Here is a 71,012-nt window from a genome sequence, read left to right on the forward strand (position 1 = left end):
GTCTTGAGTGCGTGGTAGAATTTTCCAGAGCTGACATGTGATGATGTCATTGCTCCGACAGCCAATGGAATGTGTGCTTTAATTTTCTACTTTTTTAGAGAGAGGGAGAGAGAGTACAAGTGAGACAGGGGCAGAGACAGAGAGAGAGAGAGAGAGAGAAGCAGGGCTCGTGTTTTACCCAAAGTGGGGCTTGAGCTCACCCCATGTGGAACTCGAACTGCGAGGTCACGACCTGAACCAAAGTCAGATGCTTGATGAAGGAGCCACCCAGGCACCCTGTGTGCTTTAATTTTAATTAAAATTAAATTTTGAGTAATTTTGAATATAGTAAACGTCGATAAACAAAACTCCCATCCACAAGAGCTCTTTGGGGGCCCTCACTCAGTAATCTTTCAGAGTGTTAAGGGGTCCTGGGACCCGAAAGGCACAGATGGGAAAAACCCTGGTGGTGCTGACTGACCCTGCCTCTTAGACCGTGAGAGGACAGCTCACGCGGTGGGAATCACCTTGCCTGGGGGTACCCTCAAATTTCTCGGTACATCTTGGAACTGCCACCCGCTAGGTGGCCGCTAGGGGTGGCTAAAGCTGTGTCATAGATCTGACCTCTTTGATTCCATCCTTACTCTGGGAAACTATGCATCTGAGCAGAGGACCCTTTTCCAGGCTGGGAAGGTCAGCAGACAGCAAAGGGAGGCCGGGAAGTCAGAGACCCTGGTATAAGTCAGGCTCTGCCTTTAAGGGTGACCTGCGGTGAGCCATTTTACTCTCTGGCCTCGGTTTCAGATACAGAGAAAAGGTACAAAGATAGTACAAAGAACTCTTATTCCCTGGACAATCGGAGAGCAACGGCCAGCATGCCACCCACCCCCTAGAAGACTTTTTTTTTTTTTTTTTTTTTTTTTTTGCATATTTCCCTCAAATAGACCATGCTCTTGCTCGACAACAGCACAGCCACCCAAATCGGGAAAGCCACCCTGATGGGACACCCCTTTCTGAGCCACAGACCCTGTTCACATTTTGCCAATTGTCCCAATAATGTCCTTTAGGGCCAAAGGACCCAGGTCAGGACCACACATTTGAGACCCTGAGTTTTCCTGTCTCTTGAGTCTCCTTTAATCTGGAACATTCCTCAGTCTTTCATTGACTTTCATGACTTGGATCCCTTTGAACAGGATTCTATTTTATAGAGTGAGTAACTGTTTCCTGATGATCGGATCCAGCCGATGTGTTTCCATATCACAGAAGTGATGCTGCGTTCCCCTCACGGGCACCTGCCACGGGGCTCCTGATAGCACCTTGTCTCTTGGCATTAACTCTCATCCCTTGAATACGAGGGCATCAGCCGGACTTCTTCACTGCACTTACTCCTCCCTCCTTTGTAAGTAACGCGCCTCTGCGGGGAGGTACTTTGAGCCTACAAAGACACCCTTTCTCCCTACCTTTTCTCTCTACCTTTTCCCTGCTAGGTTTACCAGCTTTCGATTCTTGCCAGGAACGGTGGTGCCCACGCTGGTTGCCAGATGGCGACTTTCCTTCCAATTGTGTCGTTCGATCCTTCCACGTTCACAGGTTGGCATCTGCGGTGAAGAAAGGCAGCTTTTCTCTCTGTTCATTCATGCGTCATTTATATTTGTTTCCTGTGTTTTTATTTATGACTCAGAGGAAGACAGGGAGCCTGTTGAGAGTGAAAGGGGGTACAATTAACAACAATGCAAGGATGATACGTATAGACCTGGACTGTTCCCCCCAGACGGGTAGGTGTGCTCACCTGTGACACCCTCCTTCCCGGACTTCAGGTGGCTTCCTGCTGAGGACGGTGCTCCAAAGGGGAGCCCTGACCACCCGGTTGTGGAGGCCGGGGCTTGGAGGTCCTCCTGACGCCTCCCTCCCCCTCACCCCGAACATCCGTGACCAAGTCCTGCGCATTTTACTTTCAAAGTACAGCCTCTCTCTACCTGTCCCCCTTTCCTGCACCAGCCTGGTCCATGCCACCCCTCACCTCTAGAGCAACGCTCTCATTTCCAGCCTGCCCCTCCTACCTTCCCTTTGCAGACTGGGGCCAGGGACGTGGACGCAGCTCTGTCTGTGGCTCCTTGTGCCCTCCCACGGCTTCCCTGGCACGGCTCCCAAAGACCTCAGCAAGGCCCCCAGAGGCTCCACCCCCTCCCCCTTCCCCGCCCCGCAACACCCCCTCCCCCCCACTCTGGGCCCCTCTAATTTAGCTTTCCAACACTAACCTGCAAGCCGTCGAGGGTAGTGGATTTTTGTACACGTAAATTTTTATAGTTGCAAAATCGCTTTCTTGCAACCGTTCGATTAAATTCATTTGGAATTATATTGGGACGTTATTTTGGCGACCTGCCAGCTCGAATTCAGTCTCTGGGACTTGGCTCTGTAGGCTTCCCACCTGCCACCAGAGGGCGCTCCGTAGCGTCCTGGCTGCGCCTCGCCGCTTGGCCGCCACCTGTCCCCGGCTGTTTCTCACCCACGAAAGAGCCGGTCAATGAAACGAATTCTTGTTTAGGCACCGTATATAGCCATCGCGAGGACGAAACGTGATATAGCGGTGTGAACACAGTCATGTGGGTAGAAGCCAACTCAAGATCATTTACATATTGGAAAATGTTTTCTTTGGAAATTCAGTGCACATCCAATATTGGCTTCTTCCTTAAAGCCTTCACACTCTGCTCCTCTTATTGGGCTTTATGATATAAAGAAAGTGCCATCCGTTTTCCGCCACACCTCATGGAGGCTGCCCGCCCCCCCTCCCCGTTGCTTCTTGTCTAGGTGAGCCTTGGTGGGAAAGGTGGCATGCCCAGGCCTGGGGCACCAGCTATCAGCGTCTTGGCACATGCAGTCACCCTGTGCTTGGCATGCCCCTGTCTCCCTCTGTGGTTCATTCCCAGCTATCCTCCAGCCTCTGCTCAAACACCAGCTTTCCTTGACCCACCAAGGAAGATGGGCATTCCGTGCTACCTATGCTCAGGTGTTTGCTGAACACACCCGTGGATTGCTCCTGCTATGCACCAGGCACGGCTTCAAGGTACTCTATGTCCAGTGCTCCATTTAATCCTCCCCCCGGATGAACAGGGCAGGCACTGTAGCTATCCCCATTTTACAGGTGATAAAACTGAGGCTCAGGGAGGTTTAGTGACCTGGCCACACTCATCCTGCTGGTCAGTGGTGGAGCGGAGATTCAGACCCAGGCAGCCTGACTCCAGGCCCGTGTCCTTGGCCATTGTATTATGATGTCTGTCCTTCACGCGCCACTCTTTGTAACGCTGCATTTATTTGCGGTATTGTTTGGTGATTGTGATGTCCGTTGGGGCATCCAGCACAGGCCTGGTCCTTGGTAGGTGGTCAGGATATATTGGTTGAAGGAATGAATGAATGAAAACAATTTTTTTTCCTTTTGCTGATCGAAATATCCACCTTACCCTAAGCTCCTCCTTTACGGAACAAGGGGAGATGAGGCTGGGGGAAGTCAGGAGCCCTAGACCAGATCCAGAGCCCAGGGCACTGATAGATGATGGAGACTCAGAGGGCAGAGATGGATCACTCTGGGCCAATTTTGCCACAAGGAGCGAGGGAAGGCTTCCCCAAGGAAGGGACATTGAGATGGGTTTTGCAGGATGAGTAGGAGTTTGCTGAGGACAGCCATCCAGCCTGATAAGATCTGGGGTTGGAAGCATCATCTGTGGTGAAGGTCATTCTCAGTTTCAAGCCTCTGCCCTTCACTCAGGTTGGGGGGTGGGGGCAATGAAAGAAGACAGGGACAGCAGGGCAGATGTTTACAGATGTCTGTGCACCAGTGAAACTTTCAAATGTTTTCCAGTCACTCCTTCTACCAAATCATTTAGTGCTTTTCAAAAAAAAAGGTCAAGCCTTGTTCCCTTTGACTCCCTTTACTTGAAACAGCTGCTTTTGGTCCCCAGCTCTTCTCTTCCTCTGTGGCTGGAAGCCTTTTGGATTTCTGGGGTTCTCCTTTGAGACTGCAGCTATCCTGGGGGTGAGCCAACTGATGAGAGTGGTTGGCACTGACCCCTTCATTGTTAGCTGCCAGGTGAGCAGACGCGGGCAGGGGTGAAGGAGCAGGGCTGGGCCCAGGGTGGAGCTGGCAGAGCCGGGCAGGGTGGGGCAGGAGAGCTGGCTCCGACCTCCGGATGCAGAGGTGGCCTGTGGCCCAGGCTGGCCAGCGAGAGCACCACGGTCCCTTAGGACCCAGTGACAGTTCCGGTGGACATGTGATCTTAGCTGGTCCCTCAGAGGAAATCCCAAGCCATTGCTTGGAACTACATGGAAAAGAGAAGGAGCTGGGGTCATAAGCGAGAAGCTGGAAGCCTGGAGCTGGTTGCACACTGTCTCTGCCTGCACGCATGAGGGCTGACACGAGAGTGCAGGCGGCACACAGCAAACCAGGATCCAGAGACAGATGTTGAGTCTGAATGGACTTCTTTCAACACCTGCTCCCACCTGTACCGGGGGTCCCGGACTTCTGATGATTCAGACTTCTTCCCCGTAGCGTAAAGCCAGTCTGGGTTGGGTTTCTGACCCTGGCTACCAGGAGGATCCTGGGAAGATGAAACTGGGCTTAGCTTGGGAATGAGTGAGGTCTACAGACCCTCCAATAGCTGTGTTCAGAGGGTAAGAACCGCACAGCACCGGCATGGGAGACGCTCTGGGCTTTCCCAGCTATTAGGCAGAGGATGGTGCTATTCACCCTGAGTAGTCCCAGAGCCTAAGGGTGGAGAGAGAGCACATACCCCCATTTATGCAAATCGGCACAGCAGGTTTGCTTGGTTACCTGCAGGGACATACAGGCACAGACCCACAGGCACACACAGACACACACACGCACAAGCACACTTCAGATGGCTCAAAAAGGTGCAGTCCCCCCAAAAGTACACACCCTCTGAGCTAGAAATTCCATTTCTGGGAAGCTGCCCTGAGGGCAGCATAAAGGACGTGTGCCAGGACTTAGCTTCAAGGAATCTCTCTGCAGTGCAGCTTCTAATAACAAAAAGTTGGCAACAATCTGGATTCCAATAAGGGAGTGGTTAAATCCACTGTAGTAGGAGAGCACAGTGGCATGCTACTCAGCCCTCAAAACCAGAAGCAGAGCTGTTTACTTACGTGGGAAGATGAGTGTCATTGATTATTGAGTGAAAAAAAGAAAGCCAGCAGCTTGCAAAACAGTCTAAATGCCATGAATCCATTGGGGTGAAATAGAAGTCAGAATCAGCATGCACTAGAGTCTGGGTGTAATTGAGGTTGTTTCCGAGGCGGTAGGATTGGGGCACTTTTCCAGGTCCTCTAGGGTGCTGTGTGTTGGGAAATCACCCTGGATTTGGAAACGGAATATGCACTCTGTGCACATGTACCCTCCTGCGTGCAGAAATGAGGTATGTGCACACATTGAGGTAATGCTGTTGCTTATAAAGCTTGAGGTTGGAACCAACCTTGATGTCCAGCAATAGGGGATTCAGGAAAGAAATCAAGAGCGATCATTCAATGTCAAACAGATGAGGAGGCTCTAGATAAGTTCTGATTAGAAACAGTCTCCGAGATACAGCAAGTGGGGGAGAAAAGCAGATCAATGTATGCAATCATCTGTGTAAAAACAGTCTTGTGCATGTATAAACATAAAATACCTCTAGAAGGACCCTCAGGAAACACAACAGTCTGTGTGTAGGGAAGGATGGAGGCAGGGGTGGGGGGAAGGGGAGACTTTTGTTCCAAACCCACTTACACCTTGAATAAAAACACCATTTGCGTGTGTTCCCTATTGGAAAGCAGGGCTTAAACAGAAAGGGAGAGGCAGCACAGCCATGCTCAGGGAAGCACACAACAGAGAGATCCAGACAGGCTCGCAGAAGCACCTGCTTTTCTTAGCACGCAGATACTGCTCCGACCCGCGTGCGTGTCTGCACGCACGGAGGCTCAGCTTTGGTGTTCCCGTCCCTTGTCCGAGCCCTGAATGTGGCTGTGGCCTCATGCGGGGCGGGGTGGGGGGCGGGGCGGTGCAGGGGCAGTGGGATGGCCGGGATCAGTGGCAGTTCAGTTCTCTGCCTCTTTAATTCCCTCTGGCTAAAATGCCAATTTTCTGCTAGGCTGGTCTGACTGCTGCAGAATCGCTTCTGTTAACAAACTGCACCGAAGAGCAGAGCAATTAGGCAATTAAACTGTTTTAAATTGAATTTAGAGCCCTGATATTTCTCTGGGAGGGTGGCCTCTTGGCCTCACCTCCGCCCTGTGCAGTGGATGAGAGAGCAGAGGGGCCAAAGGGCAGAGACCGATGACGGTGCCTGGGTGGGGGCAGCTCAGGGAGGACTCCAGCGGTGGACACTTAGACCCACGGCTCTGTGGGCACACAGCCCCTCCTGGCTCGTCCCTGCAATCTAGGGAAGGCTCGCATTCACTCACCCATTCATGTAGGGAACACCTACTATAGGACAGGCGCTGTTCTAGGCGCTGGGATCCAGCCAGCGGTGACTACACAAGGCCCTGGTCCGCTGGAGCCCATGTTCTATCACTAACAAAGTGACAAATAAGTAAGATGGTTCCAACGGGAAGTGGGGACACGGGAAAGAGAACGGATGGGAGCTATGTTAGCTAGAGCATTCGGTGAAGGCCTGTGCAAGGAGGTCACGTTCCTGCTAAGAAACCGAGGATGAGAAGACGCACACATAATAAAAGCCTTCCAGATAAAGCCAACAGTAAGTGCAAGGGCCCTGAGTTATGCCCAGTCGTGGCTAATTCGGGCAAGACCAAAGGTTACTATGGCCAAAGCACGGAATGAAGAGGAGTCTGGAGGCGAGAGGGGTCAGGAGCCCGGGGCTCCCTGTGTGTGGGCCCTGGTCCTCGATCATGTAGAAGGGGGCACATTTGCATGTTGCTTCAGAGATGGAAAGGGACTTGCCTGAACCGCCCGACAAGGGATACTTCAGGAGCCAGGGCTGCTCAGCCTGAAGAACAGCCCCAGGGGTCCTCATCTTCGTGTGCCCATGTGGCTTTCCTTGGCAGAGGGAGCAAATGGCTCGGAGGGCAGAGCCAGGGGCAGGGAGGCACTCCTGCTGAGTGAGGAGGCGTTTTTCCTGAACCACCCGGCCACGGAATGCCCTGCCTGCATGGTGGTGAGCTCCCCCGTGCTGGGAGGTATTCAAGCAAAGGCTGGGCAACAAGGCGAGACGATTTTATGAGCAGGGAGGGACCCCATCACTGTTTTCCACCTGCTGGCCTATGGTTGGTCCCAGGGACTGGATGGGCACACGCCCACCCGTGTGTGATGCAGGGCAGGACGCCCATCTCTCCTGGCCTCAGTTTCCTTGGTACTTCCTAGATGCGTTAAAGTAGCAAATGCTCGCAAACTGTCGGAACAGAACCTGGCTCGGGGCAAACACCGTGCCTGGGGAACTGTTGTATTATTTTAACGGCCCGTAGGCTCTCCTCTGCCTTCTTTTTCATCTCTTTTTCTTTTGATTTGAAAGCTTCAAAACATGTATATGGTAAAAGAAAAAATAATTAATTAATTTAAAAAATCCAACCACCCCAAAGGATCAACAATGGAAAGTGACTCTCCCTCTAACCCCTGGCCCCGTGCTCCTCCCCCAGGCCACCTTCGCCAGCATTTTTTTTTTTTATGGGGGTGGGGGAGGGGGTTGCCCTTCCAGAAACACTCACACATAAGGAAATATGTGTTTTCCCACACAAACTGTAGCCATCTATATATACTCTTCTGGCTTCTTTCCCTCACTCCTCATCAAAGCCATAGATGTTGATTTAAGCATCTTGAATTTCTGAAGAGAAAATATATTCTTACAGGGTTTAAAAACTTCAGTGATCTGTGCTGAGAACGTACTCTCTCCTCCCTGCCCCTGACCGCTCATTCCCCACAGGTAAGCACTTGAACTGGTTTCTTAGGGACCCTTTCAGTATTGTTTTTTTTTTTTGTTCCTCACACAAATACAAACACATACAAATAGGCTCTTATTCCCATATCCTGTTCCTACGCAAGAGCCTTACTCTAAATACACGGTTCTGCACTTTGCGTTTTCACCCCTCAGTGTCCACCAGCATGCAGATATTTTCCGTATCCACCTTGGAGCCTCTTTCCTGCCCTTAACAGCTGTGTGATACTCCACCCCGCACTCAGAGCAGAGTTTATGTAACTGGATCCTGGGTGGGGTGTTTCCAAACACACGGGCAGTGGCTCACTGGAATAACTTTGAAACATAGTCTTCCATGGTAGCAGGGGGTTGCTGGGTCAGAAGGTAACCGTGGTGGATCAATACAGACAGCTTCTCCTGTACAGGGCGCCCCCTTTGCACTCCTGCCAGCCACACGGAGAGGACCTGTTTCCCTTGGCATCACCAACAGAGTGTCAACGGAAGTGCCGTTCTGATAAGGGAGAAATATTTCCACGTCTCATATGTGTGAAGTTGGGCATTAAGTAATATAGTTTGGGGGCCTTTTGAGTTTTCTTTAAAAACATTTTTTTTTAAACATTGATTCATTTTTGAGAGACAGAGAGAGACGGAGTGGGGGAGGGGCAGAGAAAGAGGGAGACACAATCTGAAATGGGCTCCAGGCTCTGAGCTGTCAGCACAGAACCGGATGCAGGGCTCGAACTCACGGACTGAGAGATCATGACCTGAGCTGAAGTTGGCAGCTTTTTACTGCCTGAGTCATCCAGGTGTCCCTTGAGTTTTCTTGAAACTATCTGTTCATGATCTTTGCCCATTTTTCATTGGGTTGTCTTTTCTTGATTTCTAGGAGCTTTTTATATATTGGTTAAATTAGACCACACTATGGCCCGTAAGCTAAATCAGGCCTACTGACCTATATTTTGTAAACACAATTCTATTGGAGCACAGGCATGCTCATTGTCTGTGGTAACAAGCATGCGACAATGGCAAAGCTGAGTAGTTTTGACAGGGACCTTATGGCCCGGAAGTTGAAAATATTTACCATGTGGCCCTTTACACAAAAGGTCTGCTGACTTCTGTATTAGACTTTTATGCTGGGAGGTGCAAAGCTTTTCCCCCTGTGTGTCATTTATCTTTTGACTTCTAAGGTGGGTCTGCACATCTTCTTTTCCTTTTTAAGTTTATTTATTTATTTTGAGAGAAGACAGGGCAAGCATGAATAGGGGAGGGGCAGAGAGAGAGGGAGAGAGAATCCCAGGCAGGCTTTGTGCTGTCAAGCACAGAGCCCAACACGGGGCTCGAACCCACAAACCAGGACATCATGACTTGAACCCAAATCCAGAGTCAGACGCCCAACCGGCTGAGCCACCCAGGCGCCCCCTTGCACGTCTTTAATTGGGCTACAAAGTTGACTGTTGGAGGGTCTTGTTTCTGGAAAGCCGTCATCTTTACTTTGGAGACCCTACAGTTCAGTGGGACTTCTTCATTCCAGAGCTGAAAGGAAATGCACGAAAAAGGCACATTTAAACTAAATCTATCTAGAAACTGTTGGAGAATTTAGCACTTGGATTCTAACTGCTGAGATTTAATGGCTTGGCAGGTGAAGCTTTTAAGCCAGGTGGGGGAATGATGATCGCTGCTTTACAGATGAGGAAACCGAAGCTCAGAAAGTCGTGCAGCCTGCAGGCCTGGGTGGACAGTCGTGCCGGACAGCCCTGGTGACCTTGGCCATGCCCCTCTGGGAAGCGAGATCCAGGGTTGGGAGGTACCAAGGTCACAGGAGGGCAGCCAGGCTGGGGCTGAGCGTGAGCCTCCTGCCCGCGCTCGGCTGCTCGCAGTGCCGGGCATCACCAGGGATCTGCGCCCCCAAGTCGGCCACCTGGCTGCAGGGACTCCCGCTTGGTCCCCACGAAGTCCGGGCGCGGCGCAGCCTGGGCGCGATGCTCGGCGCGGGCAGCAGGGGGCGGTGCCGCACCGGGCAAGGCGCGCTAGGCCGGCGCGGGGGTGGGTGGGAGAGGGGCGCTGGGGCTGCGACAGGCCCCTCTCGGTGGCGAGCCCCGTGGATGGGGCTGCGTGCGCCCTGCTGCCTAGTTCGGGGCAGTGGGGGCGCGGTTAGCGTGTAATCCCCACCCCTCCTCTGGACCCCAAGCTCTGTGCCTTCGGGCACACCCAGCTGGGCCCCACCGCAGGCCCCGGCCCGTGTCCCTCCCCCAGCCGATGCCCCCTCGGCCCCGGGGATCCTCCCCCCAGGCTTCATTTTCTTGCCCGGCGCCGTGGGCTTGGAGCCAGACTCTAAAGGGCGGCAGTTGGGCCCCGCCACTGGCCTCGCAGCAAAATGAAAAGCCCACCACGGAGCTCGCCTTCAACCCTCCAGGGGCCCCTGTCACCTTAAAATAGAATTCCGGCGCTTTGCTTTACTGCTGCTTAAAGGGCTGCGCGAACGCCCTGCTGCCTGGCTGACATCATCTCCCACCACCGTCCTCTTCTGACAGTGCGCGCTACCGTCTACCGGCCGTCCCAGCGACACCTCGGTGCTGTGACTGCTTCCAGGCCTGTGTGCTTCCTGCACCCTCCGCCTGGAGGGCCTGTCCTGCTGCCCCGCTCCCGCGTCCCTCATACGCCGTCCTCAGAAAGCTCTCCCCTGACCGCTGCATCTGCAGAAGCCCTAGTTCCTACCTGGACGCTTCTGTTCCACTCCTGTTTTATTCCCCTCCCCCATCGCCCTTAGAATGCCAGGGGCAGCCCCCTCAGCCGACCCAGAGCATCTTGGTCTCCACTGGCCCCCTTTCCAATGTTGACAAGGGTGCCTGGCACACGGGAGGGACTCAGTAACATAGGAGTGAAGGGCGACCTCCATCTGGGACTCTACTGCTCAGACATTTGGACACCGGCTGAGGTGCCCTGGAACCTGGCCTTGGGACCCCCGGCCATGTTGGCCATGACCTTGGCCTAAGCCCTTGGTGGCGGGGGAACAGAGGTGCTCACATGTACTGAGCACTTACTACGGGTTAAGTGCGTTTCTTGAATCATCTGATGGGATCCCACATTAACCCCAGAAATTACATTTCCATTTTATGGATGAAAACACTGAGCCTCAGAGAAGTTAAGCCCAGCCCAAGGTCACACAGACAGAAGTAGAAGGGGCTGAGTTTGATTCCAGAGAGACAAACTGCTCCTGTCCTCAGCTAATGGGTGCATGAGATGGGAGAGGCCTCAGAGAGCATCACCATGTATCCCTTAGTGAACAGAGGGGGAAAACTGAGGCCTGTCGCCTAAGTCTCACAGTTGAGCAGAGCAGGGCTGGGCCTCTGAGCCAGGGAATCTAGGAAGAATGCACTTCTTTGCAGTGTATCTGCAGAGGGACTCCTGGGGATGATTGGGGGGACAAAGACAAATGTGATACAATTGGGGAAGGAGGTCTGTGCCAAATCAGGTGTCTCCCCTCCCGCTGTCCGAAGGGGCCGCTGAGGTCGATTCTATCTAAGGCGAGGGGTCAGGGCTGCCACAGACCGGTTATTCAAGAGACACGAAAGCCGGGAAATATTTTAGGTGAGGTTTTCTCATTTTTCAATGTTCGCAACTGACCCTCATGTTAAAAACTGTGGGGAAAACAAAAATACCTCTCTGGGCTGTATTCAGCTGGATGGCCGGACCCTGAGTCTCTGCTAACATCAAGTTCAGATCCCTATCACTTCGGTTCTGTAACTTGAACTTCCCGAGCCTCAGTTTCCTGATCTGTTAAATGGGCACGACCATGCCTCCTTGTGGGGGCCAGTGGACATGGGAGGGCTCAGAGGCAAGGGCTGTGGATGGGTGAGAGGCACCACAGCAGGGGGAGTGGCTCACAGCAAGTTGGGACTGTTTCTGCCCTCACCTACCCGCCAGGGCCTGCCAGTGCATTCTGCATAAAGTCCAAATTCTTCCTGCCCGCGGACATCTCCGACTTCCTCTCTCCCGCTCCCACTTGGTTCAGCCACACAGCCTCCTCGCTGGTCCTTGAACAGCTAGCCCCTCACTCGGAGCTGGGCCTTTGGCTTTTACACCCGGTGTTCCTTTCGCCTAGAGCCCCACCTCCTGACCCTGTGGCTCCATCTGGCCATTCAGGTCTCAGCTGAGATGTCACCTCCTCGGAGAGGCACCCCTCCCCCAGTCCAACACTAGTGCTGCACCTGCTTAACTCTCTTCCTGCCCCATATTGCGTTGGACCTCTTCCTAGGCACTCTTGTGGGCTCCCCCCATGGCGTGCGATCGCCATATGTGCAGCGCTTTATCTCATTCACCCCCGAGTCCCCAGAGCCGAGCTCAGTGCCCTCATCCACATTGTAGGTTCTGAATGAATGAATGAATGAATGGATGGATGGATGGGCTGGCTGGGAATGGTGGCTCTTCTTCCCCAGGGATCCAATTAGCGGAAAGTCCCTGAGTGCCAGTGTAGCAGCCGGCCGGGTTAGCGCAGCAGCCCGTCCAGCCCTCCCCAGCAACCGAGGTCCATCTGGAGGCTTTGTTTAAAGATGCAGAAATCGGCCACTCAGCTGTACCACTGTCGCAGACAAGGCTCTCCTGAGGGCTGCAGGCCCGCCCTGGCCCAGTGTTGCCAGGCTCCACAAGGAAAAGTGTGGGTATAGGAGTGGGTGGCCCCAGATTGAGAGTCCTTGGGCTGACAGACCCTGCGCTCCAGCCCTTTCCTGGAGGCTCAGAGAAGGCAGGGGAATTGCTCACAGTCACACAGGGAGGCTGGGACCAGGGCTGAGTAAAGAGAGGGGCAGGGACAGGTTCAGCAGGTAAGGGTAGGAGAGGGGTCTGGCGGGGGTCTAAGTGGTAGGGTACAGGGAACTCTGTCCACTTGGGGGAGTTTGTGGCAGAGGGAGCCCTCCTCCTGTCCTAGCTCAGGCCAGCCCCCACCCCCACCCCACCCCCCACCCCCCCCCCCCCCCCCGCTTCCCCACCACCGCCCAGTCTCTCCAGTCTCCTTGCACACAGCCGCCAGGGGACGATGTCTCGGGCCTTCAGTGATTGCCCGAGGCCTCAGGACCAAGCCCCCCATTCCCAGCCACGGCCTGGCTGCACCTCCCAGAAGTTCCCCCTCTCCTCCCCATCCTTGCTGCCGTCTCCCCTTGGTCCCCCTCGTCCTCCAGTACTGGGCTGTCTGTCACTGCCTCAGCAGGCACCCCCCAGTCTGGTCAAGACCCGTTCCAGCTCGGCCTCTGTCACTCTGGGCTGGGCTGGGTCTGTTTTGTCTCAGGGCCCGCAGGGTTCTGCACACAGCTAGGCAGGGGTTCTGGCTGGAGAAAGAGGGATGGTTGGATGGGACGCTCTCCGAAGACCTGAACTTCAGAGCTGTTAACTCCTTCATTGTGTGGCTGAGACAGTTTATTTCTTACCCCACTGTTAAGGCCAGTATCTTACATCCAGTAATTAATGCTGCAGTGAACATCTTTGTTTCTCCCTTGCTCCCTCCCTGCTGAAAATAAAAAATAAATGTATGAATGGGTGAATGAGTGAGGATGCTTAGCACTGTTGGGGAAACCCGTGACCCAGTGGGGTACCCTCATCCCCACATCCGGTCTCTAAAGAAATCCTGCTCCCGCTACCTCCCAAATACACAGAATTCCCTCTTTCCCCACTCCCACCGTTACTACCCTGGTCTGAACTACCCTACCCGCTCCGTCCTGGATTGTCAAAGCAGCCTCTCTGCTTCTGCTCTGGCTCCCTGCAGCACCCAGAGAGATGGTGTTAAGACTGAGCTCAGATCCACACCTTCCATGCCCCGACTTCCTCGGAGGAAAAGCCCATACAATCTGCCCCAGGACCTCTCAAGCCTCAGGGCTCACCTCTGTACTTAGCCGTCACTCTGCTTCAGTCACACTCATCTCTTACAGGTCAGTCCCAGAACATGCCAACCCCAGCCTTGCCCCAGGACCTTTGCACAAGCTGTTCCTGATGCTTGGATGCCCTTCCCTGGTATCCCCAGGATGCATCACTTCCTTTGAGTCTCTATCCCAAAGTCTTACAGATGTCTTTCCTGACCACACTCTACCCCCTGCTTTACCTTGTGATTTTCCTTCTCAGTTTGTTGTTGCACCCAGGCATTTTATATTTTTATTTATCGTCAGCCTCCCCCATTAGGATGTAAATTCCACGAAGGCAGGGCTTTTGGTCCCTTTGTTTCCTACTGTATCCCAGGCTCCGGCCACTGCCTGGCACACATTAGGTGCTCAATAAATATTTGTTGGATGGATAGACAGATGCCAGTGGGGCAGAAGGGCCGTGTGGATGCCCACGCCTCTTCCAGGGAGTGTGGTGCGTCTCATTTGGCGGTGGCCAAGCCCAGTGTTTGTTCAGGCAGAGCGCCTTGCCTCTGCATCGAAAGGAGAGGTTCTGCTGTGGCATAAAGTGCCCCCATTACAGGCTGCCCCTGGTGACAGCCAAGTGCTGCCACTGTCCCTGGGTGCACGGAGCAGGCCTGTCACAATATTTGTTTAACAGGCGGCAGCAGGCTAAGCCAGGCTGCAAACACAGCGCTGCTAAGAGGGAGCCTCCTGCGTCCGCTGGGCTCCCTCGCGGTGCTAGGGACACGCTGCTGCCCCTGTTCCAGTGTCCGGCCTGACTGCCTGGCTGGGACGCAAGTGACCCTCACAGCCCCTGCCTCCCCATCATCCTTCTAGCCCAGGCCCATCTCTGCTCCAGCTCTGACTGCTGTTTGCCTATGCCCCTCTGGAAGACTCTCGACTCGTGGCCCCTGGCCCCCCAAGCAGCCAGCGCTGGGGTGCTCTCCCAGAACTCCCAGCTTCTGAAGGCTTCGGCAAGCACCTGCTGCCACCCAGGGTCCCTTGAGACCCCCGGGCAGGCCCCGCGTCACCTGGCAGCCTCAGACTTCCTGCCTCTTGAGACAGGACAGGGGTGGGTAGGACCCGCTCCGGAGGGGCTCCTGTAGGGCCAGGAGCTGGGAGGCTCAAATCCGGCCATTTGTCTATTTGAATGTGTCTTGCTTGTCCGTCTGCCCGCGTGTCTCACTGTCTTGTCTGGCCATCCGACTGCTCCCCTCTCTGCCTGCCTGGACATCCCTGGGGTCCCAGACCCTGTGCTGGCATCTGGACACAGACCGTCTTGTTGGGTGCCCTGGCAGCCCATTTCACAGATGAGACCCCTGCAGCCCACCGAGGTCGCCCCATGCTCACCCCAGTGTACTCCTGTGACCCTGTCCACCCAAGTCCCCATTGCTCTCATGGGGGTGGGGGCCTGCCTGCGTGACCCCTGCTCCTGTAGGGCCACGCCTCTTACACAAGCCACCTCCCACAGCCACTCCAGCCTGGCATGACTCCCTCTACCTAGTGCTCCCGCAGATCAGCGAGTCTGAAACACACAATTTAGCACTTAATTATACACTCTGCTCACTAATTATTTTGTGCCTTATCTCCTCAACTCGTGTGAGCTCCGCGAGGCAGAGCCACACTCTTGGGGCCCGGAACAGCCCTCTGAGCAGGCAGGGCTCCTCGCTGCCTGGGCTGGGGCAGACAGCCACGCCCTGAGCCTAGAACCCCACCGTGTTGGCACTTAGTGGCTGGGCAGGGGACAGAGGCTGCTCCCCCATTCACGCCGCAAATATTTATGCAGCCCTGTGGGCACAGCAATACACGGGATTTGAAGATGCCCCGTCCCCTGCCCTCCTAGAACTCCGCTGCAAGACAGGCTTAAACAACCCACCCTGGATATATGCGGGGTCTGGAATGGGGGCCTGAGCCCATCCTCTTTCCCTGCTGAGACCTCTCAGCCCGCCAAGCCCACAGTCAAACCAGTGGGGAAGGGGGCATTGATTCTGTCTCCTGACCCACCTAAAATCACCACACCATCACTCCACTATCACCACTCTGGCACCTGGATGGCAGTGGCGGCCTCCCCTGGGCCTCCAACAGTCTGTCCTCCAACAGGTGACCAGAGGAAGCATCCCTTTTCTCTCAAACACGGCTCCACATAGAACCAAGTGCCAGTCTGTGCACCTCACAGGCCTCACGCTGCTCTGCTGACGACTTTGACTTTCCCCGCTGCTCAGGCCTTTCTTGCTATCCTGACACGAGTGTGTGTGCGTGCAGAGAGATCTAGAGAGATCGAGGTACATTTAAATTTTTTAAAATGTTTTTATTTATTTTTGAGACAGAGAGACAGGGCATGAGCAGGGGAGGGGCAGAGAGAGAGGGAGACACAGAATCGAAAGCAGGCTCCAGGCTCCGAGCTGTCAGCACAGAGCCCGACGCAGGGCTGGAACTCACAGACCGTGAGATCATGACCTGAGCCGACGTCAGATGCTTCACCGACTGAGCCACTCAGGTGCCCGGATCGAGGTAGATTTAATTCGGGGAACTGGCTCACCTGATGGTGGGAGCTGGTGAAGTCTGAAATCTCTAGGGCAGACCAGCGGGCCAGAGACTCCAGGAAGGGTTGATGCTGCAGCCTGAGTCTGAAGGCCATCTGCCCACAGAATTCAGACCTTCGACTGATTGGACGAGGCCCACCCCCGTTCCGGAGGAGAATCTACTTTACTCAAAGTCTATTGACCTCAGTGTTAATCCCTTCCAAAAACATACCTTCATGACAACATCTGCACTGGTGTTCGACCACAGCGTGGCTAGCATGGCCTAGTCAAGTTGACGCATGAAGTCAACTGCCACGGAAGCCTTCCTAGTAATTAAAATAGCACCTGTGAGGGAGACCATGGCAGGCTGTTCAGACCGCAGCTTTGGGGTGAGAGCTTTTTGCCCTCAGGTGCAGAAACCTGCCCCATGGAGGTCACCCCCTTCCTGTGAGTGATTGATGTGGGGGCTCCTCCCAACGCGGGCGGCTCTAAGGGATCGGCTGACTACAGAGCTTCCTGTAAGTTTGGTTGGAGCCACGTCTCCCAGCCGGCTTGTCCCTGCCAGTCCTGCCTCCTCCTCCCCTTTCCTTTCGTGCGAACTAGAAAGTGTGTCCCCCACAAATCAGTGCGTTAAATCCTAACCCCAGGGTGATGGCCGGTGGGGGGCGGGGCCTCAGGGAGGCGATTGTGTCCAGGAGGGAGGAGCCTCAGGAACAGATTCAGCCCTTAGGAAAGGACCCCAGCGAACCCCGCCCCCTTCCCCGCCCCTTCCACCATGGGAGCACAGGGACAGAGGGGGGCCCTCTGTGAACCAGACACGGAGTCTGCTCACACCTTGACGTTGGACTTCTAGCCTCCCGAACTGTGAACTGATGAACCACTAAGACATCATCCACCAGAGCCCTCCCTCCTTAACCCCTGCGTGCTCGTCTCCATTTCAGGGTCCTCTTCCCGCTCCCCGGCTTCACTGCCCGGTGGGGTCTTTCTTCAGCTGCACTGACCTTGGCCTGGTGTTTATCTGATTTGGTTGATGTATACTGTCGGTCTCCTGCCCTGGGGCGGGGGCTCCATGGGGGCGGGGTTGTGCCCCCAGCACCCCTGACACCTGCTGCGGACCATCCACCTCCCGACCGGTGGATAAGCTTGCAGCAGCATCCACTCCAGGCTCTGGTCACCCCAGTCACAGCCAGGCCTGGGTTCCGGGAGCGGGGTGGGCTGTAAGCCTCCCGCAGGGCTGGGTTCCAGGTGCATAAGGGGGCGGCTGGGGGTGCACGGAGGGAGGCCGCTGTGTGAACCGGACTAGGGTGGGTGTGTGACGTGCAAGGAGGCACTCACTCTCCCCCCCCCCCCGGGGCCTGGGACCAGAGGACCTGAGACCCAGAGACAAGAACCTGTTAATTCAAGGCAGCGAGGCAGGTCAGGGGCAGGACTGAGACAGAACGTAGGGCTGTCTGACTCCAAGTTCCCCATCTTAAGGTGGGGAGGGGGGGTTGTGTGGCCCCAGTTGAATGCAGAGACCCCACCAGGGGCAAGCTCTGGGCTTCAAGTCGCTTTGGGGAAGGGGGCATCGAGTGGGGAGACGGAGGGTAGAATGGATTGGGCCCATGCTGTGCAGCAGCGGTGGGAGTGGGGAAGCTGGCCGTGGGATCAGAGGCCCGGGATCCCATCCACACAGGGGCCGAAGGACGCTGGGGCCGGTCTCGTTTCCAAAGGGAGTCCCATGACACTCCCCAGTCTCTTCTGCAGTGTGACCTCGTCCTTCCGCTGCCCCCATGCCTGGCCTTGAATCCGGGCTGGCCTTCCGTGGCTCCCTTGCATCCGTAGAATGTGGTGGAACAGCAGGTCCCAGGATTCTACCTCGATTCTTGGAATACTCATTCTCAGAATGCTCCTCTGGGAACCCAGCCACCATGCTGCGTCGAAGCCCAAGCCACATCCGCACCCAGCCTTCCGGTCGCCCCAGCCCAGGCTCCAGGCTGGAGAGTGAAGGGGACCCCCCCGTCCGGCCCCTGAGGTTTGAGTCACCACTAGCCTTCAACCTTCCCAGCTGAGGTCTCAGACACGAAGCACAGGCAGAACACCCCACTGGGCTCTGGCAGGCTTCCTGACCTACAGACTCCCAGTGCTGAATTAAATGGTTGCTGTTGTTTGCTACTAAGTTCCCAGTGGTTTGTTAACACAACAAAGGGTAACTCTGACCCTGCTACCCACACACCCTCCACCCCTGGGCCTGAGGGCTTCTCTGGGCCCGCTTTGAACACTCAGGGAGCCTGGAGGCCTGGAGGGCCCCGGGATGGTTGCAGGAGGGTAGCCTGTCCACACCTCCAGTGGCTGAGGCGGAGGAAAAGGCCTGCAGGATTTGGGGAGAGATTTGGGCTTTGGACTCCACCATGACCCAGGCCTGGCCTGCCCTGACTGTGTCACTTGGGCCAGCGTCCTTCCCTCCCCAAATCCCTGCACGGGGATCAGCAGGCCCAGAAGACGGGGAGCCCACCAGGCACCTGTAGGCAGCTGGGGTGACATGTTTTGTTTATGCACTGGCTGCAGCGGGTGCGGCCACCTCTGCGCAGAGGTGGGTTTAGTGGGGAGGGCAGACTGTGTCCCCAGGAGCGCAACTTCTAAGACTTTCTGCTCCTTCCAGGGAGAGAAGCGCTCCGTGTCCTACCCCTCCTTTGCTCTTGAATTCCCTTCCTCTTCTCTCCAATTCCTCCCCTGTCACCTGGACGTCCCTGCCCCGGCCTCCCGCTGCCCCCCTGGATCTTCCCTTGCCTCTGGGCCCTGTCTGCACACAGACACCATCACAGCTTAAACGCCTCACAGCTGACCCTGCTGTGTCTCTGGCTGCCACTCCTCAGACTCCTTTTCCCTCTGAGAGAAGGTCAGGGTGCCCAGTCAAGGTCACCGGTGACCTGGCCCGCCCTGCCGCTCTCCCTGCTTCGGATCCCTCCACCCCTGTGAAATTTCATGCTGCTAGAAAGCTGGCTAAGACTTGACATGGAGGTGGCAGACCCCACCTCAACCAGCGCTCAAGGTCAACAGCACCTGCAACCAACCATCGGCCATTCAGGTAGCAGGCACCCCCCGATGTGAGGTGATGAGAAGGCACCCACCTCTGTGGTGTTCTCCACCCAAACCCACAGCTCTTGTGTAATCCTGAGAAAGCCACGGACATCCCGCAGAGTAACTGAGCAGTGTTCTTCATAAGGGTCAAAGTCATGAAGGACAAGGGACGACAGAAGAGCTGTCCCAGAGTGGGGGACACGAGAAGACCAGCTGACCAGGTGCGATACGGAGCCTGGACTGGGTGTGAGTGGGTAAGCTGGGGACGTCCGAATTTCAGTCAACACTCTTGACCAACGTCTATTTCTTAGTGATGAAAAACACACCCTGGTTGTGTAGTGAGTTAACAGCAGGAGAAGCTGCGGGAGGGTATTTGAGAACTCCATTTCATCTTTGCGATTCTTCGGCGAATCTAAAATAATTTCAAGATGAAACATTAAAAAACTTCAGACGCCTGAAAATTCTGTATTGTGTCTCTTATTAAAACTGTCATGCGCGCTCAGTGTAATGATTCCAATCAGAGGAGAGGCACGGCCACGACCCTCCCCTGCAGGGGGGAGCCCGGTCTGACGTCCGTCCCTCCGGCTTTCGTGCACACGTTAACGTATATTATTCTCATTACTTTGTTTTCATCACAAGGGGGATTTAAAGCACGCTCTGTCCTGCCACCTGTGTTTTCGCCTGTTACTCCCCCGGGACGTCTGCCAGGTCAGGACGGGCGCTCACGGTCACGGATGCAAACCCACACTGCCAATGGACTTCTCCGTGAGTTTGTAATTTCTGTGCTCGGCCCCTCGTCAGCGCCGATTAGACAGACCCCGTGTTTACCTAGTGACGTGCTCGTTCCAGGAGTGAAAGAAAGTGCCAGCATTATTTTGGCCTAAGCGCACGCCTGTCTCAAATTCAGTCCACATGTCCCTTGCAGGGAACTTCTTCAGCTCCTTGGTCGTTTTGTTGGGGTTAGTTTCATTAAAACCCGAGACCGGAATCCGCAGATCCACTTACCCCGGCAGTGCGCTGAAGGAGCATGAAGCTGTGTGCGTGTGTCCCCTGCTCTGTGGGTCTCCCGTCTCCTGCGGCATCTGGGGCTTGCAGGGCCACAGGAAGGTGATATGTCACCTTTCGTCAGATGTAGGGAGAGGCTGGTTATAGTCCTTTTTTTTTTTTTTTTTTTTAAGAAGCATCCATTCAAAATACAAGTTCTAGCATTCTCTTCTCACACCCTGTAGGTATGCATAGAAGTTCTAGCTTATTTCTGCAGCTATCTGCTACGGCTTGACCTGCACCGAGTTTGGTGCTCCATTTGGGGGATGCCTGACCCCAACTTTGACCAGGCTAAAGTGTCCTCTAGCTTCTAGGTAACGGCTTGCTCCCCCAGGAGGCCGCGCCTGGTCTCCCAGGCCGCGCCCCTCCCAGTCTGGTCCCATAGCCACCACCCTCCCTTAGGACAAGGCGGTGACCAGAATAGAGGTCAGAGGGCGTGAGGGAAAGGCCCTGGTCCCTATGCCTACACTGCCGGGCACAAGGCTTGTGCCAAAGGAACGGAGGAAGAGTTTAAATGTGCAGGGAAGGCAGAGGTGGTGGTCCCCGGGGAAGAGAGGAGTGACACAGGTCGGGCAAGGGGGAGTCCGGGGTTGGCTTGGGCACATGTCCCAGACCCTGCGATGAGGCCAGCCCCATGTCAGTGAGGCCCCCCCCCCCTCCACCCCCGGAGCTGGAACGCTGGAACCTCTGTACGTGTTGCTCCTCTCTCCTCTACCCTACAGACACCAGGCACATGACCCTACACCAGCCGTGTGGCCATGCAGCTCAAATCCGTCCCTCTCCATTCCTCTCTGCCCCCACCTGCAGTGTCCCCTCTGGACTTTCCTACAGATCTCACACCACTTGCCTGCCTGGGTTCTTCCATGGCTCCCACTGCATTTGGAATAAAGCGAAATCCTGACCAGGCACGAGGCTCACCTGCTGATCCCATTTTCACCTCGGCCCTGCCGTTCTCCCCTCATTTGTTCCTTGTGCCCTGGTCTCTGCTCGAACCATCTTTGTCCCCAGGACCCTGACATGTGCGTGGAACCTCCCCACCTCTGCCACATCCACCCTTGCTCGAAGGTCATCTCCTCAGGCCACCGCCCCCCAAACTAGGTCAAGGCCTCCTGTGTTATAAGCATGATGTGTTCGTTTTCCACTAAATTGTGGATGTCACCGGGCAGGGCAAGTCGCTTTCCTCCCACAGCTGTGTCTCCAAGCATCCAGTGAGTATTCATTCAAGGCACACATAAGTGAACAGACGGGGTGTAGTGAGCAGCTGGCTGGTGACACCTAGGCAAGGCCCTGCTTTTGGGCTGAAGGTGGCCTCTGCAGTTGGGGACGCCCTCGGAGGTCCAGGGTGGGCTGGGGGGGGTGGTGGCAAGTGTGTCCCGAGAGCATGACAGTGTCCCGGGTTTCCCTCCCCTGGGGGGCGGCTCCCTTTGTGTCTCCAGCCCTGGCCAGGGGGCCAAGGGAAGGCCCACCGCCTCCCTGCCTTCCGCTCACGTGTGTGCGTCCAGGAGTAGGGCAGCCCTACCTGTATGCCTGCGTGGATCAGCCCCGCTGTGGCGGGCGGTGAGCTTTGCGTCTGTCTGGATCTGCGTGGGGCGGGGGCGGGGGTGTTTGTGTGTGAGCGTGTGATTGTTTTGGTTCGCTTTGACGGGCGTGGGTGTGATCCTACAGGGGGGCCGCCGGGTGCCTCTGTGGGGGCGCGTCTGTGCTCATCTGAGCCTGCCTGCCGTGGGGCGGGTGTGTCCCCAAGCGCCGGCGGGGCTGGGTGGGGGTGGTTTGTGCGCCCCTCGAGCGTCTGGATATTCTGGGACCCCTGCCAGGGGGCCCACCGGACCCTGCCCTGCCCCGCCATCTTCCTCTTCTCTGCAGTTCCCGTCACCTAGCAACCGGGGGACTCCAGTCGGCCGGTGGGGGCGGGGGGGGGGGGGTCTCAAAGACAAAGACAGTGTCTCTGGAAGGAAGGGCTGTGCTGGGAGGAGGAGGGTCTCTAGACTCTGCTCAGAGTGGAGCCTTGGGCTGGCCCGAGGGCTGCCTCCACCAGCTCATCCCCGTCACCAGAGAGCCCTCTCTTGGTGGCCCCTCCCCCCTCCCCCTTCCTCCTGGGGCTGGCACAGCCGCTGGTCCCACACGCCGCCCCCACCCTCCAGGGAGCCTTGTGTGGGCCTCTGCTGGGCGGGACGTGAGGACAAGATGGGCACGGACGCCGGGCACACGGTCTGGTGGCTCTCGGCTCCACAGACTGAGGCCCGGCACTGAGCGTGTGCTGGTGAGTGCAAGCCCACTCAGGAGCTGGGCAAGTGGCTCTGGACGCAGACAGGCAGACATCCATAGCCGCTCCTCCGGGGATGTGCTTCCCTTTCCCAGAAGCCAGAGGCAGAGGGCATTCACCTGCGGCTTCGGGGTGAAGGCCTGGTGATCCTGGGGGACAGGAAAAAGAAGAGCTCCCCATGCCTCCCAGTGGCTCTCAAGGTCCCGTGAGACCCGCTCTCTTCCGGGGATGCCAGCCTCCTCTCTGGTGCGCTCCATTCCCTCGCTCCAGCCACGACGGCTGACAGGCCACACCGATGCTTCCTCAGGGCCTTTGCACGGCTCTTCCCTTTGCCTGCACATGCTTCCTCCAGGGCTCCATGGAGCTCGCTCCACCATTCCGGGTCTCGCTCAGCCGCAACGGCTTTGGTAAGGCCTGCCCATCTAAGGCGGCTCCCCTCCCAACAACCTGCATCCTACCCCTACTTTATTCTACCTAGTGCTTCTCCCTCTCAAAGATGACCCTATTTACTAAGCTAGTGATAAAATAAAAATTATTCATAAATAATAATAATAAAGGGCAAGGCAGTTTTATTTAGCACTTACTAGGTGCCAAACATGCACTGTTCAAGCCCTTGATGCATTTTAACTCTGTTACCCAAGGAGTAACTGTGTGACATAGGAGAAGTTATCATCTCCTCTTTATCCCTGAGGACACTGAGGCAGAGGGAGCATGGCCACAAAGGGGCTGTCCTTTTGGTTTGCTGTTGCGTCCTTGGCACCTGTGCATGGGAGGGGCCCAGGGAATATTCTAGGGAGAAAAGATCGTGGCAGAGGAATACAGGGCCTCCCACCCCCCGGGGAAGGGGCCCACCGCCTCTCTGCCTAAGGCTGTTGGTGTAGCATTGCTGGTGAGGGTCTCTAGCTGCTTCATGGATCAGACCTTGAAGAGAGACTGCCAACCTCTGGCTTTGGAGATGGGACCACACAGAAGCCTCCTCATCTTGCTCCGCTGAAAACAGTTGGACCCTGGAGAGAGCACTCAGTCGTGCACTCAAGAGAAAAAGGATCAGACCCCCGCTTTCTCCAACGTTGGTTTCGGGTGGTGCAGAGAAAGCTGACCAAGCCCCCGTCCTCAAAGGGCTCGCCGTCTCAGGAAGACAGAAGGTTGGCCGGCCATCTGGATTGCGGTGGTATCCACCGGGGATCTTGTCTTTTATCCACAGTTGGCAGCGTCCTGTACGGGACGTGGGTAGAGCCAGATTCCAGGGTGTGCGTGGGTCTGTCGCAGGCAGCCCGTCTCTGCCTGATAATCAAAACTGTAGCATGCGACAGAGACACACGGCAACATTGATCTCAGGTTGGTGATGCCTGAAGATACAATGTTCATGGAAGTCTTTGGCCTCCTGCTTACGATAAAAGTTAACATTGTGGTACTTGTGTGGCCCACAGCTTGCTCTCAGCATGCTGAACAAACCACCAAGCCACCCATCTCCCATTGTGAGTCCTGGCCAGGGAGGGCTTGCAGAGGAGGTGACATTCGCTCTGCATGTGCAGGGACAAGACCTCGGACACAGCTGAGATCCCCATGGATCCCTTGACCATCTCTGAGCACCCGTTCCCCGGCTCCCTTGGGCTTTGCATTCTAGCAGCCTCACTCGTCACCCTTCTTGTGAAGGTTTCTCTAGAGCCACTGGAGCTGTTCTGCCACTTTGGGCGAGAGTGACAAAGGCCCCCAGGTGGCCCTCAGCCAATGGCGATGGGTGCGGTAGTAGGAAAGCCTGGCTCCCTTGCTTCTGGCGTAGCAGACACTGGAGCCCTGGCTCTACACTTTGCTTGCTTCCTCACCTGCTATGTTTCATGCTCCCCATGCCCTTACTCATGTGCTTAAATGCTTTTTCCAATGGGGCGCCTGCGTGGCTCAGTCGGTGAAGCATCCGACTTCGGCTCAGGTCATGACCTCACACTTCACGGGTTCGAGCCCCACTGTGCTGTGTGACAGCTGACAGCTCAGAGCCTGGAGCCTGCTTCTGATTCTCTCTCTCTCTCTCTCTCTCTCTCTCTCTGCCCCTTCTCTACTTGTGCTCTGTCTCTCTCTCTCAAAAATAAACAAACATCAAAAACAAAACAAAACAAAAAAACGCTTCCTCAGAATCTGACCAGAGACAGACAGGGGAAGGGCGTGGGGAATAGCATTCTGAGCAGAAGGAGAACAGAAGTGAGGCAAGGAGAGGACGTGGAATTGCCTTGGAGGGGGCACAAGGGGTGGCAGGAAATGAAGCTAGATGGGGAGGGATGTCCCTGAGTTCCCAGCAGAAGGGTGAAGGGCACACAGGAACCTTCATGGTCCCATGCAAGGGGAGTGGTGCCATCAGATTTGTGCTTTTCCAGAGTTCCCACCCCGGTGCAGGCTGTGTGCACACACACCATGTCAGGATTATTCGGGCAACGTACCCCTTTCCCTCCCGAGCAGAAAAGGATTTACTACGAGGAGGGAGGGGCTTACAAATCATCAGAAGGGCTAGAGGATCAACAGCTAGGGATCTCGTGGGTACTGACAGCTTTCTGAGAATTGGGGGGTTGCTGTTGTATCTCAGGTTGGGAAATTGCAGAAAATTGCTGAAGATGCCAAATGCTTTTTTTTTTTTTTTGGTACTCAGTATTTATGGAATGAATAAGTGAATACACACATGCTTTCATATACATCTGTGCCACACGAACCAATTTTTTCCAACTTAATAGTGTTTCATTACAGATTGACAAAATAATAACACAAAGAGCATCTTCATGGCTAAGTTTTTTTTTTAACCTGAATACAAATCTTGGGGCTCTCCTGATTGTTATCTATACGAATACATGTGGATGCAGTCAAAGTACAGAAAGTGATTTTGCACTTTAATCTTTTCTTAACTTTTTGTTTCGAAATATATCTAGAGAAGAGAGTTGCTACCGTCCTATAAAGAGATCCCTGGTACTCCTCACTCAGTTTCCCCAATGGCAACATCTTCTATGACTACAGTATATTACACCCAGAAATTGACATTGCGAGGTTGCTTGTGCCTAGTTTTACTTCCTTTATCACAAGTCCATTCGTGTAAGTCCACAGTGATTGAGATACAGAACCGTCCCTTGCCACAAAGATCCCCCTCATGCTGTCCCTTATGGTTGTAACCACCCACTCCCTCCACGATTTTTAACCCTGGCAACCACTAATTTGATCCCTGTCTCCAGTTTTGTCACCTCACACATTTTATCGAAATGGCATTCCCTAGCATGTGAACTTTTGAGATTGGCTTTCCCCACCCAGCCCAATGCCCTTGAAATCCTCCCGAGCTGTCACAGGTATTAATGGTTTGTTCCTTTTTATTGCTGGTCCCGGTATGCCACAGTTTGCTTAAACATTCACCTGTGCTGGTCGTAGGACGTTTGGATTCTTTCCACGTTGGGGCGATTATAAATAAGGCTCCTATGAACAACTATGTGCAACTTTTTGTGTGGACATAAGATGTATTTTCTCTGGGATAAATGCGCAGGGGTATGATGGCTGGGTCGTACAATATATGTACCTTCAATTTTATAAAAAACTGCCCACCTGTTCCCAGAGTGGTCGTCCAGCAACTGGTGAGCGTCTTACTGTTCCACACCCTCTCCAGTGTTTGGTATTGTCATTATATTTTGTCATGTGTTCACTTTCAACCTACCTATATCATTAAATTAGAAGTGAATTTCTTACAGACAGCACACAGTTTTGCTGTGGTGGTGGGTGTTTTGTCCACTGTGCCTGTCTCTGTCTTTTAGTTGGTATATTAGACCATTTATATTTAATATTATTGTTTATATGTTAGAGCTTAAGTCTATCATTTTATTTTTTTGTCTTTGTTTATTCTTCCTGTTTTTAATGTTTTCTTTTTTCTTTAAATATTTTTCTTTTTCTTTTATTTTAGGAAGAGAGGGAGAGGATGAGAGGGGGAGAGAGGCAGAGAGAGAGAGAGAGAGAGAGAGAATCTTAAGTTGGTTCCGCACTCGGCACAGAGCCTGACATGGGGTTCGATCCCACGATTCTGGAATCGTGACCTGAACCAAAATCAAGATTCAGACACTCAACTGACTGAGCCACCCAGGTGTCCCTCTCCGTTTTCTTTTTTCTGCCTTCTTGTGGGTTACTTGAACCTTAAAAAAAATTCCACTTGGTTTATATGTAGCGCTTTTCAGTGTATCTGTGTATACAGGCATTTTAGTGATATTCCAGGTATTATACTACGCCTACATAACTTATCAGTTTACTAATGCTGCCATTTTCTTAGTGGGACTTAAATCCCATTACGTCCCTTTAGTCTTCCAATTTCTAATATGATTCTCTCACATATGTCCTCAGCATATATTGGGAATCACGTCGGATAGTGTTATGATTTTTCTTTCAATTGTCAAGCACAACTTAGAAGACGAAAGAGGAGATAAAGTCTATTGTATTTCTTTTTATTTTTGCTTACTATGCTCTTTCTTTCTGACTGATGTTCCAAGAGTCCTTTCTTTTATCATTTTTTTCCTTTCAGTTTAGAGAACTTCCTTTAATCATTCCTTTTGGGTGGGTCTGATGGTGACAAATTCTCTTAGTTTTCTTTCTTCTGAACATGTCTTGATTTCTTCTTCATTCCTGAAGGATATTTTCACTGGATATAAGATTCCGGGTTGACATTTCTTTCAGCACGTGAAAAATGTTCTGCCATTTCCTACTCGTCTCCATGGTTTCTGATGAGGAATCTGCTGACATTCAAATTGTTCTCTCCTTCTACATAAGATGTCATTTCTCTTTCACTGCTCTCAAGGTTTTTTCTTTGTCTTCAGTTCTCAGAAGTTTTAATATGTATGCCATGTCTTGGCATAGATTTCTTTTGGTTTATCCTGTTTCGGGTTTGCTCAGCTTCCTGAATCTGTAGGTTTTTGTCTTTTGCCAAATTTGAGAATTTTTAAACCATTGTTTCTTTGACAACTTTTTCAGTTCTGCCTTGGTTTTCTTTTTCTTCCTGGGACTCTGATCACACAAATGTTAGATCTTCTGTTATAGCCCCTTACTTAGGTCCTTGAATTTCTGTTCATTTTCTTAAGTCTATTTTTTTTCTCTGTTGCTCAGATTGAGTAATTCCTATTGTTTTAGCTGTAAGTTCACTGATTCTTTCCTTTGTCCCCTCTGTTCTGGTGAGCCCATCCATTGAGTTTTAAATATGGTTATTGCAGTTTTCAGTTCTAAAATTTGCTTGGTGCTTCTTTAAAGCTTTTATTTTTTGCTGAGACTTTCTATTTTTCTCATATTTTCCAATTGTGCTCATTGTGGAAACATTTTCATATGGTTGATTTAAAATCTTTGTGAGATCATTCTAACATCTATATCTTCTGGTTTCTTTTTTTTTAAAGTTTATTTTATTGATTTTGAGAGGGAGAGAGAGCAAGGGAGGAGCAGAGAGAGAGGGAGAGAGAGAGAATCCCAAGCAGGTTCCACACCATCAGCATGGAGCCTGACGTGGGGGGCTCAAACCCATGAACACGTGAGATCATGACCTGAGCCAAAACCAAGAGTCGACTGTTTAACCTACTGACCCCCCAGGCGCCCGTCCTCTGATTGGTTTCTGTTGGTGACTTCTTCTCATCCAAGTTGACATTTTTCCCAGATCTTGGTATAAAGAGGGACTTGCGATCGAAACCTGTATGTTTGGGGACATATGCTATGAGATTCTGAGCTCTATTTAAAACTTCTGTCTCCACTGGCCTCCTCTGACGTCGTTCTGGTGGGGCTGGTGGGGTGTCACCTCTTTGTTGCTAGATGAGGGTGGACATCTAGTACTCCCACCAGGCTCCCTTTGATATTAGGGGGAGGGGGGCTCTTATTACAGCTGGCAGGGCTGGGCTTCTCCTCTGCTGATGCAACCCTTGCTGGGAGGAACACCTTGTTACTGACCCATTGTGGCCTCCGCTGACATTTCAGCGTGGGTGCCTTGTGGATGTCGGGCTATGCTCAAAGTACCAAGCTCCCAGTTACCTTCTGATGCCTCCCCAGTGAGGAGAAGGGCACCTCATCACAGCTAGGTGAGGGTGGAAATCCGGCCTCTGCTGGCCAGAGTGGAGGTGAGACCTCATTTCTTTCTGTGTTATTTGATGGTGCAGTCCAGCTTTTGTCTGAAAGTTTTCTGGGTTACCTCTTTCCAGGTTGTTGGACCAGGGGGAGCGGATTTCTCTCGGAGATTTTTCCTGACCCGATTGGTATTTCTCGATCACCGGCTTCTCCAGCATCTGGACTGGGATATGTGAGAAGTAGAGAAGACTCAGGGAACTCACCAACATTCCTCGGGCCCCAAGATCCTTAGTGGGTCTGCTTTCTTCCCTCCATGTTTCAAAGGTTATATATAACGTCCATGACTGTTAGCAGTCCTCAGTGGGAAGAATGGAAAAGTACTTCCATCCCGGCTCTCGGTGTGTGAAAGTCCTCAAGGTCAGGGACTTTTGCAATTGCCCAGGGGTTCCCTCAAGATTCTGATTTCTGCATGACTCCTGTTCATACTGAGTTTCTGCTCTAATTGTTCACTTCTTATGCCAAAATATTCTTGTGAAAATTTTGAATACAATATACCTTGTGTCATACCCCTGGGGTGCATAGAACAGAACTGAGCTCTCTTGAAAGGTCCCTTGAATCCCAAAGGCAGAGCAGGGGCAAGGGGGTAGCCAGGAGGGGACAAGCCAGTCCTTGGATTCGTGGGCTCCCACATCTAAGGGACACTAACTCCATCCACTCACTGATTGTCCTCTCACACCTTTGGGTTTGTCCTTTTGCCAAATTTCTCAAAGACACTTTACTCCACCCAGGCCAGTTTCCATCCTCTCCCACCCTGCCATTCTCATGCTCATTTCTACACCACTGGCTCAGCCATTCTGCTCTCCTGGAAAGCCCTTCCTCCTCTTCTATGCCCAGAGGCTACACAACTCCTGGGCCACCTGCACCTGCCCAGACCTCCTTCCCACAGAGCCTGCAGGTCTCAGGACATTTCAAACCATCACAGAGTAACAAGCATGGGGACTGCCATGGGGTCTCTGGCCGGCCTTGCTGGAGTCCTGTTGGGCTCACACTTAACTTACATGAATTCAATGTTCCTTTAGAGAAGGAGAGATCTGTTTCTTTACCTCTTGGGCTTTTTCTTGGTCTTATTAGATCTCTAACGTTCCAGGGAAGGGAAGACCATACCCCCAAAGCAGATAGAAACACAATGAGTTCATTAAGAAGGAGTTCATTTAGAATTAAGAATTTCTAACAGTCCCAGACCCTACGGTTTAAGGGATTTTTTTCTCCCTGGGTAAAATTGGGTAAAATGAGACTTTATCACATATGGTTTCACTTAGAATTTCCTTCTTATTTTACATATGCAAATAGTGAGGTTCTTTGAGGTAAGAGACTCCCAGCAGTAAGCCATGATGAGCATAGCCAATGAACATTCAGCTCAGGATACATATGACAGCTTTATGGTTGCTTTGCTATTCTGGAGTCCAAGGCGGCTGCTCTAGCTCCAGCCATCACATCTGCATTCCAGCCAGTGGGAAGAGGAAAACTGACCCTTCATTTTAAGAACACAACTCACAGTTGCACACGTCATTTCTGCTCACGCTTTAGTAGCCAGCATGTAGACACATGGCCACAGCTAGCTGCAGGGAATGCTGGGAAATGTAATATTTATTCTGGGAAGCCCTGTATCCGGCTAAAAGTCTAGAGTTCTATTTCCATGAGAGAGAGAAGTTAAGAGTGGATACTGGGGGACAACAAACGGTTTCTGCCCCATCTCCTGATACGTGTGGCGAGTGCCTCACTGGCCATGTGTTGTGTGGTGACTCAGTGCAGAACACGCTGAGCACCTGCTCCATACGAGGCTTTGACTTCAGCCCCATGGGAAATACAAATATGCGTCAAGGTCAGAAAAGGGGAAGAGCAACATTTATTGAAGAATTGCCGTATTCTTTTTTTTTTTTAAGTTTATTTATTTTGAGAGAGAGAGAAAGCATGAACAGAAGAGGGGCAGAGAGAGAGAGAGAGAGAGAGAGAGAGAGAGAGAGAATTGCCAGCAGGCTCAACACTGTCAGTGCAGAGCCCAATGCGGGACTCAAGTTCATGAGCCCTGAGATCAGGGCTGGTCGGAGTAAGCACTTGGGCTGTGATCATGGTCTCAGCCAGGGCCAGCTGGGATGGCCCTGCAGAGTGGCCCTGGTCTCCTAATTAGGGGCCAGGACCTTGGACCCCTCATCAGCCAGCTCCCGGATGTGGGATGCCTGTCCCCCATCCCCCCTCCTTTCTGGGAGGGGCATGATCTTGGGGAAAAGCGGCTGCCACCCTCTGAGGACAATTCCCAGGGACCCGGCCACCAGCCGTCCACCTTCAACACCTCCAGCCCCTGGGGGAACGAGTGCTTTGGTCCAGAAGTGGGGATCTGGGCTGCACAGGACAGTGTCCCCTACATACTGATGTATTCAAGGTCATATAGCATGCTGGTTCAAAGCTGAGATTCCAATTTAGTTCTGTCTCCAACATTCATGTTCTTCCTTAGGTCTCTTGCTGCCTCCCGGGGCAGTCATGGCAGGGAAAGGGTCTGGGTGCGGGATTCTCCCTGGCATGTTCTCCTGAGGGAGGACTAAGACGAGGCTCTCACTGCTCCTAAGACCCTAGATGACTCCACCCTCATGTCCCATACTCCCCCACGCTGTCATATGCCCAGCCACACCACCCTCCATACGGTGCCTTGGACATCCCACGCTCACTCTAGCCTTAAGGATGTCACTAGCTGTCCCCTCCACCAGGACCATGCCTCCTCCAAACTTTCACATGCCTGGCTGCCCCAGGTCATTAGGATCCCAGCTCAAATGTCACCTTCTCTGACCACTCTATCTCAAGTCACCTCCTGCCCCAGCCCCTCTCTATCCAGCCACTTGTGTTATTCTAGCATTTACGATTCTCTAAAATGATCTTCTTTTACTGGGTTACATGAGTATATTCTGTTTCCCCTAGAATGTGAGCTCTGTGAAGGCACAGATTTTTCTCTCTCATTCACCGTTGTCTCCCCACCACCCAGCCCAGTGTCGGGGACATAGTAGGTGCTCAATAAATGCGAGTCAGGTTATGGAGAATGAATACACGAGTGCAAAAGGTACAAATAACCCTCATCGAGGCCTGCAAGGGACTGCCTGGAGCTGGGGGTGTTTGAGGAGAGCGTAGTCTTTCCTTACAGCTGCTCTAAAAAGGTGGGGGGCAGTGTTGACCTTACGGAGCACGTCAACCCCTATCTCGCTTATCCCAACTATACGCAAGAGCATGGTGCAGCCTGCCCGCCTCCTAGCGAAAGTGTCAGAGTCTTTTTCGGAAAGTGTGTGCAGTGGGGAGAACACAGTTGCCAAAGACAAGCTGACGTAGGTTCAAATCCTGACGCCAGTCCCTCTCTCCACACACCTCCCCCCGACCTCCTGGAACCCCTGTGTCTGCGTCTGTAAGTGGTTTTGATCATAAGAGCAGCTCCCTGTGGTGCCGATGAAGCGAAATGGACCACGTGGGGTGCCTTCGTTTCCTCTGGCTGCCAGGACAGAATACATAGGCTGGGTGGCTGAAACATCAGAGGTGTATTGCCTCACTGTCCTGGAGGCTGGAAGTTAAGGATCAGAGTGTCAGAAGCATTGGTTCATTGGAGGCCTCGCCTTTTGGCTTATAGATGGCCGCCTTCTCCCTGTACGTCCACCTGGTCTTTCCTCTGTGCACATCTGTGCCCAAATTTCCTCTTTTATAAGATTACGAGTCACACTGGATGCTGCTCACCCAAATGATCTCATGTCAATGTAATTACCTCTGTAAAAGCCCTGCCTCCAAGTGCAGCCACATTCTGAGGCGCTAGGGGTGAGGACTTGGGGGGGGGGGGGCTGGATTCAATTCATGAAATGGGAGGGCGGGCCCTCTCCAAGGTTAAGAGGGACCCTGGCAGGTCTAGTCACCTTGTTTTTATTTTTATTTTCTTTTAGGATCTTGGCATATTCAAGAATGCTGGCATGCCTCAAGGGTTTAAACAACTAGTCTATATTTTAAACGGTTACTTTAACAAATTAGCACTTCACGTGCACACTTCACACATAGGACGCACCACGGTTGTGCTAATAACAAGATAATTCCAACATTTGAAATAAAACATCCATTCGGTGCATTGCAGATCATCTGGTGTGGCCACAGGACACGATCTATAAGTTTGGCAATGAGCAGTTTTATTCTTTGAATCTTGTCACACGTCTCAGATTTAGGGTTGGGATAGTCTAAACTTCCGGTTCCCGGAGTCCGGGTGGCCAGCCCTCTGCGACCAGCCCTGCCAGGCACGTAGCTGGGCATTACTGCCTAGACAGGAGACTTGTCCCTGTGCCTCCTTCCCTGCAGGCTGCAAAGCCTCTGCTTGGGCTGGTGGCCCCTCGGCCAGGAAAGCCGCGCGGCGAGTGGGAGGGGAGCCAGGCACCGCTTGGGTAGCATCGCCATGGCAACGCTCTCCCTCCTCCGCTCCTCGCTGAGACCCGGGCATCTGTGGCCATGGAGACTGGTCGCACCACTGGCACATCTGCATAGCAACCAGAGAGGGTGCCGAGCGCAGCTGGGCCCCGCTTCAGGAGAGCAGGTACGCTTAGGGCTTTTATAAATCATTAAGGAGAAGATGGGCGCCTCGATGGGAAAACGGACAAAGGATGCGGACAAAAGACGAAACCACAAGTGGCTAATAAATATATGACAAGTGCTCAGCATTCCCAGTGATCATAGAAATGCAAATGCAGACACAATAAGATACTTTTTTTTTTTAAACCAGAGCAATTGGCAAGAGATGAGGAGAACAAAAAGATAAGACCCGGTGTTGGGGAGTGTGTAGGGAAATAGGGAAATTTACATACCCTGCTGGTCTGAGTGCACATTTGTAGAACATTTCTGGGAGGGTAATTTGGCAATGTGTATCAAAAACCCTTAAAACGTGCATACCTTTTGAACCAAGAATTCCAGTTCTCGTAATTTATTCCAAAGTAATAATTAAGGGAGTAAAGATGTAACTACAAGCGTGTTCCCTGTAGGGGCAATTATAATAGCAAAAGTTAGAAACATCCACAGGCTGGAAAAAAAAAAGACATGGCAGTTTAGGGGGGAAGAGCACTTAGGGAATGTGGTGGGCACCCAGGACAGAGACGTCAAGGCTCAGGAAAAACCTGCCCACATATCCTGGACAGAGCTTCCAGAAGTTTCCGAGCACGTGAGAGCATATTTGAATGTACATCACCGGAGGGGCGGCACGGTACAGGGGTGGTGGTGACTCTGGAGCCGAGGTTGGATCCAGCCACTGCCAGTGTCTGACTTGGGGACAGCCCTCCTTGAGCCCTCCTTGATCAGGTTGAGGGAGAAGTCCCGGTTGGGTCAAAGGGATAAATCCTGAAAGTTCAAAAAAAGGTGTTTTCAAGGCAGCTATCCAGATTTGTGAACCCTGCTTGCATGAGAAAAATCAGCTTCAACGTGGGGCATTTAAAAAATGTTATTTAAATTTATTTGCAGCAAAGTACACATAACATAACATCTATCATTTGAATCGTTTTTAAATGTACAGTTCAGTAGTGTTAAGCACATTCACACTGTTTTGGCACCATCACCACCATCCACATCCAGAACTCTCTCATCTTCCCCGACAGAAACTCTGTCCTGATTAAATACTAACGCCCCATTTCCCTGCCTTCCCCAGCCCCTGAAAATCTCCATTGTATCTGTCTCTATGAATTGGACCACCTTATATAAGTGGAATCATACAGGATTTGTCCTTTTGTGATGGGCTTGTTTCGCTGAGCGCAATGTCCTTCGGGTTCATCCATGGTTGCAGCATGTGTCAGAATTTCCTTCCTTTTAGCTCTGTCTGTCTCTCTCTGTCAAAAATAAATAAACGTCAGAAAAATTAAAAAAAAATTTCCTTCCCTTCAAGGGTTGAGTAACATTCCATTGTCTGTAGAGACCACACTTGGCTTATTCATTCATCCTTTGATGGACTTTTATGCTGTTTTGCCTTTGGGCTATTGTGAATAATGCTGTTATGAACATGAGTGTCCATATATCTTTTGTAGACCCAACCCAGGACATTTATGATGGAGAACCATCTCATGGAGTAAAGCTGCAAAGAGTTGCCAGGATGATCCTTGTTTCCCATGTGGAGAGGTCTGGCCTTGTGGGGATCAGTTAGAGAAACACAAAGCAGACCAGGAAACACACGTGAAGGAAGTGGCCATCATCCAGAAGAAAGCTCTTCCAACTGGTGAGAGAGCCAGGGAGGACCATGCGATTGAGGAGACGAGTTTTGTGCATTTTCATCTTTCTGCTCACATACCTAGCACGTTCAAGGGTTGCATAACAATGTAAACAGTCATCAGAGAGGTGAAAATTGTGAGGAGCGATCTAGAAATAATGAGGGTGAGAGACCTCTCAGAGCTTTTTCAGCATGAGAGAATTCAAATAGAAGACAAATCCTTGTAACTACGTCAGTTCAGTAGTCACAGTATACAGGGAGGGAAATTATGTAGAAGGTCTGTGGGCAAGTTTGGAGAATTGTGTGGAAGAGGGTTCAGATCAATGATAGATGGATTCCGTCTAAGTCTTTTGTGCTGCTTCTGAGCTTTTCTGTTTCTGCCGGCTCATCATGGCTTATCTTCTTTCTCTAGCTATGTCTTTGTTGAGCTCTTGTATCTCCTTTGTACTCTTGTTTTATATTGGCAGTGACTTCACTAAATCTCGGTTATTTATTGTAAAGTTCAGTATTTGTATTCTGCTGCTCAGAAGTGATATGTTTTCTGGTGAGTGATATTTGTCTGCCATTAATTTTTCTGTGAAACTTCTCATTTTTCATTTATCATGACATCGTTATAAACATCTGTTAATCAATTCGTTTTGATTACTCATCTCTGCATAAGGAAATTTCTCATGGATGAGTTGTTTATTGCAGGTTCAATGGAGGAGAGCCAGGGTTGTGCCCAGGGCTGGCTGTAGTTAATGGGGTGCATCTCTCAGTGTCCACTCGTTCCCACCTGACAGTGAAGTCACCTGTAGGTCTGGTCACAGAGCAAAGTGTCTCTTTTTACCTGGCCACATGGCCTGGTAGTTTGTTGTAAATATGTTCTCCCTCTGTCCGGGATTGCTTGTGGAGATCAGCCCATTGTATTTCAGACCCAAACAGAGTACAGAGAAGATAATATATATATTTTTCTTCATCAGAAAGGATTTTGGCTTTATGATAAAGAATGTTGGTTTTTACTTGGGTACATATACCTTATCAACTCTTCCTGGTGCCTGCAGTCATGGGCACTTTCTTGAACACTGTTTCCTCCTAAATTCCTGCTCAATTTTGTTGCTGTTTAATATTTCACCTATGTTTTGATTTGGTGTTTCAGGTAATTTCTAGTTCTAATCAAGGTAAAGTTTTATTTTCTGGCTGTTTCTAAGAGATTTCAGTAAGAAGGAGTGAACACAAACTTAATGGGGCTGTTTTCAAAAGTCTTGTTTGTATTTTTAAATTTTGTCACAATTTTGCTGCCAATCAATGTCATCTAATGTATATATCATACTTTGTATAGCTGATAAGACAAATTCATACCTACATCTTTAGAAAATACAGATTTCATGAAAAAATCCTAGGTTATTCATCGAGGTTAAATGAAACATCTTAGAAGACAGTGTAATGTTCATTACTGCATAGCATGTTACTATTTTCATACTCTAGCAATCTGGCTTCTTCGTTGGAAAGCTCAGGAACCAATTTCAACTGATTTGCTCAGAAATAGAGCTTGTGACAAGAATACTGGGTATCTCACAGAAGTTTCAAAGGATCTCAGGGTTGTTTATATGGTTCAATCTCTGGAAACCACTCCCAGCATCTTGCTGTAGAACCTGGGACTGTTCCTCCAGCCCCTATCTGTACATCTTGGTCTGGCAGACGCTGGGTCGTGTGCACTTGCTAACTCTGAGCAAATCTGGTAAGTGGGATCCTGGGTTTTTAACTGCTTCTAAGAAGTGGGTGGCTCTGCCCCTGCCAAAACTCATAAGGCAGTTATTCGTCACTCTTGGGAGGGTGTCTTAGTCAGTCCAGGTTGCTGTAACAAACATACATAGACTGGGGGGGGGTGGGGTCTAAACAATAGAAATTACGTTTCTCACGGTACTGGAGGCCTGGAAGTTTGGGATCAAAGAGCCGACAGACTCCCGGTTTCCTGTGTCCACACATGGTGGAGAGAGACATCATCTCTCTGGTGTCTCTTCTTGGAAGGGGCATTAATTTCATTCACGGGGGCTCTACCCTCATGACCTGATTACCTTCCAAAGACTTAGCTTCGAAATACCATCAGATTGTGAGGGTAGAGCTTCAACATATGAATTTGTGGGGGCCACAAATTCATTCATCCAAAAGAATTCAAACGAGATTCATTCAAAACAAGCCAGCAAACGGGTTTCCTTCACTACCCCATTCTTTGAAAGACCCAATGTCAACGTTGACTTCGACATATTTAAATGCGTGTGTCGCTGACACAATACAACTATCTTATTACCGAAAACATTCACCCTTTAAAAAGAGGGTCTCCCAAAGTTTCAAAGTATATGTATTCATGTCCAAGCCGAGGGTCTTGAGGAGAATGCCCTTTCCTTCTCTGGTGAAATGTCTTCAAACACCAAGAAAGGGTCAGGTGCTGAGTATCCAAAAAGACTAGAAGAGTCATCAAACTGGGTCTAATTACCAACCTGAAAGGAGGACTATGGTTGGGCACCTCTGACTGTTTCCAGTTCATTTTCTGAGATGTTTTCTTGAAAAGCGTTTTGTAAACTGTAAGCAAGTTGGTGAAGAAGTAAATTGCTCACCGGCTAAGATGATTTTAATCCTTGCTTGTAATTCATTTGGCATCTGATCAAATCATTGACTTTGTCTTTGCTAGAAGAATTGTGTTCCAGAAACACTAACTTTTCTTAGGTTGTTCTTGGTGCCGTAAGAAAAGATACAAGAACTTGTGCTCTGGCAAAGGAGGTGTTGGTACGTAACCCACTGGGAACATGATCACCTCATCCCAAGGTCATTGTGTCACTTGTTCTTGGGTCTTAACAGACACTGTTTCTCCTGTAAAGAGTCATGAAGTTCTCTGTGATGGTAAGTCCCGGTTTCCTGGATTCCAGACGTCAGCCCCCTTCTCTCCCTCACGCACTGTATCTGCTTTCCCCCATCGGTGCCTAGCCTTCCAAGAGGACAAGGACAGCGTTACTCCTGACAGCCGCTTCCTGGCAAGACACGGTCTCTGCCTGATAGGTGCGACAGAATTTTCTCTTCTTTGAAAAGTGTTGAGGTCCTGCCAACAATCTGGGTTGGTACTGTGGGTTTTCATAAAATAGAATATATCCACAGGATGATAAGCAGAATGTGCCGGAATTCTGGGGGCGACACTTGGGTCAACAGAGAACCGTGTCACCCAAAGGCTAGAGGAGAATTTTGGAGAAACCTCAAAGGTGATCCAGAGACAGCTGGCTGTACATTCTTACCGGTGGTTGTCCGGTAATTGTATGCAGTTCCCTGGGTCCCTCTGGTAGCAGGGACTTGAGTCTCTGCACAGACCCAGTGCTGTGCTCAGCTGACAGTGACGATGGAGATCATCAGGGTGGGCACACAGCGAGGCCGTTCCCAAGGCAGTGCCCCAGGAAAGGGATACCCAGTCACCACTAGCAGGTGCACAAGATATATCCCTAATCTCCCCCCTGACATCCGTGGCCTTCCCACCCCCTCAGGAGCGGGATGGCTCATGTATTTGAGATACTTCTTTGTTTTTTCCTGGATAGATTTCCTTTAGGTGTTTAAAATCAAATAAAGGTTAAAATTAAAAAGAAACCTGAAATGATTTCATGTCAGTTAGAAAAGTATATACATGCATAGAAAAAAAAAACTGTCAGAGAGACATAGACCGAAATGTCAACAATGGTTATCTCTGGGTGATGGGCTATAGGTGGTTTTACTTTCTTCTTTCTGTCTCCCCCCCCTTTTTAAATGCTTTTTATTTATTTTTGAGAGAGAGAGAGACAGAGACAGAGACAGAGTGCATGCAGGGGAGGGGTAGAGAGAGGGAGACACAGAATCTGAAGCATGCTCCAGGCTCTGAGCTGTCAGCACAGAGCCCGACACGGGGCTCGAACCCACAAACCGTGAGATGGTGACCTGAGCCGAGGTTGGACGCTTAACCACCTGAGCCACCAGGTGCCCCATTGTCCACCCCGCCCCCCCCGGCCCCGCTGTCGTTTTCTAAACGCTCTACAGTTGTGCAGAACACGTACTACTGTTGGAATAAGGAAACATAAACAATAAATAAATAAAATGAAACAAATGCGTCAACATCTGAAAGTATAGACTTGCACAACCAATAAATTAAGGGCACATTTATTCACTTTATGAAAAAAAAAATTTTATGAAAAAACCGTAAATAATATTAAAATAAACCTAACTTTAAGAGAGAACACTGACGTACCGGAAGGCATTCATACATGTGGAATGCATTTTACCTGCCTAAAAAATACATATATGTGGGATGTGGGATCCTATTGGAATATATTTAATTAAAATGCAGGAATTCCACACATCAAAAGACCCCATTGAGAAACTCAAAAGCAAGCCTTTTCGGTTTCAGTGGGGTTAACAGTTCTGTGAATAAAACAGGCACTTGATAAATATTTGCTGAATCAATTAATAAATGAATACACTCCGGGGTTTCCCGAAGTGGCAGGCTCTCCAGTGCATTTTAAATGAAATGAAATCAATTTATGAAAACGTGATTTGCACCTCCCTTCCCCCCTCAACAAATTAGTTGTGTAAAGCGAAAGATCAGATGTGACTGAACGTTCTGTTGCTGCTCTGCCACGGAGCATGGTCACGGCCCCCTCCCCTGTGTCTGCCCCAGCCTCAGTTTCCTTATCTGACAAAGTGGTAACAGCCACCCGCTATCATAGCGCTTTCGAGAATGTAAGAGTCCATGTGAATATGAATCCATCAGGGCCAAAGAAACAGAAGTAGTTAAAGGAATTTTTTTCACGGAGAATTGTAAAAAATATTTTTAACGTTTTTTATTTATTTTCGAGAGAGACAGATGGAGCGCGAGTGGGGGAAGGGCAGAGAGAGAGAGGGAGACACAGAATCCGAAGCAGGCTCCAGGCTCTGAGCTGTGAGCACAGAGTCTGACGCGGGGCTCAAACTCATGAACCGCGAGATCATGACCTGAGCCAAAATCAGATGCTTAACCGACTGAGGCACCCAGGCACCCCATCACTGTGAATTGTCAACACGTACAGAAAATTGAACCAAACAGCAATGTATCTCTGAGTTACCACCAGGCAAATACCCAGGGAGCCACCTGTAAGGGCAAAAAATTGAACACTACAAGTGTTCAGAAATTCTCTCGTGCCCTTCTTAATCCTTACCTCCTCCATCCTCCCCTCAAATGACCACCATCCTGACTTTATGGTGGTTACTTCCTCTCTGTCTCTCTCTCTCTCTGTTTTATTTTATTATAATTATTATTTGAGAGACAACGCGTGAACTGGGGAGAGGAGCAGAGGGAGAATTCTCTACGCTCAGCACGGAGCCCGATGTGGGGCTCGATCCCACAACCCTGGGATCATGACCTGAGCCAAAATCAAGAGTTGGACACTCAACTGACTGAGTTGCCCAGGCACCCTTTTTTTGTCTCTCTTTTTGAAGTTGTTTTATCACTATTAGGCACCTATCCCTAGAACAGGATTGCTTCATTTTGCTGGTTTTAAAAAGACCATTGGTGCAGTCATACAGTTTGTCTCCTGTTAGTCTGGCACCTTCCCGTCAGCATTGTTTGTGACATTCATCTGTGCTGCTGCCTGGCGGCTTTGTTCATTTTCCTTGCTGTGCATTATTTCTCTGTAAATGCTCCATAGCTTACATTTCTGTTCTCTTGTTCACGGACGTGTGGCTCATTTCCAGGTTGGGGCTATTGTGAATAATGAGGCTATGAATACTTTCGCACCTGTCTTGAACACTTTGCACACACTGCCATGAAGTCTTTTTGTACATGTGCAAGCATTTCCATTTGGGAACCTATTTGGAGTGGAATTGCTGGGTCACACAGCGTGCTTGTCTTCAACTTAGTAGATAATGCTAAACTGAATTGCAAAAGACTTGTGTCCATTTTTACTTTCGCCCGCAGTATGTGAGAATTACTGATATTCCACAGCATGCCCAAAGCTAATATTGTCATAACTTTATTATTATTATTATTATTAATTTTATTTTTAAGTAGGCTCCACACCCAGCATTGAGCCCAATGCGGGGCTTGAACTCTGAGTTCAAGACCTGAGCTGAGATCAAGAGTTAGACACTTAACCTACTAAGCCACTCAGGCATCCCAGAAATTTAAATACTATCCTATTCTCATGGATGTATAAAGGTATTTCATTGTGGTTTGAGTTTGCATTTCCATAATTACTAACAAGCTGAGCATCTTTTTGTGTGTTTGTAGATCCTCTGGGTATTCTCTTTTGTGAAGTGCTTGTTCAAGTCTCTTGCCCATTTTTCTGTTGAGTTTTCTGTCTTTTTCCTTATTGAAATGTAGGACTACTTTTCATATTCTGGATCTGAGCCTTTGTCTGTTACAGATGTCACTAATACCTTCTTCCATTCTGTGGCTTGTCTTTTGACTTTCTTAGGGGTGTCTTAGATGTCCAGAATTTCTTAATTTTAATTTAATATATTCCAATATGTATTACGCCTCTGTATTTTTGTAATATAAATGTATCTTCACAAATAGAAAATATATTCCATGCATTCCAGTATGTCATTGTTTCCCTTAGATTAGATTTTCTGGTATCTAATTGAAAAACATTTTTTTTGACCCTGAGATTACATGTTCTCTTTATATTATTTTCCAGAAACTTTATTTTACCTTTAATATTTAGATCTACAATTCCACTGCAACTGCTCTTCTTTTTTTTTTTTTTTTTTAAGATTTTTTTTAACGGGGGCACCTGGGTGGCTCAGTCGGTTCAGTGTCTGACTTCGGCTCAGGTCATGATTTCGGGTTCATGGGTTCGAGCCCTGCATCGGGCTCTGTGCCGACAGCTTGGAGCCTGGAGCCTGCTTCCGATTCTGTGTCTCCCCCTCTCTCTGCCCTTCCCCCTCTAGTGCTCCGTCTGTCTCTCTCTCAAAAATAAACATCAAAAAAATTTAGAAAAGGAATTCAATAGATTTTTATATATTAACCTTGTATTAATTCTAATAATTAATCTTGAGATCCTTTTCTATTTTCTACATATGTTATCATATAATATATACATAAGACCAGTTTTAGTTCTTTTCTCTTCCTTACGTTTTCTTTTCCTTGCCTTGCTACACTGGTTAGAATCTCTGATAAAATGATGAATAGGAGTAGTGATAGTGAGCCCCTTTGACTGATTCCTGATCTCACATGGGAAAAATTCAATACCTTATCATTGAATATGATACTTGCGTATGTTTCTAATACATTTCCTTTTTCAGATTAGGAAAGTTCCATTCTATTCCTACCTTGGTAAGATTAAAAAATTAATGAATGTTTGTTAAATGTGATCCATTTTTCTTCATCTTCAGAGATAATCATAGGTTTTTCTACTCTTTTCTGTTAATATGGTGACTTCTAGATGTTAAACCAACCTACAATTTTTGGGATAAATCTGGGTTGGTGTAATTGATATGTCACTGGATTTGATTGGCTAATAGTTGACTCAGGATTTTTCCATTTATTTTCTTAAGTGATTATTACCTTTCTCATAGTGTCCTTTTGGGTTTTGGTATCGATTATATTCTGGCCTCATAAAACAAGCTGTGAAGTGTTCCCTTTTCCCCTCTTCTCTGGATTTAAGTTTCTGGTAGAAATTGGTGAAGCCATCTAGGTCTTGAATGTACTTTGTGAAAAATTTTTAATTGTACTTTCAATTGCTCTAATAGTTTAATAGAACATTTAATATTTTGTCATTTTTCTCCTTCCCCCGCCAGCTTCATTGAGACATGACTGACAAATAAAAATTGTGTATATTTAGGTTGTACAGTGTGATTTTAAGAAGTGTACAAAATGATGATAATATATATATATGTTGTGAAATGATGACCACAATCAAGTTAATTAACACATTTGTCATCTCACAGCTACCATTAATATGTGTGTGTAGAGTAAAAAACACTTAAAGTCTACTTTCTCAGCAGATTTCTAGTATTCAATACAGTATTATCAACTATGGTCACCATAAACTTATTTGTCTTATAACATGGGTTCAACTTTATATATATATAAGGGTTCAACTTTATATATATATATATAAACTTTATATATATAATATATATGTATATTTTTTATGTTTTTACTTAGTTTTGAGAGAGAGAGAGAGAGAGAGACAGAGCATGAGCAGGGGAGGGGCAGAGAGAGAGGGAGACACAGAATCTGCAGCAGGCTCCAGGCTCTGAGCCATCAGCACAGAGCCCGACACGGGGCTTGAACTTACGAACCGCGAGATCATGACCTGAGCCGAAGTTGGATGCTCAATCGACAGAGCCACCTAGGTTCAACTTCTTTAGATTCCACATATTAAATGAGATCATACAGAACTATTTTTTTCTCTTTCTGGCTTATTTCATTTAACATAATGTTCTCCAGGTTCATCCACGTTGTTGCAGATGGCAGGATGTCCTTATTTCTTTATGGTTGAGTAATACATCTGTGTGTGTGTGTGTGTGTGTGTGTGTGTGTGTGTGTGTGTGTGTCTACATCGCATTTTCTTTATCCCTTCACCTGCAATGGTCACTCAGGCTGTTTCTATATCTTGCCTGTTGTGGATACGCAATGAACATCAATGAACATCAAAGTGTAGATACTGAGATAGTGATTTCATTTCCTTTGGAAAATGATTCAGCAGGATTGCTGAATCATATGGCAGTTCTATTTTTAATTTTTTTAAGTTTATGTATTTATTTTGAGAGAGAGAGAGAGAGAGCACACAAGGGGCGGCGGAGGGGGGGGAGAGACTCTCAGGCTTCTCGATGTCAGTGCAGAGCCTGATGTGGGGCTCCATCTCACGAACCGTGAGATCGTGACCTGAGCTGAAATCACGAGTCGGATGCTTAGCTGACTGAGGCAGCCAGGGCCTCCTCTATTTTTAAATAATTGCCAAGACCAATGTCAAGTGGCTTTCCCCCTGTGTTCTTCTGGGAATTTCATGGTTTCAGGTCTCACGTTCAAGAATGTAATACGTTTGAAATTAATGTTTGTGCGTGGTGTGTGATACGAATCCAATTTCATTCTCTTGCATGTGAATATCCAGTTGTCCCAACACCATGTATTGAAGAGCTGACCTTTTCCCCATTGTGCATTCTTGGCGCTCTTGCCAAAGATTAATCATATATGCTAGGGTTTATTTTTGGCTCCCTGTTCTGTTCCATTGGACTGTGTGTCTGTTTTTATTCCAGTTATTATACTGTTTTGATTACTAGCAGTTTGCAAAATAGTTTGAAATCAGGAAATGTGGTGTCTCCAGCTTTGTGATTCTTTCTCAAGATTGCTTTGGCCACTTGGAGACTTTTGTGGTCCTGTACAAATGTTAGGATTTTTTTTTTTCTATATCTGTGAAAAACACTATTGGGATGTTGGTAGGGACTGAACCGCATTTGTAGATCATTTTGAACGGTATGGGTATTTCAACCATAATAACTCTTCTGGTCCACGAACACAGGGTATCGTTCCATTTCTTTTTGTCTTCTTTAATTTCTTTCATCAATGAAAATATCTTTGTCTTTCCCGGAGAGCAGATTTCTGTTCCTGGACCAGTCAGCTATGGTCAGGGAGGCAGTCAAGAATCATAGGTGAAGAAGCCGAAGGGGGGACCCCGGGCATCCGTTCTAATACCAGGTCCCCATGTTGTACCAGTCCCTCCTCCCCCCCCAACCTGGAAGAGTGAGTTACATCAAGCCTGTCATGCCACTTGGTGAGCATGTGTCTGAGGGGACTCTAGGCTACACGGCGAGCATGGGCCCGGCCTCCAGACCCTTCTGGGACCGGAATTTGCCAGCCCAGGGAGCACAGTAGAACCGTGGGAAGTACAGGTTCTGGATGGACTCTCAACTTCTCCACAGACCTGCCATGTGCACTGGGCGTCAGGTCACCCCTCGGAACCCCAGTTTCCTCATGTGCACATCTCAGAACCCACTCCACAGGGTGTGGTGGGGGATTAGATACAGCCAGCACTGATGCAGTGGGCATTCTGTCAGGACCACAGGAGCTGTTCCCATTTACCAGTGAGGGAAGAGGCCCGGGGACATGGTGTGGGCTCACGACCCTTTCTATTCCAGGGCCCAGCCTTCCTGTAGCCTCAGCTCCCCTCCTACCTGCCATCGTCCTGCTGGTGAGGGCCTGGGACCCACCGACCTAGGTCTGCCCTCACGTTCCCCATGCCTCTGGAGCATGAAGCTCGTTTCCCTTCCTCCCACGCCCGGAGTCTTTGCTGTGTTTTGTTTGTTGTATTCGTTACTGTGGTGAGAAACGTATAACATAGAATTGACCCCCTTCATCATTTGCAAGCGTGCTTTTCAGGGGCATCAAATACACTCGCACTGTTGGGCGACTGTCCCCACCAGCCGTCTCTGGAACTTTTTCATTTTCCCAAACTGAAACTCTGTCCCTGGGGCACCTGGGTGGCTCAGTCGGATGAGCATCCGATTTCAGCTCAGGTTGCGATCTCACAGTTCTTGAGTTCAAGCCCCGCGTCGGGCTCTGTGCCGACAGCTCGGAGCCTGGAGCCTGCTTTGGATTCTGTGTCTCCCCTTCTCTCTGCCCCTCCCCTGCTCGCACTCTCTCTCTCTCTCAAAAATAAATAAACATTAAAAAAAAAACAAGAAACTCTGTCCCCATTGGACGTGAACTCCCCGTCCTCTGCAACTGCCATGCTACTTCCTGTCTCTATGAATTCGATGATTCTAGATTCCTCATGTGGGTGGGAGCGTCCCGTATTTGTCCTTTTGTGACTGGCTTATGTCACTTAGCATGACGTCCTCAAGGGACTTCCGTGTTGGGACATGTGTCAGAACTTCTTCCGTTGTAAGGTGGGATGAGTCCACTGTATGTAGAGACCACATTTAGTTTTTTCCATTCATCTGCCGATGAACGGTAGAGTCATTTCATACCCTTTCCCGAGAGGGCTAGGAGGGGGCCGGGGAAGGCAGGGGCTCCCTTGAGAAGTCACTTTCTGATGCTTAGATGTTTCCTAACGGAGTATCCAGGCAGAGCTGCGCATCTAGTTTGGAAGTTTTTAAGGCTGGCCGTCACTTTGGAGCTGGACCGGGGCTGGGTCGAGGCCCGGGTGAGGAGGCAGCAGGGGTGAGGTGGGAGCTGAGAATGTCAAAGCTGTGGGAGATGAGCTGTCCACCTTCCCTGTGGCAGGTGCCTCGGGGCTGGGTCTCTGTCTCCCCCACTTGGGAGGGGACAGTCACAAATCCCAGAGCAAGGTGGCTGAAGGCACGCCCTGAAGGTGTCTGCTGGCCAACCCCCGCCCCCCCCACCCAAGGCGGGCGGCAAGTTCTTCCTGTCCCCGCCCGCCACAGCCTGCTCCATGTCCCTGGTCCCCAGGACATCTGCTCAGATCCTGAGACCTCTGCGTTCTCCCCCGCTCTTCATCCTTCAGACGATGATCCAGGAGGCGTGTGGTTTCCTCCTGAGCACCCACTCTGACCAACAGTGCCAGGCTGCCTGGAGTGCTGTGTTGAGTAGGATTCTGAGGGTGGCTCAGCAGGAAAGGGTGTTCTCATTGATTAACAATGTCTGCCGTGGGCTTGGGAGGGACATGGTGGTATGTGGGCCAGCGTCGTTCTAGGCCCTTCTTATGCCATTTCCTCGCCTGGCACTGCTTCACCTATGGGATCCACAGGTCTGAAAACCTCCCTCTGACTTCCGTCCCCTGTCTTTCCTCCCCTCCTTGTTCCTGGTCCCACTGGCCACCAGATGAAGAGGAAGGCCCAGGGACTTGGCGTTAGAAGACAGTTAAGAAGCTGAGGGAGGGGCCCCTGGGTGGCTCAGTCGGTTAAGTGTCCGACTCTGGATCTTGGCCCAGGTCATGATCTCACAGCTGGTGAGTTCGAGTCCCACAGTGGGCTCTGGGCTGACAGCGCAGAGCCTGCTTGGAATTCTGTCTCCCTCTCTCTGCTGCCCCTCCCCACCCCCCCACCGCATGTTCTCTCTCAAAATAAACAAATGAACTTAAAAAAAAAAGAAGCTGGGGACCATGGCCAAAGTCACTGCTTTTTGCGCCTCGGTTTCCTCATCTGCAAATAGCACCTGACCTCCTGCCCAGGGCTTGGTATGAGGCCAGGCAGATGGGTGCTGATGGGAGAGAGGTATCCGGCTGCTGCCCCTCTGTGCCCGGGAGAAGCAGGGCAGAGGCCAGTATGGTCCGAGGCAGGGCATATGAGCGAGCTGGCCGGGAGTCACTCTGCTGTGCTAGAGGGAGGGGATGCGGCTGAGGCGGGAATGACATCCGCCAGCGTTGCCAGGATGTGGTATTGATCTGATGCGGTCCTCTACGCAGTCTCCCTGTGGTTCAGATGCCCCGTTGCCTGGGAGACCAGCCACAGGCTTCCTGGGAACGATTATGGAGGGGATCGCTCCCAGACAAGGAAGACAGGGCCACATCTTGGTGCCGTCCACAGGTGTGCACACTACCGGCCCTCAGCCCTCCGTTGCACAGATGGGGAAACTGAGGCTCCAAGATGGCAGTGAGCCACGCAACGGCCAGGACCAGAATCCAGGCCGCCTGCTTTCAAGCTGCTCAGAAAAGAAAGCCCTCAAGCTTCTCCTTTCACAGGCACCAGCTGCCACATGCAGGTGCCCTCAAGGGGCAGAGGGGGCGCCGCTGAGGCCCGGTGGGGGCGCCGAGCATGATGTTGAACCACTGGGTCCAACCTGCCATGGCCTCTTTTAATGTTGGTTTTGCCCCTTCCAGAGTAATAAATGCTACCTTTACACGGCACTGATTGTTTTGAGGTACTGTTTTAAGTGATGTACTTGTCCTAGCTCATTAATATTTAAAGAGATTCTGTGAGGTAGGCACTTTTATGATCCCTATTTTGCAGATGAGGAAACTGAGGCACAGAGAGGTTAAGAAACTTGCCCAAACGCACACAGCTAGTGAGTGGTGGAGTCGAGATGGGAACTCTCCATTTGCTCTCCCGGGTACCGTCCTCTGTCTTTGGTCACTCTTTGGACGGCATGCTCAGACTTTCTCAAGCTGGGTGTGGCCAACGGGAGCTGGGAGAGAAAGGGGACAGAGGTCAGGGCATTTGTCGCTGGCTGCTTCCTGCTGTTTGCTAGTGGGTGCAACCTGGTCCTGCTCACAGCTGTAACTCCAATTTCCTCTTCCTCTCCCATCCTTGAAATCCCTGCAAGGTGGAAGCAAGCTCTACATGCTCCCTGGTGGCCAGGGAAGGGAGACAGCGGACTTAGGGTGGGAATTGATGTTTGAGAAGAGATCTGAGTGTCAAAAAAGAGCCAGCCATGCATAGAGGATGGCTGGTGGTGGGGGGGAGAGCAATCAGGTAGAAGGTGCAAAGGTCCTGAGGCAGCCATGTTCTTGGCATATTTGAGAAAGAGCATAGAAGCCAGTATGGTGAAGCAGAGTGATAGGTGAAAGTGGTGGGGGATGAGGTTATGGTGGGGGTTCAGATCATAGCGCCCTGTCAGCCACTGAAAGTCCTCTGGGGTGGGGAGACACTGGGGAGGGTTGAGCAGAGACGTTATCTGATGCACATGTTAAAGGCTCACTCTGGCTGTGGTTTGCAGGCAGGACAGAGAAGCGGCTGCTCTAACTGTCCAGGCGAGAGCTGGCGGTGACTTGGGCCAGGGTGGCAGCAGGAGGGGGTGGGAATTCTGGCTGGATTCTGGGCAGAGTTTTAAAGCTGTGCCAACAAGGAGGCAGGTAGGGGGGTCTGGAGCTTTGAGGAGAGTCCAGGCTGGGGGTGGGACCCACCAGTGCAGAGAGGTTTGCAAACAATGACTAATGTCAGTGGTCGCATTAAGGCAGGGAAGAGCCAGCGGGCTTCCCCCTCTGGAGGTGACCCAGCAAGGCTGGCCGGCTGTGGTCGTCCATCGCAGGAGGGACTCCCAGGCAGGTCGGGGGATGGGGTATGAGAGGCATGGTCTATGCAGCCCGGCCCTTTATCCTCCCATGTGGGTTCTGCCAGTCCTTAGCCTACGCCTCTGTCCTGAGTCTGGGCACCTGCCCACGGGCACCAGCCAGCCCTTCGCCATGGCCGGCCTCTGTCCCCCGCTCTGACATCCCGGCGCCTGTCACACTCTGGACGACTGCTCTTCAGCTGTGCATTGAGGACACTCACACCCCAGAGCCGCTTGTGTGACCCCATGAGTCACCCCGAGTGAACTTCAGGGTGTCTGCTGAGCTCTCTGGGAAGCAGACGCCCTCTTTTCCCACCAGGGTCTTTAAGCTGAGGAACGAACGGTCCGGGAGCTGCTAGAAGTCACCTGTACCACCTTCCTCGCGGTGGGGAAAGGCTTTCGAGGTAGGACCAGCTTGGAGGAAAACAGAAGGGAGGGGCAGAGAAGAGACAGCCCTGGGGACATCTGAATAAAGGACGCATCTCAGTCTGATGTTCCAGGACACTCTTGGGTGGCTCAGGTGGCCCATCATCCTGGAGGCTCAGAGCAGCTCCAGTGGGCATCTGTTGCTTACAAAGGAAATAATTCAGTCTAACCCCCAAAGATAGTGGAGTGCAGCTCTGGGTGTGCAGGGGTCACCTGCACCTCTGGGTCACCGATTTCCCCCCGTACCTCCTGCCGCTGCTTTGGGTCTGGCTGTGCATGTGGGCTGTGATGTCTTGCCCGGCTCCCTCCACCTGCCCCAATCTTTCCCGGGTCCCCCTTTCCCCCAAAGATGCTGCCCTTCCTGATCAAGGCCGCTAAGGTTTCTGTATATCATGTGTGTGACCCCTCTGTGGGTTGTGACCCATGTTTCACGTTCTTCCCCGTCTCCGGCAGATACCTCAACGGCTCACCGCTAGCCACTTGACTTTCTCGGCTCCCGGGCAGGTGAAATGGCCACGCGACCCACTCCCGGTCGGTGGGAGGAAATGGTGAGTCTCCCGGCAGCTTCTGGGAAAAGGTCGGCTTCCCAGGGAAGAAGCTAGAGCGTCTCCAGGAGAAAGCGTTCGGCCCCTGCCTCTGGCTTTCTCAGTTTGCACATGGTGTGGCCATGTGACGCCTGGAGGTGAGGTGACCGAGCAGCGGCAGGGGTGATAAGGAAGAGCCATCGCCCTGAGAACGGCAGAGCGGAAGGGCGGGAAGGGTCTGAGGGAAGGGTCTGCCGTGGCTGGGCCGCGGGAGGAGCCCCAGAACTGCTGCTTCCAGACGACTTCCTAAGTAAACAATCCGCGTCTGTCTGGTTTCAGCAACTGTTCATCCAGCGTCCGGCCGGTCACAGGCCCAAGGCTTCCTGACTAACGCTCCCGCCACACCACCCCCGGACCCATTCAGACGCTCAGCAGACATTTAATCCAACGTTTCCTGAGTATCCCCTGCACGCTGGCACTTTATCACGTCTGATCTAACCCGCCCAACAACTTTGGAACATTCCCATTGTCCCCGTTTGAGAGATGAGGAATGTGGGTACATCGTAGTGATTCTTGTCTGCTGTAGCAGAGAAAAACAAACCGTGCGGCTTCACGCCATAGAAGCGTATTTCTTTTTTTTCCCCTTTAATAAATCTTTTAAGTTTATTTATTTATTTTGAGAAAGACAGAGAGAGAGAGAACGGGAGCTGGGGAGGGGCAGAGAGAGAGAGAGAGAGAGAGAAGGAATCCCAACCAGCGTCCATGCTGTTAGCACTGAACCCGACGCAGGGCTCAATCTCACAGCTGTGAGATCATGACCCGACCTGAAATCAAGAGTCAGACGCTTCACCGACTGAGCCACCCAGGCGTCCCTCGGCCACCTTCAAAGTGTGGCTCCTAAGTCATCCCGGGTGCCAACATCTGATGGGCAGACATGGGCAGGACACGGGTGGAGGGTCACACAGAGGCCTCACGGTCCTGAGCTGGGTGGGATGGGCATCCCTTCTGCCCACACGTGTTCACTAGCTGCACCCCCGAGCATAGGAGGCTGGAACATGGTGTCCAGCTACTTCTGCGGGCCCAAGACGGGAGGGATGAGGGTCTGCTGGGCAGTTTGTCAGTCCCTGCTAGGTGGGGCTCAGGGGGACTGTGTAACTCACCCAGGAGACTCTCAGATGAGCCGGAGGGGAGGGGGAAACCGCGCCTGCTTTGTGTCCTCAGGTGTCCAGAAGTCCAGGGCTGCTGGCTAAGCCAGGCACGGCCCTGGGACCAGTCGTCAGCAAATAGGGATGCCCTTTCTAGCCTGGAATGTTGGGGCCATATTCTTCCTCCCGCCTTTACTCATCTCCAGGCAGAGATGAGTAACATTTTACAGCCTGTGGTTAGCACTTCCGTTCTACATGCTGGACTTACAGAGGCAAGGCTGTCTGCAGTAGACTGGAGAAGACAGGACGGGGAAATGGGATCCGGGTCTGGCGCCGGGGGCAGGCCCTCAGTTTCCCTGTCTTCAAAGGGCACTGATTCTTCGTCCCTCACTGTTGCTGGGGCCGGTGGTGAGGCAGTTAGTGCAAGGGAAGCACTTAGAGCCACGCCTGGGGACAAGCTAGCATTTGCTGAGTGTTGGCGAGGTCATGTGCTCACGGAGCCCTCCAGGCTCTGTGTCATGCCCATTTTACAGACGGGAAATGGAGGCTTCCAGGGTAGGTTAGGGTCTTTGTTCCTCCTATCACTCACTCTTCCCCCAGGGGTGCCGGGGACACCAGGACCATACGTCACAGGCTGTGGGGAGGGCCTTGCTCACCGGCCACCTGGTTTGCAGTTACCTGTTCCAGAAAACCCTGCCCTGCTTCTGGTTCCCAAAGCCCCCCACTTAGCCCTGGGCCCAGGCCAGGCCGGGGCCTGCTGTCTCTGCCAGCACAGTCACACTGTGGCCTGAGCCCAGTCTGTGATGTGTCACTCTACCACTCACCCCCCGTGCAAAACCCAGCTTTCTTCTCTCGAGCAACCAACCCCCCAGACAGCTGAGCTGGCAGGGGAGCCTCAGGATGTTTGTGGTGGGGAGATACGGCCATCTGGGAATGTAAATTGTTAGATCCAAGGATGGGGATGCCTCAGGTGTGACCTTTCCTAAACTCCATCTCCTGGGTGTTTATTTTCTCCATAGCAGACTGACAGCTTTTCAGTATTTCTGGGTCCTGCTTCTTCCCTTCTTATCTCCTTCCTTTCCTCGTATTCATTCAATGAATTTTTTTTGAGCACCTACTAAGTTACAGTTTAAATGAAGGCACTCAGAGAAGGCCTCACCGAAAAAGTGGTAAAGCAGCCATGTGCCCGTATGGGGGAAAGGTGTTCTGGGTAGAGGCAGCAGCCAGCGCAAAGGCCCTGGGGTAGAGTGTGCCTGGCTTGTTTGAGGAACATTGAAGAGGCTGGGGTGGTAGACGCAGAGTGAGTGAGGGAAGAGGAGGTCTGAGAGGTCACAGGGTGACAGCAGGACAGACCAGGTAGGGGCCTGTGCCCTGAGTGTGCTGGGAAAGAATCGAGGGCCCCAAGGAGAGGAGAAACAGGATCAGGGCTGTGGGTTGGCCATGAACAAAACAAATATCCTTGCTCAGGGGCCTGTCATCTGTGCCCTGTCATTCTAGAGGGGGAAGAAAGGAAAGAAATGAAATAAATAATAAAATAAGTGCTGTTAGAAGGTGGTTAAGTCCTAGGTGGGAAAGACAAACAGGTCGGGGTTTCGATTTACAATAGAATGCTTGGGAGGGCCTCCCTGAGAATTGGCATTTGAGCAAAGACCCTGGGACAGAGAGTGCTCTTGCAAGTCCCCGGGGAAGTTCAGGGGCACAGGCAACCGGCAGCCAGTGCAAAGGCCCAGGGGTAGGGGCATGCCACTATTGGCTGCCTTTGCTTTCTGCTGCTCTCCCTCTCACAGCGGTGGCTTCCCCAGGCACAATCTTCTCGTGGACAAGAGCAAAGCCAGCTAGACACACGTGTTTAGAGCTTCTGTGCACCTTCACGTCTGCTCACACATTTGGCCAAACCCAGCACTGAGTGGTTGGGAAAAGACACTCTGCCTCCGGGTGATATGAAGAGAAGGACTGGGGTGATAATGCAGAGGTCGGCAAAGTTTTTCTGTAACAGGACAGACAGTAAATAACTTTGGCTTTGCGGGCCACATGGTCACTGTCGCTGCTGTTCAGCTCTGCTGGGGCAGTGTGAAAGCAGCCAGGGACAATACACAAAGAAGTGTGGCTACGTTCCAATGAAATCTTATTTATGGGCACCGAGACTTGGATTGCATAAAATTTGCTCAGGCCACAAAATATTACCCTCCGGGTGCCTGGGTGGCTCAGTCGGTTGAGCATCTGACTTCAGGGCAGGTCATGATCTCGCGGTTCATGATTTTGAGTCCTGCATCGGGCTCGCTGGTGTCAGCCTGTCGGCGTGGAGCCCACTTGGGATCCTCTGTCCCCTCCCCCTCTGCTCTTCCCCCGCGTACACTCTCTCTCTTTCAAAAAATAAATAAAACATTAAAAAATGTGATAAAAAAATTACTCCTAAAAAATGCTTTCCCAGCCACTTATAAATGTAAAAAACATTCTTAGCTCCAGGGCTGTACAAAAATAGGAGGCAGGCGGCATTTGGTCCTAATTTGCCGACCCCTGCAGGAGGGTTCCAGCAGCCCCTGGGCCACTCCACCCTTTCTGGAGCCTCCAGCCCTGCAGGTGGGGGGGCATGTGCTTGGCCAGGGCTGCTCAGCCGGGAGACACATGCATAGTAGCCAGATAGAAACCACTGTAGGATCCCATGTGTCCCTGGGCTGGGACTGGGGAGGGTGTTTCTGAAGCAGCTAAATGCCTCCTGATGGAAAGGCATGGGGGTGGGTGGCTCAGAAGTCATCTGTGACTTCTAGTGACAGTGGCGAGCCCAAATTCAGTCCCACTTCTCAGCATCAAGTGGGGTGACCTTCCAGGGTGATATGAGATCCGGGTGAGGGATGGGCAGATGGTAAACATTGGATGGATCTGAGTAGTTGGCGTCGTTCTGAAAGTTCTGTTTACTCTTGCATTTATTTCCTCTGTGTGTGTGTGTGTGTGTGTGTGTGTGTGTGAGTGCACACCGCTCCACGCATGCACGGACTTTCTCGTGACGGGGGGGGGGGGGGCGGTCTTAGCTTGCACTTGTCTGCACTCCCTGGGGCTTCCCAAGTCGTGGATGCATCTGAAATGCTGTTACTCTGGGTCCTGTTCTCTGTGAGGTTGGCGATTGGTCGTATGTTGCAACCCGGGATCGGAAGGGGGGGCTCCATGGACACTGCACTGAGTTCTCTCCCTCAAGGTCTCCTGGTCTCTTCCCGGCAACCCCGAAGACTTCCACAAACACACCATGTGCTCGGGCAGAGAAGCCGTGGGGGACGGTCCCTGGGGGAGCGTGGAATTGTGTGGTAGGATAGGGGGTGGGGGCTGGGATGGGAAGCCATCAGCCCGCGCCTTCCAACAGTGGCTTACCGACCTGTGGTCTGCGATTCGTTCCTTACCTTGTGGATCCTTGGAGCATTGCTTAATCATCACAACCCAGTCAGGAGGTACTATCCCCATTTCATAGATGAGCAAGTCAAGGCAAAAGGAAGGTAAATAATTGTCCGCGGTCACCCCAACAAAGGCTTGGCTGAGCTGCGAGTGACGCCAGCGTTACCGGACTCCAGGGTCTGTGTGCTGCTTCCTCCTGATGCATTGTCCTTCTTTATCAAAAGAAGCATTGATGGAATCTGAGTGTTTGTGGATCTGCTCAAAGCCCAGCACTTCATATGTCGTTCACATGGCTCCCGCCTCCCCATCTGTCTCTCCCTGGACAATAGAAGTCCCCTCCACACCCACTTCTTGCGGGGAGGAGAAAGGGCCCGATCTCATTGTGGAGAGCCTTTTCCCTTCCGGCTTCCTGGGCTGGATGTAAACACCCAGGGGAGAATGCCCTCTCTTGTCTGGCAGGCTGTGCAGCCTGGGAGAGGCGGGGCCTGGAGCCGGGCTGCAGGGACGGGCGGATGTCATGCCATGTCCCTTGTCCGCAGACCAGCCCCCCGTGGGGGGAAAGCTCGTGGCTCTCGGAGAAACGCAGGGCCTAACCACGAGGGGCCTCCTCTGCCGGCCAATGCCCTTGTGTGGGACTGTTCAGGGGTCACCCTCCTGGGCCCCTTGCTTACCCCCCCGCCCCCCCCCCCCCCCCCGGGGAAGGGGCCCTCAGCTTCCTGCCCGTGAACTCCATCTTTGTTAGTAAAATCTGCATTATTCCCTCGTTATTTGAAAGCCAGGTAGCTGTTACCTTTCCTATGAAAACATTTATTTATATTATTTTTTTAACGTTTATTTATTTATTTTGAGACAGAGAGCAAACGGGGGAGGAGCAGAGAGAGAGGGGGAGAGAGAGAATCCCAAGCAGGCTCCGCACTGTCAGCGCAGAGCCCAGCGTGGGGCTTGATCCCATGAACCATGGGACCATGACCTGAGCCGAAAGCAAGAGTTGGAGCCCAACTGACCAAGCCACCCAGGCGCCCCTTCTTATGAAAATACTAAAAATATTTTCTTTATGTTTTGTTTATTTTAGAGAGAGAGAGAGAGAGAGAGAGAGCATGAGCAGGGGAGGGGCAGAGAGAGAGGGAGACACAGAATCCAAAGCAGGCTCCAGGCTCTGAGCTGACAGCACAGAGCACAACGTGGGGCGTGAACCCACGAAATATGAGATCATGACCCGAGCCAAAGTCACATGCTTAACCGACTGAGCCACCCAGGCGCCCCTGTGAGATCATTTTAAAATAAATTTGGCCATCAAAATAAACTCTCCACTTGGTTGCTTTAAGCGATCGGTGTGGTATAACACACCTCATCTTTATATCAAGGTGATGATAACCAGTTTGACTTCTTTTGTGAGCGGGGCTGAGGGTGTGTGGGGGGGAGGATGGAACAGCCCCGTGGAGACGGGCGCCCTCGACTCCAGGAGACCATGAACCTTGAAGTAGTTTCTTGGGGATAAAAGTTGCCAATAGTCTGCTTGGGTCTGTTGCGACTTCTGCCTCCTTGCCTAAAAAGAAAAGAATCCAGAAGAGAAATTCATTAGAAAAGAAAATTCAGGGGCACCTGGGAAGCTCAGTCAGTGACGCGTCCGACTCTTGATTTCAGCTCAGGTTATGATCTCACGGTTCGTGGGGTCGAGCCCCGCGTCGGGCTCTGTGCTGACAGCTTGGAACCTGCTTGGGATTCTCTGCCCCTCCCCTGCTTGTGCGTGCATGCTCCTTCTCTCTCTCTCAAAATACATAAACAAACTTAAAAAAAAAAAAAAAAAAAAAAAAAAAATATATATATATATATATATATATATATATATATATATAAAAGAAAATGAAGGACAGAGAAATGGAGGATAGGGCGGGAGGCCCTTCTAGGGGGCACAGAGGTGGCCAGGTCTGGGGGTGCTTTTCGACACCACTCAGCTTGTCTGAGTTTACAATTTGCATCCGTGAAATGGGTTCGGGAAGCCACTGGGCCTCACCCATTCCCCACACTCAGGACCTCTGGAAGGACAGTCCCCCCACAGAACCTACACACATGTCCCCCCGACACAAGGCGGGACCTTTGTGTCCCCAAGCCCACAGGTGCTGCTGCAGAGAAACATGTGATGTGTGTGTCCACACAGTTCCCCTCCCTACAACCTTCGCGAAGATTGTTTCTTTTTCTTCTTTCTCTCATTAGAATAGCCCACCCGTCTTTAAAAAATTAAAGAGCACTGAATTTGAAGTGGAAGACCTTCACGTTTACAGGTTTCCTTGATTAGATTTATCGGAGGGTTTTCTATGTTATTAGTTTCTTTTCAAACGAACCAGGTCTGTTATTTATTTATCATTCTCATGCTTTTATGTTCCCTAATTTATTTATTTGCTTTTATCTTTATTATTTCCTTTCTCCTGTTTTCCTTTGGGTTTGCTCTTTTCTTAAAAATCTGAGGTTGAAAGCCCCATCTGTTCATGTTCCCTTTGTGTGTGCGAGTGGGTTTTTGACAATAAAAGCATTCAAAGTTATGGAGAAGCCTCTGAGGCCGGCGCGGACTGTCCCAGAGGTTTTGATATGTGGGGCTTTATTTTCATTGTTTCCCAGGTAGTCTGTTGTGTGCTCGATTTCCTCTTGACCTACATGTTATTTAGGAGAGGAGTTTTAAATCTCCAATTTTCTTTCTGTATTTAGAAAGAATTTATCGCCAGCTTTATTTTATTGTGGTCAAGACCATCATCTCTGAAAGATCTGGTCAAACTTCTTTTTTTTCTTTTTGACATTTGCGCTGTGACTGGCCGGAGGACGAGCTTTCCGAGATGTTTCACGGAACTCGCCCAAGTGGCACACTCCCTACGGGGCGCAATGAGAGATGTTTATGTATTAATTCTATCCTCTTAATTACACAGCTCATATCCTCTGTGCTCATTTTTGTTTACTTAATATTTCATAAAGACGTATTAGTGAATTAGCATCACACCACAATCGAATTTCTCTCTCTCCTTTCATTTCTAACATTTAAGAGCTGTGTTTTGTAGCCACGTGGCGTATAGAAGCGTGAGCAAAAGGGAAAGTCGTGATTACCTGGATCTTTTCGCGATCCTCCGGGAGCGTGGACTCCAGCGCTGGGCTGCGGCGGCTCGAACCCGGGCTCTGTCCCTGTGCCGTCTGCCTGACTCCCCTGTGCGTGCCTCAGTGTTCTCGTCTCGAAAGTGGGGATGAAGCAGTGTTCCCTGCATGGACCTGTGAGGAGAAGATAAATTCACACTTGGGAAGCAGTCAGCACAGCACCCGGCATATAGCCGGGGATCGTTAATTCCGTTAAGCAGCGAACCTCCCCATCATATTCAATATGTTCGTTTCGTCTGGTATGGTATGCCTTTTTGCTCTCTTTTGTTCAAGCTTTTTGAAAAAAATATAATTGATTGTCCAACTGGCTTCCATACAAGACCCAGGGCTCATCCCAACAAGTGTCCTCCTCAAGGCCCATCACCCACTTTTCCCTCTCCCCCACCCCCCATCCACCCTCAATTTGTTCTCTGCATTTAAGAGTCTCTTATGGTTTGCCTCCCTCCCTCTCTGTTTGTCACTATTTTCCGCCCCCCTGCCCTTCCCCCGTGGTCTTCTGTTAAGTTTCTCCAGACCCACGTATGAGTGAAAAACATCTGTTATCTGTCCTTCTCTGATTGACTTATTTCACTTAGCATCACACTCTCCAGTTCCATCCACGTTGCTACAAACGGCCATATTTCCTTCTTTCTCGTTGCCACGTAGTATTCCATTTTGTCTATAAACCACAATTTCTTTATCCATTCATGAATTGATGGACATTTAGGCTCTTTCCATCATTTGGCTCTTGTTGAAAGTGCTGCTATAAACATTGGGGTGCAAGTGCATCAGCACTCCTGAATCCCTTGGGTCAATTCCTAGCAGTGCTCTTGCTGGGTCGTAGGGTAGATCTATTTTTAAGTTTGTGAGGAACCTCCGCACTGTTTTCCAGAGCGGCTGCACCAGTTTGCATTCCCACCAGCGGCGCATCTTTTGTTCAAGTTTAAATCGAACACACTCACGCACACACACCCCCACCCCCGCACTCACACACGCACGCAGGAGTTGTAGACCTGCCTGGCCCTTCCCTGCCCTTTGACTTCCCTCTTCGTTTTCTCCACTTGATGTGAGGCCCCGAATTGCGTCCTTCCCTTCTGCAATCCCTCCCTCAGGTTTCACTGTGTGCCCTCGTAAACAAAGGAGGGGTTCAGCCTGCTGACCTGCATCCTCCGGCCTGGCTGCCTCAAGAGGCTCCAGGCCACCCCCGCCTCCCAACCAGCGTTGTTCTGGAAGCACCTTTGATTCTCTCTGCTCTCCTTTCCCTGCCTGACAGGGGCCACCTGGACCGTTTCTCTTCATCTTCCTGATTTCGCTCCTTCCCGGGGAGGTTGAGCTGGTCCAGAGGTGTCCACCTCCTGCCAGCCCTCCAGGAACGTTTCCCATCTTAGCAAGAGACGGATCAAAGTGCCTGTGTTGTTCTAGACTTCTGATCTTTGCCTGAGGAGTTGTCCCCGGGGCTGAGGGCATTCTCGTTGGATCCGCGGAGCCTGCTGGCTTCGTGGTTCAGAGGCAGAAGCAAACCAATTTAAGAGACGGCCCCTCCTGTCCTTCCCTCCCTCTCTCCCTTTCTGTCTCCTTCCCTCCTTGCTTCCCTGTCTCCCTTCTTTGACAAACACTTATTAAATGTCTACCCGTGGGTCACAACCACTCATCAGAGCCTCCACGACGAAGAGGAGAGAATGTGGAGACCCTGCCATGCTTGCTGGGTGCCGGCGGGAGTGACTCAGAGCACCCACGCTGAGAACCGTTGGGCAGTCTGACATCAACTAAAACGTCGTTGTCTCACGACCCGGCAATTCCACACCGGAGTCTACCTGCAGCAGAAAGGTCTACACACGTGTACCCAAAGGTTTGCACAAGGAGGAGCCTCGCAGCCTCATCCAGAGAGACCCCAGACCAGAGCAGCTCCCGTGCCCGTCGGCCGTAGGTCAACTTCAGCACATCCGCGCCACGGAATCTTACGTGACACCCTTGGGGTGGGGCTGGTGATGTAGGAGGCTGCTGGAGGGTTGGCGTGTTTACACACAGGTGTGCACGCTGTAGACGCTCAGTGTGCATGTGCTTCTAAGCGTGTGAGAAGAGGATAGAAAATAAGACAAAATGAAAGCATGGGCTCCCTGTCTTTTGGGGGGGGGGCAGGCAGATACGGGTTAAAGGATGGCACAAGTAACTCGGCAAGGGCCAAGGTGAGCGCGTGTGCTCGTAAGGGAGGCCGCTGCTGAGGCGGTGATGGGCCATCACCGGGAGGATGAACAGGAGTTAACCAGGAGGGGTGGCTCCAGTGGAGGAAAGAGCATCCTGGGTGCGAGATCCTGTGGTAGGAGAGGTTGGTGGGTTCCAGGCTGGTGAACCCCGGGGCATATCCATAGGGAGGTGAGGCGGTGTGGCCATAGGAGGGGCCAGGCCAGCCGGCCACGCAGGGCCCTGCAGGCTACGAGCAGGGTTTTCATCTTTATTTTAAGTGACGACAAGCGCTTCAGGGCTTTAAGTACAAGATGCGTGTGTGCAGCAGGGGGTGTAGCCTGGGGTCCTTGGAGTGGAGTCCAGTCGCTGGGCCCCCCTCTCCATCTACCCTGTGGATCCTTCCAGGTTGTCCCTTGCCACCTGAATCTGCTTCCCTCTGGTAGGGACCCTCCTGAGGCCTGGTCCCCAATGTGCCCACCCCTCACTGGGCCCGGGTCCAGCCGGTAGGATCTGGCCCCCAACCCCCTCTTCCTCGGCACCCCTGGGCTGCATGGGTACCCCTGCGGGCCCTCCTGCTGAGTGTGGCCCAGGGCCCTCCTCGCTGCTTCCTGACACTGGGCTCTCCTCCCCTGGGTCTCAGACATCTGTCACTGTTTTACACGGTTACACTTTTTTTCTTGGAAAGGTCCCATAAATGAGAGTCAATATATAGTGGTAACTAACTGTCTCAGCCACCCCTGACAACTGGTTTCCTTTCCCCGAGGCGGCCACTCATCAGTTTTACGAGCACCTTTCCGGAGGTATTTTACACAGGCACACAGACCTATTCCCCCCACACCGAGTCGCGTGTCACACAGAACACTCTACCTCTTTGGCTTTTTGCTTTATTAGTCTTCACGCTAGATGGTTCCAGATTCACCCATATAGATCGGCTTCCTTCTTTTGAAAATGGCGGTGGAGGGCCCCGCCTTATGGATGTATTGCAGCTCACGTGGCCAATCCCTCTGGATGGGCACTGAGATTGCTTCTCTGTCCTCTGCTGCCCTGCCGTCTTTTTACGTGCATCTCAGAGGTCAAGTCCCTGCACCCCCGCAGGCGAGCTTCTCAGAAGCGGATGCTGGGTACAGGGCCCGTGTACGCATCATGCAGACAGATATCGCCAAGGTACCCTGCATGGAGGGCGTCATGTCTGTTTGCTTGCACCCTCATCAGTGTTTTACTATCACACTTGGTGATATTCACTGATCTAACAGGTGAAAACGCCAGCTTATTGAATTTGTGTACATATTATTATAAGTGAGCACAACCATCTCCTGATAGGGTAGAAAACTTTTATTTCCTTTCTCGCACCTTTCTTGCTCTTTTATTTCCTTTTTCGCTCCTAATGTCTGTCTATTCCCCACCCCCCCGTGGAAGTTTCCATTGTGCTTCTTAGTGATCTGTAGGAACTCTTTATATATTAAAGAAATTGGCCCTTACATTATCGTGTCTCGTCTCTTACTCTTCCTAACTCAGGGAAGCTGGCAGGTTTGCACAGCAGTCGTACAATTCCACACATCTGGGGCATGTCTGAGGCCCTTTCTGCTATCAGGGGCCCAGGAGTCCCAGCAGAGCCTTAGAGCCTGAATCACCAACCATCTCTCAGAAAGGTCTCCCTGGCAAACTGAGTTCTTAAGCCAAAGGGAGAAACGGTAAAGCTCAATCCTACCCACGTCCTGGGATTTGACCCTTTGGACTCTGACAAAGGCCTGATTGGACTGAAATTTGCTGGGGTCCCTGACCCATTTTCCCAGCCTGTGGGTCCTGCCTCATCTTCCTGTGTGGGAACTTCCGGCCCTACCTCCCTATTATAGCCTCCCATCCTCTCAGGCTCTTTAATTGGGGTTCCAGAGAACCTGGTTATCATTTCTCAGGCACAAAGAAGGGCTCAGGCATCAATCACACTCTTGTAGGCTGGTTTCCCAGTAGCAGAGCCTGAGACAGGGATTGAGTGCATTTGAGGGAACTCTCAGGGGAGAGGATGGGGAGAGGATGTAAGGGAGGATGGGCAGGGCTGTGGTCTCAAGCCTGACTCACTGGGGATGGAGTGGGGTAGAGCTCTGAAGAATAAATCTCACCAGAGTTGTTCCGCCTTGAGGGGAGGGGCCTGGGCTTTTGCGCTCCTCTCAACCAGGCATGGCTGCCCACTTTCTTGGGGGTGTGGCGGAGCAGTGGCTGTAACCTCTCGGGGGTCTCCACCCGGTGGTGTTCATCAGCCAAAGGGTATTATTCTCTGTAGACCCTCACGGGTGGGAGCCTGGGGAGCCCCTGGCAGATGGTGTGCCAGCAGAAAAGGATGCCAACGTCGATGACAGTTCCCTTAACCCGGACACAGTTCAGATCTCTGTAGCTGGCATGGAGGAGACACCCCACGTAGGGACCGAGGCTGGTTCTTACTGCCTGAGTCTTGACCTCCCAGATTCCTTCCCTTGGGGAATCTCTTCCGGGTTCCAGCTGTGGTGTCCTCCAAGGAGCCCTGGGTCCTGTCTGTGCTCTGCGTTCTAGCCCCGTGTGCTGGGGGCTTGCAACAAGCCCGGAAGGAGACGGGCGTGGCACATGCAAGGAAGCTCCAGGCAAATACCGACAAGGGTCGTCCCTCACCAGGGCTGTCTGTGGCCTTCCCACAGGACTCCAGGGGCCTGGCCCCTCATGGTACAACATGTGCATCAACGCACCCTCAGGGCCGTTGTCAGGGCTGGGGGCCCGGGGCTGAGTCTGCATCTCAGTCGGGGAGGTAGACAGTACGTGAAATAGAAGTGTGATCGCATGTTAGAGGGTCGTATGGTCGTATGTGCTACCGAGGAAACCGCAGCAGGGAAGGGAAAAGAGAACTCCAGGTGGGGTGGGGTGGTTGCCAGTGACCCGTTGAGCAGAGATCTCCAGGACAAGATCAGGGGGGGTACCAATGTCTGTATGCAGACAGAGACAGGGCAAAGGCCCTGCGTTGGGAGTGCACTTGGGCCGAGTGGCTGGGGTGGGTGAGTGAAGGAGAGAGGTGGGGGGACCCAGCTGGGCCTCTGTGGGAGCCTTGGCCTTGCAGACTCCAGCCAGCTAACCACATCTGGATGAATGCTGTCAATTCAGAAGGGGGAGGGGCACAAGGAGGGTGCTTTTCTATCCACTCTCTTTTTGGAGTGCTAATCCAAGGGGTCCCATTTCAAAGATGCTTGGATTCTGCATTTTTGGCTGCTGGACCGGTGCTGCCGACACAAAGGGTCCATTAGCCAAGCTGCTGGCCCACCCGGCCCTCTTCATATCACCTCCCCACCCACCCACCCCTTCTCCTCCTGCTGTCTCTCTCTTGCCTGTTCCCGCTGATAGGGCACTGGTTCTCCACCTGTCAGGCTGTGGACCGCTCCCTCCCTCTTATCCCCCTTATCCACATAGCAAGAACCAGGCATGTTTCTTTCAGAAAAAGTAATTTATTTTCTAATTACAGAAGACGATGGGGTTGAACAAAAGGAAGGCAGATCAGAGCTCAGTCAGAAGGGCCTTCTGCAGACCTTTCTCCCCCCTCATCGGCCCAGGGATGGACGCGGGGGTGTCTCTGGGAGGAGGAACAGAAGCCCAAGGGGGGTTTCTAGAGCCTCCGGCTGGTAAGCTGGAGATCTGGGTTTTATGCTTGGTCCTGTCATTTATTGGAAGACTTGGGGCCCACTTGGGAACTCAGTTACCCATCTGTGAAATGGGATGTCGAATCTGTGACTCCAGAGTCTTTTCCAGCTGGGATCATCTGTAATTCTGGAGACTCAGTCTGGGAATCACTTAATCATTCTTGCAGATTTATGTCTCTGTCTCCTGTTATAACTTCACTCCAAATACTGCCCCCGCCCCACAACTCCTTACTGTGAAGGCAACAGCCATGAAGTTGATGTGCATCCTTCGGTAAGCCACTTCCCGATGGGAATGGGGCCTCAGTCTCCTCATCTGTGAAAGGGAATGAACAAAACCCTCCATGAGGGTTGCTGGGTGGGCATTCGAAGTGACACAGTGGCAAGCCAGGCATATAGAGAGGCGTTCAGGAAAGGCTAATGCAGCCGTCCCACCCCCTTCCTTCCCTCCCCATCTCTGTTCTCTCCTTAATTCTGAGCCCCATTGCTGGGCATTCTACACAGAGCCTTGAGGACAAGATCATCGGTTTGAGCTGAACTTTGCTTTCTTTTCTGTTTCTGTCAGGGAACGTCCCCTTTCCTCTCCTAGCCCACATGTCTTGACCCAGAGGGCACAAGACTGCGGGTTCAACAAGGTGAAGCCTGCTTTTAACTGGATTGAAGGAGGGGGAACACGCAGAGGAGGTGGTGGGAGTGGGGGAAGGAAGTGGACAGGGGGTCCTGGCCAGAGATATCAACTCTGGCAGAACTCTTGGGTCTGATGTGCCTGGACTCTGATTGGTCCTACTAGGGTCACACTCCCGCCCCCTGAAGCAACCGCCGTGGCCAGTGTCTGCGTCACTCACCGTGACCCTGGGCCTTGGGAGGCTGGGGCTGGAGGGTGTGGTGGGTATCAGCAGACATCCCTCCAGCCCTGTGCTCCCTGCTTCCCTTCCTGGTGTGCCCACCATCTCCCACCCTCACCCTGGCCTGTTTCAGCAGCCCTGGCTGTGACCTGTGTTGTCTCTGACCTAAGCTCCCCTCAGACCCCTCCTTGCTCCCCAGCCCTTGGCATCCCATGTCCTTCCTATGCTAAACCCTAAAATGACTAATTAGGCTAAGCTTGATTTGAGTGCCCAGCCCTCATTGGCAAGGGACAGAAACCCAACTCAAACTGGTTTAAGCAAAAGGTCCGGATGCATCACACAGAGCAGCATGTAGGGGTTCAACAAGGTCTTGGAGTCTCAACATGGCTCCATTTCTTACCTCTGGTTTCCCATGGATTTCTTCCTCCCCTCCCCCCTGCGTGGTAACAAAGATGGCCACCCTGGTGGAGCCCGTATCACACACAGACCCCCCCTTTGACGAAGGGCTGTCAGCAGACAGTTCTTAGCTCCCGCTCTGGCTGCCAAGAACCCATGGCCTAGGGTCACAAACTTTCCTTTGGTGGCCCAGACCCAATGGCTGATGGACGTGATGTGATGAAAAGGCTTGGCCATCTCAGCCCAGCTCGGGACAACTGAGAAGGGCCACTTGAGCTCCAGGGATCCCCATGGGGTGGCTGAGGCTGTCCTCCTCTGCACACCCTGCTGCCCTCACCTGCCTTCTGAAGACTGATCCCCAGGGCCCTCTTTAACAAACGTCCCACTCGCTGAAATCTGTCTCAGAGTATGTTTCCCCCAGGAAGTTGCCTAACGATCTCCTTGTCAGGGTCTTACTGGCTTAGTGACCCCCAGTGAACAGGAAGGACCTCGTCTTTCCCAAAAGTGTCACAAAATCTTAGTCGGCTACTCTCTACCTCCGAAGGGCTCTGTCTGGGTCACATGATCGCTCCTTGACCCAATCACCGTGACCCGAGAAATACAATGTTCTCCTTGGCCAGGCCCGGGACATCTGGTCAACCTAGAGCCCTGGTCCATAAGCTCAGCTGAGGCTGGGCTTAACCCAGCCGGAATGAGGGAATGGATGCCAGTAGATCCACAGCTGGCCTGGCACAGGCCCTACTCTCCGAGAGCTCTGACCGAGGGTGGCAGCAGCAGTGTGGGGCTTTACCAGGGTTGGAGAGAACTGCCCCCGGCCTGGCCCCTGACAGGAGCAGAGTCGTTCGCCTCCAGTGCTCTGCCCTTAGAGGGTGGGGAGGAGCCGGGGCGAGTTTTACGAGGTCCACGAGCACAGTCCGACATCTTGCCGGCCCGGCCTTGAGCGGGCAGGAGCGGCGGCTCCCATCCACACCGCAGGCACGGATTCGGCCTCACCTGCCAGGAGACCTTGAAGCCGCCCCTTGATCAGAGGCCCCAGCTTTTTCCAATTAGTCACCTGGGTGACACACACCAAATCAAAGTCGACACTCCAAATGGGCCAATCAATAGCTCCATTTTCCCCTTCCCACCCTACTCGGGGAGGGAGAGCTACTTTATGAATGTTTCATAACGTCCAAGTTGCGTTCTGAGCTGGCAGGTTTCCTCTTTCCATCTCCCCCTGGAGACGTTTTGGGAGGCACCCCTGGGGCCGCCAGAATCCTCCTTCCTGGTCTGAACATCTATCTTTCCTGGGCACTGGGCAAGGACCGTGGTGGGGTTGGGGAGGACTGTCTGCACCCCAGCCTTTAAAGTCCTTGCTCGGCCAGGACTCATGTCCCCTGTGGCACCTCGGCCCGATGGTAGTCATTTCCCCCTTTTCCAAACCCCTCATTTTGCTCCTCTGTGCTCTGCACGCCCTGCCCTGTGGGCTTGGCTGCTCTCCTCTTTCCCAGCAGCAGTGGAGGCCTAGCCCCAGAGGGCCTGAGACAGGCTCTTTGGAGATAGGATATCTAGAGAGAACCAGCCCCACCCCCACAGCCCATATATCTGTGTTGTGTGGATGGTGGGCCATCCACCTGTTCCCGTGCCTTCTCTGAGCTCTGGTCCCAAAGTTCTTCCACCTCTGACCTTCTCACCGGTATCCTAGGACGTCAAATCCAGCAGGCTCCAGACCAGGCTCAGCATCCTCCCCGCGCCTGTCCTTTCTCCATGTCCTCACCTGAGGGATGGCTCAGTTTCTACCTGGACCCAGGGCCAGGACTCTGGATATCAATCGGGACCCCTCACCTCATGGTTTCCACCCCCCTGCCTCCTCTGTATGTCTGTGGCTGCTTCTTGCTTCGGGTCTGCATCTTCCACCAGGATCAAGGCTCTCCAGGCTTCAGACCCTTGCCCCACACCCAGCTGGGCCATCAAAGCATCCTCAGGACCCTAACTGTGACCACACTGCCCCACACTGAAGACTACCTATGGTTTTTTGTCCGTCTCAGTTTGGATCCCATGGTGATACTTCAGCGAGAGAACAGCTTTCATGTGCTGTCCCTTCTGCGGAACCCCAGTTCCCATGCCTCCGGGACCCGTCTCTCCAGAACTTTCTGCAGGGGCTTGGAACAGGTCCTCCCTGCCTCCCCAAACTGTGAGCTCCTTGGGAGTGGCCTGGGTGCCCTTCTTCCTCACGTGCCCCACGGCAGCCTCACGGACCTGCCCGGCCAAGACTCAACCCACATTTGTGGGCCAGGAGCGGAGTTCCTTGGTCATGGTGGCTGTACGGTAAATTCTCCCACGTGGGAAAGGCCTGCCTGCAGGCAGCTGGGAACGTGGCCTTAGAGAGCCTGCAGCAGGCTGGACCTCCCTGCCCCAGACAAGCCCGCCCTCGGCACCCCTACCCCGGGCCAGAAGGCTGAGGAGCCCTGGGTACGTGTCCCGTCCCGTGGGCCCCCACCCCTGCCTAATTAACGCCTGGAGCGGCCGTCTGCTTCTTTGCTCCAACTCATCTCCGACATTTTTCATGTCTAATCCACCGAGGAGATCTCCTGAAGGCTTTGAAGTCTCCGGGCGCACGAATAAAGATGTCACCCTGGCACACGCAGTGCTTCTTAATGAGGACGGGTTTGATGTAGAAGCTGTGGGCCCGGAGGGAAGCAGCTTTCCTGTCCCCCCCGCCCCCCGCCCCTTTTGCAGCGGGGCGGCCAGGCCTGCCTGCAGCCGGTGGGCAGGGGTGCAGAGCCCAGGTTTGACGCAGAGCGGGCTAAGCAGGGTCTGGGCCTGGCAGGTCCCGGGAAACAGGGGTGGTAGACAGCATACCTAATATCTCTCTTCATCCCTCCAGGTCAGGGAACCCCCGCCCCTATTCCCCGAGCCTGGATGCCCAAACTCAGAGACCCAGCTTAATCAAGGAGACTTGGCTGCAGAGGGAGTGCAGGTCAGGGAAAGAGAATATGGGGCACTCTGGAGAGTGCCCTCCCCCTCCCCTTCCAAAGCAGCAGTGAGGGAAGTAAAAACTCTCCTGCAGGCTCCCTGAGAAGAATCGCGGCTCTGCTGCCTAGGCGAGCACCTGACCTCTCTGGGCCTCAGTTTCTTTATCTGAAAGGTGGGCTGGCACTGGGCCCTCCCTGACAGAACTTTGTGGGCACGAATGGAGTCATCTGTATTAGGGGACATGTCAGACATAGGACGACGCTCACCAAGGTTGGCTCATATACAGATCTCAGAGCCTAGGCCTGCTCGGGGCTCAGAACACCCCCATCCTCATTCCTCAGCTCACCTGTCAGCCCCTCCTTGGCTGTGTCCCTTGGCGGGCTCTGTCAGCCCCTCCCTAAGCTTCAGTTTGCTTGGACAGTCATGGGTGGGCAGGGCTTCCCTCCTGCTCCTGGTGAAGTCAGCCACGGAGATATTATCTATCCCCACCTGACTTGAAGCTCCTTGCCCCACAGCAGCCCTGACGTTTGTGACCCTGATCGTTCTTTCAACATAGCACTACCAGCCAGCATTTTCTGTGAGCACTTACTGGGTGCCTGGACCTTTTACGTGCATGAGCTCAGTTCCCCTCCCAACAAGCCAGAAGGTAGGTATTGTTGTTCCTGCTATTTTATAGATGCTGGAAAGGAGGCTCAGAAGGGCTAAGGAAGTTGCCAAGGTTGCAGGGCAGCTGGCGGGGAAACAAATGACGAGTCGTTGTCCAATTGACTCCGGTATTAGCCGGACTGTGGGACCCCAGGCCCCCTACCTAGGATGGGCCCAGACGACCTCATGGCTGTGCCCAATATGGCCTTAGAGTACTCTTGGTTTGGGGTGGCATGGATTGACTGACCTTTATCGGTGCGGAGTCTAAAAAGGCCAGCAGAGCTCGGAATGAAAAGCCCTCCCCTCCCCTGCTATCCACTGGGGGTTCCAAAGGGTCCCGGACTCCCAAAGGAAGGTCACATCCCTGGACAAGCATGGAGCCCAGAGGGCAGAATCCACTGGGCGAGGCTGAAAGGGCCCCAGACATGGCAGTGGCCAGCAATTTGCAGCCTTGCTATACATGGGTGTAAGCATGTCCTTTGCTATGGGGCTTGGCCAGTCCTTGACGCTTAGAAGGCCCCCTGCACTGCCACATAATGACCTACCCTGTTTCTGCCAGGCACTTCCCTTTAACCTCCCCGGAATCCTCTCAGGGAGATATAGCTGTACCCAGTTCTACCGAGGAACAAAGATCAGAGAGGCGAGGTGACTTGTTTGAGGCTGCACAGCGTTGGTCTCCTTCCCTTCCTTGGCTCAGCCCCATTTCCCTACTGGTGCTACCTAGAGCCACCTCCTAAATAAATGTGTTGAACTTGACCCTTGTCTCAGGATCACCCTCCCACCCCCACCCCTCAAGACACCCAGCATATGTCTCAGACGATCAAGAGAGACCCTGTTTGTGTCTTTATGAAGATGGCCGTGTGACGTTGGCTTACAGAATTCGAACCTTCCTCTCCAGAGGGACCTGATCGTTCTTTTCCCTCCTGTCTGGAGCTGAGCTTAGACACCTCAGAATCCTGCTTGCCGTCTGTGTCATGGGATGGCACTTTGAAAGTAATTATTAAGCACCTGCTGTGTGCCGGGGCTGTACCTCCTCCCCGTTAGGTTAGGGGTGACTAAAGGTGGTGCTCTGCCCTCTCTCATGGCCACAGAATCACCTGGGAGCGACGGGGGTGACCCTTGGGGAGGGGCTAGGGCCTGCAGGGTTCCCTGGAGTTGCTGCCTCCTCTACCCACTGGCAGCAGAGCACTGTACACGGAACCAATTCCAACACGCTCCTGGAAGGCTCTGCCCCCCAAACCACGGGACTCAAGGGACACTGCAGAGGATTCCAGGTGAGGAAACAGGGGCAGAGGACATCCACCTCGTACCCACGCACCTCTCTGCTGAGGCTCTGGCAGGCTGTTTTCCCTGTGGCCCCCCGGAATGGGGTCCTGGCTTCAGCCCCGTTAGGTGGAGCTACTCCTCAGAAATACCAGCCCCCCCCCCCCATCTTTCTCTTCTGGAGAAACCCTCCCCGAGCCCAACTCCATCAGCTCGTGTCCCTGCTCACACACCTCCGTGGCTCCTGGCGAATGCAGGACGGAGCCTGGGCTGTTTACTGTGTGTGGCGTTCAGACCCCAAGCCGTGGCTCCCGCTAACCTTGTTACCTCTCTCCGATATGGCACGTCCTTTGGCACCCTTTCAGTCCCTCTGCTCCTCTCCCCTCCAGGCCATTTCCCTTCCTGCCACACCCTCCCCATTCCTGCCTGTCCAGCCTCATTGCTCTGATCTTTCAGAGAGGCTTATGGGATTGAACCTGGCATTACAGCCTCCCTGGTTTAGTCTCTGACCATCCACCCCTCCCAGGCTCCTTTTTCTCCTTGCGCTATGGCCCCAGTACTGAATCACGTAGAATTTCCAGAATGTGCCCCCTTGCCTTCTGCCATCCTGCCTTGGCACACGCTTTTGGCCCTTCGGGGAGTGGCACTTAGTGACCCGGAGGGCCCATCAGCCTTCTAGTCTCGGGGATGCCAATGTCTGGAAAGAGCTCTCCTTCTGCTGTCACTCAATGCTGCACTGACTGAGCCCCAGGCTGATCCCAGAACGCGCGCGGAGATCCTCCCCCCTCCACCAGCTCCTCTCAGGAGCTAACCCTCCGCACGCCTTAGGGATAACCCTGCATCCCGATGGGTGCACAGAGTGAGGTGGGAAGGAAAGGCCCCAGCCCATCTGGGCTCGGGGACAGGTCAGAGCAGGGAGCCAAGGTTTCCGGCCGTCTGCAGCATCTCTGAAAATGCCCTGGGATGATCCGTGGCAGGCCCCCGGGTGTGTGGGAAAAGGTGCTTTGGGGCCGAGTGTCGGTTGGGGGTGGGCAAAGTGCAGGGAGGGGTTTCTGATGGCAAGTTGGCTTCAAATTCAAACATATGGGCAACAAAGAGAAATTCCCGATTCTAAGAAAAGAACTTGGGTGGGGGAGTGTCTGGGCGGCTTAGTGGGTTAAACTTCTGACTCTTGATTTCGGCTCAGGTCATGACTTCACGGTTTTGTAAGAGTGAGTCCCGCCTTGGGCTCTGTGCTCGAGGCGTGGAGCCTGCTTGGGATTTTCTGTCTCCCTCTCTCTGCCCCTCCCCTGTGCTTTCTTCCCCCTCCCCCTTTCTTCTCTCTCTCTCAAAATAAATAAATAAACATTTAAAATAAAAAAAGAAAAGAACTTGGGAGTAAATGAGAATGGCAGGGCTAGTTTTGCAAAGGCAGAAAGCCCAAATCAACCCCCCTAAAAACCAACAAAACCCAGAAGAACCCACACACAGGTGCTCTGAGAGGCAGCAGGAACTCTGGAGCAAGACGACATAGGCTCCAGTCCTGGCCTTGCCCCTTATTTGCTGTGTGACCTTACCCAGGTCACTACCCTCTCTGTGCCATGCTTTCTTCAAAACTGCAAAATGGAAATGATAGTG

General features: G+C 51.9%; 2 long non-coding RNA genes across 2 annotated transcripts; one reads left to right on the top strand and one right to left on the bottom strand.

Moving 5' to 3' along the window:
• Positions 1-19,476: 19,476 nt before the first annotated feature.
• On the bottom strand, positions 19,477-22,217 carry LOC122213428. Its single transcript, XR_006199505.1, has 3 exons — positions 21,899-22,217; positions 20,341-20,454; positions 19,477-19,747 (listed from the first exon to the last, which is right to left on the bottom strand). It is a non-coding gene; the product is annotated as an uncharacterized LOC122213428 (long non-coding RNA).
• Positions 22,218-22,312: 95 nt separating this feature from the next.
• On the top strand, positions 22,313-29,235 carry LOC122213429. The gene is made up of 2 exons (XR_006199506.1): positions 22,313-23,049; positions 28,822-29,235. It is a non-coding gene; the product is annotated as an uncharacterized LOC122213429 (long non-coding RNA).
• Positions 29,236-71,012: the final 41,777 nt, after the last annotated feature.

This window comes from Panthera leo, chromosome A2 (assembly GCF_018350215.1).
Source record: "Panthera leo isolate Ple1 chromosome A2, P.leo_Ple1_pat1.1, whole genome shotgun sequence".
In the NCBI taxonomy this organism is placed as follows: domain Eukaryota; kingdom Metazoa; phylum Chordata; class Mammalia; order Carnivora; family Felidae; genus Panthera; species Panthera leo.